Source organism: Cydia fagiglandana, chromosome 9 (assembly GCF_963556715.1).
Source record: "Cydia fagiglandana chromosome 9, ilCydFagi1.1, whole genome shotgun sequence".
In the NCBI taxonomy this organism is placed as follows: domain Eukaryota; kingdom Metazoa; phylum Arthropoda; class Insecta; order Lepidoptera; family Tortricidae; genus Cydia; species Cydia fagiglandana.
The window spans coordinates 2514239-2586327 of NC_085940.1; the positions used below are offsets into that span (position 1 = coordinate 2514239).

The 72089-nt window shown below is 38.5% G+C and overlaps 3 protein-coding genes across 3 annotated transcripts; 2 read left to right on the forward strand and 1 right to left on the reverse strand.

The window, feature by feature from the left end:
• The first annotated feature begins 19684 nt into the window (after nt 1-19684).
• On the forward strand, nt 19685-21136 carry LOC134667129 (polyglutamylase complex subunit TTLL1-like). The gene has a single exon (XM_063524411.1). It carries the CDS (start codon nt 19762-19764, stop codon nt 21022-21024), a length of 1263 nt encoding a protein of 420 aa, XP_063380481.1. The 5' UTR covers nt 19685-19761; the 3' UTR covers nt 21025-21136.
• Nucleotides 21137-21306: 170 nt separating this feature from the next.
• LOC134667130 (polyglutamylase complex subunit TTLL1-like) lies at nt 21307-22775 on the reverse strand. Its single transcript, XM_063524412.1, has one exon. It carries the CDS (start codon nt 22675-22677, stop codon nt 21376-21378), a length of 1302 nt encoding a protein of 433 aa, XP_063380482.1. The 5' UTR covers nt 22678-22775; the 3' UTR covers nt 21307-21375.
• Nucleotides 22776-53429: 30654 nt separating this feature from the next.
• LOC134667598 (polyglutamylase complex subunit TTLL1-like) lies at nt 53430-54877 on the forward strand. Its single transcript, XM_063525030.1, has one exon. The coding sequence runs from the start codon at nt 53579-53581 to the stop codon at nt 54875-54877; it is 1299 nt and encodes a 432-aa protein (XP_063381100.1). The 5' UTR covers nt 53430-53578.
• Nucleotides 54878-72089: the final 17212 nt, after the last annotated feature.

The window sequence follows — 72089 nt, forward strand, 5'->3', positions numbered from 1 at the left end:
ATGTGGTAGTCTTACAGAAATAAAAGAAAGTCAAGTCAAGGTATAAATATGGCCGACCATTCTAGACAGGTCATTCCGTTGCCGGGCGTCAGGCCGTCAACATCTCCTGAGGAATTGAGGATGCCTCGTAGAGAGGCGAAACACGTGTCGAGTATTGTTCTTTTGGTGGTGGTTTGTTATATTTATTTGTGTAGGTATTTATTCTTGCGGTGGGAGGGTGGGAACATTAATTGCATGTAAAAAATACACAAGTAAGTATAACGGGTTAGCACGTTATCTTTTAGCAAAGTAATATTTTTGGTTTTAATAAAAGAAAGTACCAGATTCAAAGCGCAATAATTTAGGTCTTTGTATAACGCCGCCTGTCCGGTGTGCTTCAGTTTTAAGTGGTGCTATTTAATATTTTAAAAACATTTTAGCTTTGTGCGTATCAATACTCTCATCATACAGCTATTTATTATGACTGCGACACGTAAAATTAAATTTCCAAAAATTTACAGCACCGAAGTGGTGGAAGTGGTTTTACATGGCGATCTGTTGTCAGTCTTTTACATTTACTAGCCTCTGGTGGAGCTTACCGGGATTCAGGCGATGTGCGAGCTCATTCGTACGCCCGAATTCATCCTTAAAATATTGTCGTTTCTATACTTTGCCCTCTAGAGCGGGAGGAAATTGTTTTCTGATTGGGTAAGGAGCTGTCAAAGGAGATCAAGGAGTCAGGTTTTTGCTCCTAATATTGGACCAAATTGTTCGTGACATTTTGTGCGGTTTGGAAAATTTTTAAGTTAAAATTTACAAAAAATATTCCCAATGAGCCAATTCTTCTTTTTCCTAGAGTCTGGCCATCGAAACGTGATATTGACCTTGGAACAGAATTCTTTATATGGCAACAGTCAACACTTGTCAAACCCTAGTACGTTGTTTGTCAAGTCGTGTCAATTTTCGGAATAACAAACGGTTATCTTGCGTTATTATGTCGAAACCCATAAAAAGTTCAGCTAGGAGGTTAATTTAGACAATGATGTGTAAATTTAAAGCAAAACAAGAAGAGCGAGCCTCTGCCTTTCGCGAGAAAGAACGATATTTCCATGAAATAATGGCTGCCACAGGTTAGTGCACTGTAATGATTTTGATATTTGATGAATAGTTTGTACTCCATACTCAATAGTTATTTCAAGACATATTTCATTGGACTAAAGATATTATTCGTTTAGTTATGTTTTTGTTGTTGGTTTCAGCTTGAAATAGTGGTTTCTCCTACATTTAGAGGTTATGTTCCGATTGTAATCTGAAAGATATTTATTGCACATATTTTTTATTTCAGAGAGGATAAGAGATAAAGCCGATGAAAGCAGCTTAAATGAGTTGAATGATATTAATAATGCTGTGAAGAGTTTACAACAACTAGAGGAAAATAGTCGGCTCAAAACGGAAATTCAATTTGTGCAAGAAATTTCTGCAATGACAGGTATGATATTCTGACAATAAATTAATATACTTAAGTGTGTTCAAACCCAAATTTATATTATATAGGTATATATAAGCATAAGCAAGGAACTGACATTTAGGTAAAAGTAATATCTTTACCGGATGTAGGGCTACTAAGATGCAACTAGGATAGTGCCAGGATGAGGGAAAAGATCTTAAATAATATTGCTAAAACAGTTATTATAGAAATGTATAAATGGATAGACACTAGATGACCCTCACATTGGATTCTGATCAGTTGACCAAAACAATTTATTAACCAAACCACCCGCTATTGTTCCCGGGGTCAGGTCAGGGGTTAGGAACTTTGCCACATAGGGATGATTTAGATCACTTATAATATAATAATAGATAGGTAATAGGTTACATAGTGATTGATGCTTCCAATAACCATAAGCTATACCATTATTAAAAACAATATATTGTATTTTCTTCTCATTTTCAGATGTTGGTACAGCTAAGTACTATCAAAAGAATAAAAAAAGAAGGACAGTCAAATGCAGGTGTTTGGAATACTCCCGGGAAAAAGCGTCCACATAAACCAACAGTTGCCAATTTGGATAGTTTTGACATTAACGCGATCAGGCAGAAGATCAATGAATACTACACAGTGAAGAAACAGGTGCCTACTTTACGTACCTTGTTAACAGATTTAAGAGAGAGCATAGGATTTACCGGATGTCGTGAAACGTTGCGCAAAATTTTATTATCCAATGGCTTTGAGTTCAAAAAAAATATAAACGAACGTAGTATAATCATGGAGAGATATGACATAGCAGCATGGAGGCACAGATTTTTGAGAGCCATTAGTAAATACCGCCAGCAAGAAAAGCCGTTAATTTATTTGGATGAAACATATATTCATCAAAATTATAGGCCAAAAAAATCATGGCAAGGTCCGTCTACTAGCGGCGTGATTGAAAAAATTTCCCCAGGAAAACGTTTCATTATTGTACATCATCATCATCATCAACTTTTTAAAATGGCTGCAAGAGAAATTAATCCCTAATTTAAGGGAACCAAGTGTAATAATAATGGATAACGCAAGTTATCATTCAACTCAGGTAAATAAACCACCCACAATGCATCAGAGAAAGGCAGAAATTCAAGATTGGCTCACTACCAATGGAATTGATTATGAAACTTACATGTCGAAGGAAGAGCTGATGTGTCTGGTGGACAAATACAAGCCCGACCCAAAATATGAGGTTGACGAAATTTTAAAAGAAAATGGACATGAGGTTCTACGGTTGCCCCCATACCATTGTGACCTTAACGCCATTGAACAAATATGGAGTTTAGCTAAAAGGAAAGTTGGTAGCAAAAATATGGGTCTCAGTGTAAAAGAAGTAGAAAAAGCGATTTCGACGGAATTTGGGACGGTAACTCCAGAGGACTGGAAAAAATGCACTGATCATGTACTGCACGTGGAACAAAAATATATAGAACGAGATGGAATCGTCACAACATTAGAACCATTCATTATAAATGTAACCAGTGACAGGGACTCAAGCAGTGAGTCTGAGGAGCCAGTTGAGTTTTTGGAATCTGATTTTGACTATGATAGTTAGTTATAGGTAGAATAGTTCTAGATTAGTTCAGTTCAGAGCAAGGCCTGTTCACTTCCTAAGAAAGTTATGTCCCCAAATAGTTTTATAATGAATATTTGCTTCCAACTGTCTTTATCAATGTTCATAAAATATATGGAGGGTAGGTAAGTCTACCCACCATAATAAAAATATATATTTGTTAATGACTCTGTCCAACTGCTGTGGTTAAAGTTCATAACGAAAATTTTATTTATTAAATCTTTATTTGTATTATACTGAAAACTTTGTGAATGCGCTTTATTAATTTCTATTTTTTTATTAAGCTGTCAGAGTTTAATTTTCAGTGTATATTTCTATATGTACGAGTAAAACATTTTTTTAATAAATAAAATAATACAATGTTATAAACATAAAATTGCCTTGAGATTGATTATCTAGTAACTTTTTAAATAAACGATGGGGAAAACTGTGTTGTTTCTTTTTGCAAACTACCATTGACAGTGACAGTGACAGTGACAGTTGACACCTGTTGACAATTATCAAGATTGCGTATTCCTAGTTCATAAAGGTTTGCCATATCTACATATTTGAAATAAATAAAAAAATCTCAGTATCACGTTTTAGAATAGAATAGAATAGAATAGTTTTTTATTCGTAAACACACAGACAACAGACATACATAGAAAAAACATAGTGAAAAATAAAGTGTCACGAAATGGTCCCATCTCAGCATGTTGCTGGCGACTTCCAGCGCTGATCTTCCGATTAGACCATCAAGTGAGAAATAATCACGGAAGGTAACAGACAAAAAAAAAATAGTAAAGAAACATAAAATAAACCGAAAAATAGATTACACACATTTTACACAGCTAATACAAAAAGAGATGAATTAAGTACACGGATTAACCGATCGAACTTGTACAATCCGGTCGGGTCACATCGTGGCGCGGCATTAAGCGCGCATAACTAGCTACTACTACTACTAACTAGTTTTGATGGCCAGACTCTATTTCACAAGCTACAACAGGACAATAATAGATTTGTGTTTTTTATTTAAGTTTGACCATAAATTCCTGTATTATTTCTGCTACAAAAAGGTGAAACATTTCCGAGCATATTGGAGAAAAAGAGTTATCTCCATTTCTCGCATCCCAATCCATTCTCGCAAAATAAAACACAACATCGAACTGCAATGAAAAAGCGGGAATACATCTTTACGAGCGGATTGTCCATTAAAATCGGATGGAAATTGGCGTGGCTAAGGTTTTTTTGTACAAATGCCATTTGCAGAAGTAACAACCTGGGCCCAGTTTTATAAAGTTACAAGTTACAAGTTTACAGGCGTTTACTGGCAACACTTGCTCCGTTTTTTACAATTTGCGTTTTATAAAAGTACGGTGTTACAATTTTACAGGTTACAGGTACAAGTGCCTGTAGCTCAACCATAGACGAAAATACGGGAGTATTATAGTTTTAAACTCATAATCGAACAGGCGTTTTATAAAAAAATTGTAAATTACAAGTGTAGATTGGTACACTTGTAACAAAAACTTACATACGTCTTGAGTCCTGTAACAGCACAACAGCAGTTACTTGTAGACTCGTTTTCTGAGAGATTTTAAACTTTACTCTTTATTGTTAAGCACCAACGCCAACGATTGTGCCAGGGCATGCATACTTTTCCATGCACTGACCTTATCAGTTTTTGTTAATGTATCTGAAATATATAGTAAATAGGAAATAAAGTGACAATATGTTTGATATTGATTTTATTGACGATTCGTTTTATTTTATCTACTAGGAAATGGAAAGGGATTATTGCCGATATTTGTCGTTGATTTATTAGCATTCGTCTCTTTATATAAGTATAGTGCATTTACATTATGGTAAAGTGTACTATTCATAATTTTCGATACACACCGTATTTATCTTTGAGCCGCTACCGAAACGATACATTTTAATGTAAGAATGTGAAAGAGTACCTACTTATTTACATGTTATTAGGTATACGTAAATATTTCATTAAATCTAACTTAATCTGAATCTGAAAACGGCCCAAAAAATATATCCTTGGCATGGAACGCCGCTCTCAACCACTCGATTTTTCCTTAATTTCTGGCCATTTTTCCAGTAATTAATATTTTACAGCAAACAAAAACACATAATTTAGTAGAGAACCAGTATCTATGTCACACGTTTTTTTTTAAAATAGTGATGTCCTTCACACCTGTAGATTTCACATGTAATCGAGATTGACCGTGGTTCTTTACAACTGTAATTATTTATGTGTATTTATAAAACACCTGTAGCCGTTCACAGTGCATTACAGGTGCCTGTAGCCTGTACTCTTGTAACCTGTAACTTGTAACTTTATAAAACTGGGCCCTGAAATGCTTTTATGAGAATCTCGCGAGCGTGGTTCAAAGAGTCGAACTGGCAATTAATTTAGTTTTTTTTTAAGACAGAATGTGACTTTGCTAACTATACGAGCATTTAGACTATTTCTATTTCCGTGATAACGTGGACATCGTGGTCTTTATAGTGTATGTTATATAATTTGTGTATTCATTTGTCCACACAAAATCCATACACACGTATAGATTTCATTTTAAGGGTCAAAAGAAAGAAAAGGAAAGAGTCAAAACTAAAAATCGAACTTTATGCATATTATGCACGGTCTATGTAAGTTGCTCTGTGGTCTGTGACCAATTAATCCGTCTTTGGCGTTGAACCTGAGGTGCGGATATATCGGCCATTGGCGCTTTAAACTCTCGCGTTTTGTACACATATTTAATTACACAAACGGGTCAACCGCGATATAATTTCATTGTTTTTACCTTTAATTGCGGTCATTGGCGTCCAAAAGGTTAAGGCGACAAGGAAAATTAGATTTAAACATTACAATTTTACGGTTGCATAAGTGAATAAGTATTGAGACAGTAAATCGGTCCGGATATAATAATATTAATAATACTACAAGCTACCTTGTGGATAAACAATTGCCGTACATAGGGAGGGTTATATGAGAAGACAAACAGCCGCAAACTCGTGAAATATGGCTCCAATGATAAATGGAGTGCTCCAGCATTATTAGACGCGGCATGTAAACATATATATGCAAAACATATGTTTGTGGGCTGACATGTTTTCATTAATGTCACTATCAAGGCTTTATTAATTTAGTTTATATGCGTCTGGGCACAGTAAGAATAAGAATAAGGTTAGGTTTTTTATAATGTGTTTATATGTATTTTTTATTGTTTTGTAAGTGTTTTTATACTTTACTTTTATATTCATATTATAAAAACCCTAGCCTAAGAGAAATGATGAATAAAGAATAGAATAAGAATAATATTTATTTCTTTAAAATTATCCAAAATTATAACATTCATAATAGACTTAAATAGAACTTAACTAATGTAAATATACAAATATGGTTTTAAAAAGTAAACAATGTTTACTTAACATTAAATATAAAATCTTCTTTGTAAGTAATATTTGTATCTGGCTCGAACATATTTTACATCAATACCTAAACTAAGACTAGTAACTAACAGTGTAAAAAGTAACAATGGTACGACGGCCTTTGAGGGCTCTTCTACACGATGGGCCAACGCAGGCCACTCCAAGGGACGCATGTAAGCGTTAGAGGGAGCAAGTGATATTGCTATCTCATTCTACAAGGCTTGCTACACGGTCACCGACAAGCCGTCTAACCGTCTGACCTTGGTCTGTCCTTGGTCAGTTTTGGTCAAATTTTGTTGGTAACAACTGTCTACACGGTCCGGGACCGGCCAAGGCCACGCGGTCTGGGGGCTTGTCGGCGACCGTGTAGCAAGCCTTTACCGCATGGCTGTGTCCCTTGGAGTGGCCGGCGCTGGCCCATCATGTAGAGGAGCCATGACGTGTACCGAGCTACTAACAACAGCGATGTATGCAGCTCGGGTGCGCCAGACCCCCGAGCCCCCGGCACCCCTCGTCGAATGACTATACTGTGGTATGGGTATACAATATACACATAGTACCTATACGTCAGGGCACGGACGTAGAGAGTAAACGGGATAGTGTACACTGGCCAAAAAGTGTGTCCACATGAGACATCAAACCTGAGCCCTCCATCTCTTTCTAATTAGGGTGACCATAAGTCATATGTATGTGGGATATTAGCATAAGATTGAATGTATAGTTTGGCCAGGATCTTTTCTCATTCGTACATAATCAGAGAGAATCATACTGTATTTTCCATATGCTAGTATAATTGTCCCAGAAAAGAGATGGATATAGTTCTTTTCTCTCCTGTAAAACGCTTCACAACAACCTTACTTAATTTAGTCGTTATAACAGCTTTTAGTCGTTATAAAAGCTGTTACAGATGGGATGGGCGTATTGAATCGCGATCATGGTCGATTGTGAGGAAGGTGTGGTCCGCCGTACCTACATCAAAAACACAGCTATAAGAGAGAGCGAGACAGATATCCAGGATGGGGTAAAACGTTGTACTACGTAACTAGGTAATTTGCAAATCGTGTCGATTAAAAACACTGCCTTCGGTCGTGTTTTAATTTATCACCACTCGTTACGAATTTGATTCTTACTTTCAACACTTGTATCGCAAATTACCTTATATTAATACTATACCGACTAGTTATCGATACCAGTCATTTTGTCAAGCCCTAGCGTAGCGTGGCGTAACAATTTATGTTTATACACGAAATTATCTTGAGTATTGACTAAAATAATAAATAGTTATATTTTTGAGGCGTTTGGGGTCGAAACGCTGGGGCCGTGGGGGCCAAGCGCGCGCCGTATGTACAGGGCCTTAGCGGAGCGCCTTATAGATGCCGCAGGAGACCAGAGGGCTGGCCAGTATTTTGCTCAACGCATAAGTATTGCCATACAACGTGGCAATGCGGCCAGCCTTCTGGGCACACTGCCTATCGGCAGTGACTTGGGGGACGTTTTTTATTTATAGGCTTTTATTTTAAGTTTATTTAGTTTAGAGATAGTTTGTATTATTATTTGTAAGCTAATTTAATGTTTTATATTTACTTAATTATTCATGTATGTTATTATTAATAATTAGACTTGACAGTGGTCTTGGTACATGTATCCGAACATGAAAATAATAAAATATTAGCACACAACGAAATAAAAACTTACATTTAACTGTGTAAACCGGCATCTTACACTATTTATGCTTAACAAAATACCTATCACTATCAATATCATACTCATGGTGTGTTCATATACGTGATGACTTCCCTTTTGCATACTTAAGCTATTCTTTAGGCGTAAGCGTCATCGTAGATTTGTGATCTGCAACAAAATTTTCAAATTTGCCGACTTTATATACTGACGGAAATGTGTGTCCAACCTATATAGAATCGATTACATCTATATAAATAGTTAGAATTAACGTTTCAGTAATTAAATATTATGTAAGTAAGTATAAACATGAGTCTGTAATGTCTAAGGACTTTGGATTTAATTTTTGGCAATTATATAGCTCTCATTACATGAATCGAATAATTAAACATGCCGAAATAAGTATATCTTTATTTATTTATTAGTATACTATTTAGGTAAACTTATTTTTACATTAAGTACGTAATAACAATTCTGTAAGACCGATCCAAATCGCACCGATATCATAGTCACCCTAATGAGTTTGACAGTGTTTTTGTTAAGTAGCACGACTGTCCGAAATTTATTTTATTAAATTAGTAATAATAACTATGCTACGCCAAGACGAGCCGAGGGGAAGGGAGAGGCCCCCCGCACCTCAAGGTTGGCCGGCACCGACCGGCGCACGGGCGCGGCACGAGGCAGTCTTCGCGGCGCATAGCGAGAGATAATACGTACTTACATAAGTAATTTGCGCGCCAAAATCCCGTTGTAGTTTGTTTCTTTCCGCTAGTTTTTGTGTTTTCTATGTGTTTCCCTTTTGTGACATTATACATAAAGTAGTTCTGGACAATAGCTTTTTAGTTTCTTTCAATCAACCCCGCCCTTCACTTACAAATGGTCCTACGAGTTCGGATAAGTGAAATTATTTAGCTATGAGTGATGAGAATAAACGGAGAACACGTAGCAAATCTAGAGCGATGATAGAGAAGCCGCCAGATTCGGGATTGGGGACTCCATCGGGTGCCGGCGTATCACAGCACGCGCCATCTTTGCTGCCAGAGCGTGCCCCCTCGGTGGGTGGCCAGAAAGGCCACGGAGATGAAATACCGCCGTCGGGGCTGAAGACGCCGGCAACAGAGGTCACTGTGCGGCCGAGGAGCGACGCCAGCGTGGCCAGCTACACGTCGAAACGCTCGAAACTAAGCCAGGCCTCCCTCAATGCACGGCGCTTACGCGCTGAGTACGAAGCAGAGCTTGAGGTGGCCAAAATAAAAGAAAATCTTATTAAAAAGAAGCTAGCCCTCGACATGGCTGACCTACAGGTACAGGACGAAGAGGAGGACGAAGCAGCGCACAGTGTTGCGAGCGGAGAAGTAACGGCGCGCGTAACGCGCTGGCTCGACAACACCCCCGCCGCCGCGCCGACCCCCGCCGTACCGCGTACGCCATCGCCGCAACATGAAGCCGCCATCCCGTTCCGAGTGCCCGCACCGCCTTTGCCGCGCACGACGTCACCCCAGCTGCTGCCGCCGCTACCGAAGAGCCAGCCTCTATCTGATATTGATCGGTTAGCGGAGGCCATCAGCAAGCTGGGTCATAAGAGATACGTGCCACGGCAAGTGCACGACTTACCGGCGTACGACGGAAACGCGTCGGACTGGCTAGGGTTTGAAAAAGCCTATCGATGTACGAATGAAATTCATGCCTTTAAACCATTCGAAAATATGGCGCGCCTTCGTGTGGCGCTTGTCGGCGAAGCGAAGGCCTCCGTACAAGATTTACTGCGAACTGCCACGGATCCAGAAGAGGTAATAAAGGCACTAGAAGACCAGTTTGGACACCCGACTCGTCTTTTGGAGTGCGCGTTGAAGAAAGTACGTGAATTGCCTAAACTTAGTGAGGACGGACACGAAATTCGCAAATTTACAACGACAGTACGAAATTGCGTCTCGATTCTAAAAAGTATAAGGGCCGTGGGTTATTTAAATAACCCACAGATGGTTAACGACTTGCTTCATAAATTGACGCCTTATCAACGAGCCCAGTACGGTGAATTCGCAATGAAAAGGGACATCGAGAGCGACGTCGATTTACGAGTGAGCCCAAATCTGAGTATGTTTGTCGAATTCCTGAGTCAAATTACTCGCGCGTCATCGTATTTCGCTCCTATAAGTATAAACATCGCGCCCGCCAGCCGGGCCGTCGCGGGCGCAGAGCGCGCAGGATCTCACGCCGGTCGGCGCGATAAGGCTGCGGTCCCAGTGCGCGCGGGCGGAGCGGTTCATCGACTACATGCTCAAGTGGAAACAACCGCGACAGTGTCTAAGACTAAACACAATGACAATAAAATCGTGTGTGTTAAGTGTAAAGCGGACCATAAGTTAACTGAGTGTACCGATTTTAAAAACTTGCCTATTGATGAACGTTGGGACCTTGTCAAACTAAATAGACTATGTTTCAAGTGCATTTTGAAAACACACTCGAGTAGATATTGTCGTGCAAAACGGTGTAATAAGTGCAATTACTCTCACCACGAGTTATTACATAAAGACGTAGAAAAGGCTACGCCGCCCGCGGAGGCGCCACAGCCTAGCCTTCCGCCATCGGCGCCCGCGTCTCAAGTATCGGCTTCGGATACATTTGAAACGTTAACGAATGTTAGTGAAATGAGTGCGAGTACTTTATTAAAAGTGGTATCTGTGACTGTTACAAGTGCAGGAGTCGAACATTGCATTTACGCGCTATTGGACGATGGTGCGACATGCTCGGTTTTGGACGATCGATTCGCGAGTGGTGCAGACGGACCTATAGTGCCGCTGAATTTACGGATGGCGCGTGACTATTTTGCTAAAGACGATAACTCTCGCAAGATCAAAGTGATAGTGCGTGGCTCGAATGGTGTCAATCATGACATTTCCGTGCGTACGATGCGGGACCTTAGCTTGCCGACACAAACTGTACCGGCGCGCATTTTTCGAGAAAACGCACACCTGCGGGACCTGGATTGCGAAGAGATGAGGGAGGCGAAACCCATGCTGGTGTTGGGGCAGGACAATTGGCGTCTCATCGTCGGCAGGGAGCTCCGCGAAGGTAAATCCGGTCGCCCGATCGCTTCACTTACCTACTTAGGCTGGGCCGTTCATGGCCCGTTAGGTGGGGGGGTTGGTGATAGCGAGATTGAATCCGTCAACTGCATGACCGCGTTTGATGACAATAATGACTTGCATGACTTAGTGAAGGCCCAATTCGAATTGGAAGCTATAGGTATTTGTAATATGTTACGTACCAACTCGGACTCTGAACGCGCTTTAGAAATATTAAACCAAACGTGTCGTCGCGTGTCAGATAGTGCCCAGCAGTGGGAAGTAGGTTTGTTGTGGGCTCGTGACCATGTAGAAATGCCCGATAACTATAACTACGCGTTAAGACGACTTGCTGGGATTGAGCAAAGAATGGATCGTGACCCCAAATTTGCTTCCGAATACGCTAAGCAAATAAACAGATTATTAGATGCGGGTTACGCGCGAAAAGTTGACAGTATTAAGGCCAGTCCCGTTTGGTATTTGCCACATTTTGGAGTCACGAACCCGAATAAACCCGGCAAGTTTCGTCTCGTATTTGATTGTGCCGCCACTTACGAGGGCGTGTCCTTGAATAATAACCTACTAAGTGGACCTGATTTGATGAATTCTTTATTAGGAGTTTTGATTAAATTCAGATCGGGTGAAATAGCTTTCACCGCCGACATTGCTGACATGTTTATGCGTGTAAAAATTCGTGAGGCCGATCAGGGAGCGCAGCTGTTTTTATGGCGCGGCCAAGACCGATCTAGTGAACCTGGAATTTATGTGATGAACTCTATGATCTTCGGCGCGACCTGCAGTCCTACGTCGGCGATCTACGTGTTGAATAAAAACGCCGAGGAGTACGCACGTACGCATACTGCGGCGGTGGAAGCTATTAAAAATAAACACTATGTTGACGATTACTTAGATAGTGTTGACTCGATAGACACGGCACAACAGCTGATCGCTGACGTCACCCACATTCACCGAGCTGGTGGATTTGATATTAGGGGGTGGGTGACAAATTCACCTGAATTGAGTGAAAAGCTGCCAGTTGTGGTGCCGGGTCGTGTTAAACTCGACAAGTCTGAAAACGAACGCACGTTAGGTATGATCTGGTGTCCGGCAAGCGACTGTATGAAATTTGATCTGTCGTTTAAACGTTTGCCGGCGGAATTGGTTGAAGGTCAGATCAAACCTACCAAGCGTCAATTTCTCAAATTTATTATGAGCATTTTTGACCCACTCGGACTGGTCTACCCTTGCGTGATACAATCACGAGTTCTGATGCAGCGCGTCTGGCAGTCAGGCGTTTTGTGGGACGAATGCATCAAGGACACGGAGGCCGCTATCTGGTTCGAATGGCTTAGTAAGTTGAAAGCGCTATCTGCCGTTGCCGTGCCGCGATGGTACGGTTTGCAACGGACAGCGGCGGTAGACCTTCATGTCTTCGGTGATGCAAGCGAAAAAGCGTACGCCGCTGTGGGATTCTTGGTTGGTACCGACAATGGCGGCAATAGGGTATGTACTATGGTGGGGGGAAAAGCACGCGTGACCCCCGTGAAGGTAGTATCCATTCCTCGTTTGGAATTACAGGCCGCTGTGTTAGCGTGTAGACTAGCAGTGACAATAAAATCTGAAGTAAATTTTGCTATCACCGACCTGTACCTCTGGACTGACTCAAAAACAGTTCTTATGTGGATTAATTCCGACGCACGCGACTATCAAAGATACGTTTCGCATAGGTTAGCAGAGATTGACAATTTAAGTAAGCGAAGCGACTGGCACTGGGTTCCTTCAGAGTCTAATCCTGCTGATGAGGCAACCAGGATGGACTGGCCTAACAACAAGGGCATGTGGCTTTCGGGTCCCCCCTTTCTCTGTAATCCACAGGTACCATGGCCCAGCTGGAGCCGTGACGAGACCCCCGCTGATCCTGAGCGTTTGGAGAGGGCGCACGTGGCAGCTGAGACCAGCCCAGATCAGCTCATCGATGTGGCACGCTACTCCACATGGACGCGAGCTGTGCGCGTTACTGCACGCGTGCTTGCATTTATACGCGCCTGTCGAGGTAAGCAGCGAACAGCGAACGAACTAACTATGGACATCCTGCAAGAGGCCGAGCGGGTTCTATTGAAACAAGCGCAGGCTCGCTCCTTCCCTGATGAGCTGCGCGCGCTACAGGCGGGACGCTCGCTTCCTAGGTCCAGCCGCCTGCTAAAGCTGGATCCTGTAATCGGCGAGGATGAGCTTCTTCGCGTCAGGGGCCGCCTTGGGGCGTCAACCGAGTTGTCGTTCGACGAGAGACACCCGATTATCCTCGAAGGTAGCTGTCGTAGCGCGCGGCTCCTGGTACATCACTATCACTGTCGTGCGCTACACGCGAACCACGAAACCGTCGTCAACAACTTAAGAGAGAGGTTCTGGGTGACTTGTCTTCGCCCGACTGTAAAGGCAGTCGTTGCGCGCTGTCAATATTGCCGCGTACAGCGCGCGCGGCCTAAACCACAGAAGATGGGAGACTTACCGCCCGTAAGACTTACCACAACACGACGAGCATTCGTCAACTGCGGGATCGATTATTTCGGTCCTATGGAGATCACAATTGGACGGCGCCGGGAGAAACGGTGGGGCGTCTTGTTTACCTGCTTGGCTACACGCGCCATTCACCTCGAGTTGGCTGCGTCGCTGAGTAGTGATTCTGCCATACTTGCCTTGCGCCGCTTGATAGCGCGCCGCGGGCAACCAGCGATGATTTTGAGTGACTGCGGCACAAACTTCGTAGGAGCGAACAGGGAACTGCGCACCGCTCTACGAAGCCTGAACGCCGAGCGACTTCAAGGTGAGGCCTTGTCTAAGGGCATTGAATGGCGGTTCAACCCTCCAGCAGCTCCGCACACGGGCGGTACGTGGGAACGCCTCATTCGCTCCGTGAAGAATGCTCTTCATGCTATACTGAAAGAACGCGCACCATCTGAAGAAGTGCCACACACCGCCATGCTGGAAGCAGAACTGGTCGTGAACAGCCGACCGCTTTCGTATGTAGCAACTGATCACGATGAACCGGTCGTACTCACGCCAAACCATCTCCTGCTTGGGACAGCGACGGGCGAGACCCGCATGACGACCTTTGAGCCCTCTGACCTCAATGCTCGCCGCCAATGGAAGAAGGCGAATGCGCTGGCCGAGATGTTCTGGCGGCGGTGGATCAGAGAATATCTGCCCACACTTCAGAGACGACAGAAGTGGACAACGGCAACGGATTCTGTCAAAGTGGGTGATGTAGTGGTGTTGTGTGACGGCAAACAGCCGCGTAATATGTGGCCCCGTGGCATAATAACCAAAGTATTTCCGGGAAGTGATGGTCATGTGCGTGTAGTAGATATAAGAACGGCCTCTGGGACGCTGCGTCGTCCTGTTGTTCGAATAGCCGTGCTACCTACAGACGGTACATTTGTCGATTGAAGTCTCCAACTGGGGGGTGGTAATGTTAAGTAGCACGACTGTCCGAAATTTATTTTATTAAATTAGTAATAATAACTATGCTACGCCAAGACGAGCCGAGGGGAAGGGAGAGGCCCCCCGCACCTCAAGGTTGGCCGGCACCGACCGGCGCACGGGCGCGGCACGAGGCAGTCTTCGCGGCGCATAGCGAGAGATAATACGTACTTACATAAGTAATTTGCGCGCCAAAATCCCGTTGTAGTTTGTTTCTTTCCGCTAGTTTTTGTGTTTTCTATGTGTTTCCCTTTTGTGACATTATACATAAAGTAGTTCTGGACAATAGCTTTTTAGTTTCTTTCAATCAACCCCGCCCTTCACTTACAGTTTTCTTGATTGTACACGTGTGTGTGTGTGTACACGAAAAATATGTCATCAAGTTGGGGATACCAATTAATATCCAAAGTTACTACAATTTCTACCATATTCAATTTAATGTTTTTTTTGTTATGCACATGCTTGGTTTAATCAGTTAATAATATTGACATCATAATGATTAACAAATTATTTAAAAGATATCGGAACTGTAATCGGAATATAGCACTAAAATAGTATATGAAGGTAATTACTTTCAGTAGTATATTGATATAAATACTGCCACAATGGTATCTTTTTTACATTGGCAACATGTGCGAGTGAGACACGGGGCTCTGGTTTTCTATCTCATGTGGACCGTTTTCTCTAGTCTGGTACGAACAACTTTCTGGCTCGGTGATAAGGTTCAATTTAGTATGACAAAAAAAGTGACAGTTCGCTCCCGATTAATATATAACTTCCTGCGTCAGGGTTGATAAAATTTTATTAGGCATCGCCATATTGTGGATTTTCAGTGGAAGAAAATAAAAGAGAAAGTTTATTGGGTAAATAAATCTTTAATCACAAATATTATTCCACTGTAAAGCGTTCATTTTTATTCTCTCTAAAAATAAAACAATACGAGTTCCATATTTCAATCCTAGTTAGCGGTATTCACAATAGGTATGCTGGCATTTCGAGCTGTTGAATTCAAAGTTGGTTTAAATTTATAGGAGGAAGTTATCAGACGCCCGCTTAGTTATGAGCTATGAGTTGAGTGTTCAGTACAATGTAGGTAAAAACTCATACGGCAGAAAGCCGTCTGAAATGCCATTTGGGCAATGCGAGCTCCAAATAGTTATTACATTGCTACGAGTCCTTTGGATGCTCTGCTACAGCGAGGCGTGAATTGGGGCACGATTCGGATTTTGAAATAGACATCTATTAGATATCTTTTAGACATCACAAAGGTACGATAACGATATGTTTAAGATCTAACCTGTCAAATTTGACATTTGCGCGATTCTGGAGATACTCTTGAACGATTTCCACAGGATATGACTTAGAGATTAAATTCACATCTAATAGATATCTTACTCTATCTAACGTAAAAGTGACATTGGTTGGCCGAATTGCACTGCAACAGAGAACTAGTTGATATCTAAACTATAACGTATCTAGAATGGATCTAGTACGTGTCGTCTCTTGTGAATATCTTGAAGTTCGAATACGGCAGTTGGTAATGTTCAGGCACGGGAACGTATAAAAATTAACGCGTTTAATGTCCCGTAAACGTAATTCGTTTTCGTATTTCGGGATTTGGAATGCAGGAAGAGCGGTAGGTATTCGTTTGTTTTAGTAACTCATTACACCTCAAATGCTTGTGGTTTGCTGACATTGTCCTCAAAAGAAATAGTACATTACTACAGAGGCCGGGACAAAAGGGGTTGCCGGCCGAAGACATATAGACGGTTAGGTCTGAGCGCGGGCAACCCCATTTCCCGCCGAGGTATGTATAGTGCTTTTCTCAAACATGCAATGAAATAAATAAAATAAAAAATCCACGAAACTCAAGTTTTATTTATAGAAAAAACTAAAAGTAAACTACACCCAAAATATAACCAACACGTACCTATATCAATTCATTATCACGCGTATGTTTTACACGAGTCGTGTATTTTTACTACCCGTATATTTTCATGTATCTTTGATTTTTTCGCCTTGTATCCGTCTGACTGTCGTTTTCGTCACAAAGGTTTACATAGTCTTTCATGTTGATATCATGTTTCACATACATCGTTGCTTTATGCATGGAGTAAATAAGTATAATTTCCACAGTGTTACATTCATTTAAAATATGCCACAAAACTGTTTCTAATAAACTGTAAGCCATTTTTCTTAGTTTCTCAAAGAATAAAATTGCCATAAGCAACCATAAGTATACATACTTCGCGTTTGACTTAGCGGCAGAGGCAGCAAGTTATTTAAAATCAATTCTGCTTACGCTGCCAATTCCAACACATACGATTACAATTAATATTAATTTCATTATTTCGTCGGAACTCATATTAAAGTCAAAAAATCAACAACGCACCATAAATCCAATAAAACAGAATGAATATTTTTCAACTTTACCTCCATAACAATTAAAAAAAATCATTACGCGTGTTTGAGTAGACCTTTTTACCGCTAACGTTTAGATGAAATATTTTAAAGATTTTTATTTGTGTAGTTAAATTTATAATTTAAAATTATAGAATGTATTATTTATTAAGTTCATGTTGATTTTATACAAATAAAACTGCAAATTATAGCAAACATTGTTTTTTGTTTTTTTTTTTATAGGCGTAGTGGCAGTGTCATTACGAACCATAAAGCAATAACTGCCTCTAGTTTTTTGTAATGGATGAATGCCACGATGCTGTGTCACAAATATCTGTGAAATGAAAATTAAAAAAGAGGACTTTGCCGGCCTAGGCCTGCAAGATGTGTCTGAAATTCCATTAACGACCTTTTGTCCTAGCCGCACCTGAAACGTCATACTTCACAGCCTATTATAAGGAACATAACATCAATATTTCATTGTATGTTTGAGAAAAAACATTTATAATACTTATGATACCGCGTACTTACTTATTATATACAGACATTTTAAGACAATATACGATAGGTATGGCAGGCCGAAGAAACGCTGGTCTGAAGACATTTTTTTTTATATACCGCATTGGTGGCTAACAAGCATACGGCCCGCCTGATGGTAAGCAGTCACCGTAGCCCACAACGTACATACATTACCCAAAATAACCGGAAAACATTGGATGGAGACAGGAGAAGACAGAGAAAGTTGGAAAAAACTGGAGGAGGCCTTCATCCATATAAACAAATAAAATAACTAGTTCAAAAATACATAGCCAAACTAAAATGGATATGGAAGAAAAGGTTATAATATTAATAGGTATGACACTTTTAAGTGTGACAGTTTTTGAGAGAGTATTTTTCTGCAGTTTCTTAATAGCTACGAATTAGAAATTAAAACCATTCCACCCATCAAACCACTTATTTTACCATTTTTAGGGTTCCGTACCCAAAAGGTAAAACGGGACCCTATTACTAAGACTCTGCTGTCCGTCCGTCCGTCTGTCACCAGGCTGTATCTCAGGAACCGTGATAGCTAGACAGTTGAAATTTTAACAGATGATGTATTTCTGTTGCCGCTATAACAACAAATACTAAAAACAGAATAAAATAAAGATTTAAGTGGGGCTCCCATACAACAAACGTGATTTTTGACCGAAGTTAAGCAACGTCGAGCGAGGTCAGTACTTGGAGGCGTGACCGTTTTTTTTTCCTTTTTTGCAGTATGGTACGGAACCCTTCGTGCGCGAGTCCGACTCGCACTTGCCCGGTTTTTAAAAGTACTTATACCTACCAAGTAAGGTCAGGTGGGGTAAAATAAACACCGGGGCAACAGAAAAATTTGTAGCGAACCCTCAGAGTCGGCCAAGCGTGGTAAGAGTCAAATGTGTTTCTTGTTTCGAGCAAAATAAACTAGGTACCTATCAGTGGCGGCGCGTCAAACATATCCATAGGCAATCCGGGGCTAATTTGGCTTACATATTTCGTTTACAACTCTGGTCAAATGACAAATGTCCAAAAACAGGCAAGCCGGTAGGAATCGGCTTTCATGGACACGCCGCCACTGGTACCTATGTTTATCTTACCCCAAGTAACCCTATAAAGACATATGGTCGGGTACTACAATATCCAATGTATAGCGATGGATAAACTCTACTGGATATTACAAGAGTTCAGCTACAAACGATGTACCAAACACCCTGTATATACTATGTAGGTAGGTATGTTTTCTTATCATACATCTGTATCTATGCATTGTTTGTGTGTTACTTATCTCCGAAATATATAATATATAAAAAATACCCAGTACACAGAGTGTAGCATTGATATAATAAGCCACAGCGGTAACAAGTGGTTATGTTCTGGAGGACAAAATTATTTTGCATTTGCAAAGTAAATATTTCTCTCCACAATAATGCCGGTAATTAAATAATAAATTTCCGGCTAACGGGTGGGATTATTAAAGTATCTAAAGTGTTACAAGAAATTATTAGATACCGCGACAAACCTTAACAGAACGAAGGTCTTAAATACAAGATGGATGGCGTCCTTAAGATCTCAGGGGTTCATCGGAGAGAACATAATTTATGGTTGCCCCGAGTTAAGTGAAGTTCGATCAAAAGTTCTTTGGGTTTGAAGCTGACACTTATTTAAACGACCTTTGTAACTTTAGTGTCACCGTTTAAATTGCGAATTCATTGGGCACGCTGTCATTTTAACTAAACTTTATGAGAAACTTATAGACTATTGTGATTGTACATAATGTTAGTTTGAAGATGAATTGCCTACATATCAAGCAAACTTCGAGGGTTGCCAAACTTATGTGGCATTGGACAGCAGAAGAAAAAGTTTCGTTTCTCTGTGACATTTTTCTAGTTTGTTGATTCTTAGCCTACTTGAATTATCGAACGGTTAATGGCAACATTAAAAATAAAATCATTTTACTGTCACTCTATGTCATTTGCCATATGACTACGGCGCAGGCAAGTGACGGTAATATTTACAATATACAAAAAAAAAAACAATCTATTGCACATTCTAACAATGTACGTATTTTAAGCCACAGAAAGATTAGAAGATTCCCAAAATATTAACTCGTGATGATTCCATTTTCAAACGGTTTTGGCATGTACGGCCAACTAAAACAAGCAATCAACAACAAACCACCGAGGCAGCTCACATTCTGCACAGATTTCGACAAAACTATAGTTATCAATACGTTTATCGACCGAGGATGGAAGCAAGTAGAGCCTACAGAAGCTTGGAATCTGTACTGGGCGAATACAAGCAACTGCCGGTCTATATTCAACGTAGGTAATGGTGTTTCACTCAACGACTACCAACTCATCAACCATTTCCCAAAACACTACGAATTAGTTCGTAAAGACTTACTAGTCAGAAACATAAAGAAATACCGCAAAGAATTAGAAAAAGAAGGAAACCCTCTAGCTGAGAAATGTGAAGTTATACAGGGAAATCACAAAATCACTCGTTATTTGCATCTAGATTTTATTCCAGTAACCTATGGATTGCCTTCAGATTATAATCTGTTTGTGGAGGAATACCGACGCTACCCCAACAGCAAATGGATCCTCAAACCAACAAGCAAATCACAAGGAGAAGGTATTTTCCTCATAAACAATTTGTCAAGACTAAAGAAATGGTCCCGAGAATCGAGGAATTACTTACATCATCGATTTACCAACAAGGACTCTTACGTTATATCGCGCTACATAGATAATCCGCTTTTGATTGGAGGAAAGAAATTCGATTTGCGGATTTACGTCCTCGTTACGTCTTTTCGGCCTTTAAAGGCTTACATGTTCCGACAAGGCTTTTGCAGGTTCTGTGCGATGAAGTACGATACGAGTGTGGCTGAACTGGACAATGTATACGTGCATCTGACGAATGTGAGCGTTCAGAAGCGTGGTGTGGACTACAATCGTTTGCATGGCGGCAAACTTGGTATGCAAAATTTAAAGTTATATTTAGAAGGTACGCGAGGTCGGGAAGTAACCGAGCGGTTGTTCCGCGAGATACAATGGCTCATAGTGCATTCCCTAAAAGCTGTGGCGCCAGTTATAGCGAATGACCGCCATTGTTTTGAATGTTACGGTTACGATATTATCATAGATGCGGATTTGAAGCCGTGGCTTATTGAAGTGAACTCGTCGCCTTCGATGACGCCGACAACGCGGAACGACGGTATCCTGAAGAGGAAATTGTTGGAGAATATGTTGTCTGTGATACTCCCTCCCAATGGGATACCTGATGCTCGCTGGAGAAAGACGCCGAACGACAGAGCTTTGGGGGACTTTGAACTGTTAATAGATGAAACTAGGTTATGTACAGAAGATTCATAGGTGTTACTCCCTAAAATATGTTTAAACAAGCATATTTGATTTGAAATATTTCTATGATATGATCAAAAATATAAATACATACTCATTATGTATATTTGTGTTTAATAAATATAGTATAAATTAAATGTGTTTAACTGCTACCTGTAGGAAATTATCAAGGGTTTTATAAATTCACTGTTGAAACCGGCGATATAAACATTAGTTAATTTTATGGTAGGTATACCTTTTTAACCTTTCTGCAAAAAACTAGGGAGGTTTATATAAAAACAAACAGTAGACCAGTGACAATTTTTCAAAATTTTACTTAAAAGTCACAATACAAAAATAATATGAACATGATAACCATAAAAATCACTGTCTAAACCGGCGACTATTCGCTATGTAGTGACGTAGATTACATTCTTCCTTTTCCATGAATTCCTCGTCGATTAATAAATCGAAGTCGCCGAGCGCATCAGGGCTCGGGGTCTTGTTCCACCTGGCGTCTGGCACGCCGTCCGGCGGCACAACCACAGATACGATATTATCAATCAGTTTATACTTCAGAATTCTATCGTTGTGTGTAGTAGACTGCAACGAAGGCGAAGCATTCACCTCCACCAGCCACGGTTTGAGCGCATCATCAATAATTATGTCATAACCGTAACATTCAAAACAGTGCCGGTCATTCGCCATCACGGGCGCAACTGCTTTCAATGAATGGACGATAAGCCACTGCATTTCCGCAAACAATTTATCCGTCACCGTCCGACCGCGAGTGCCTTCCAAATATAAACGGAAATTTTGAATGCTCATCTTTCCGCCGTGCATACTATTGTAATCTCCGCCGTGCTTCTGTACGCTAACATTAGTTAAATGAACGTACATATTGTCGAGCTCGGTAACACTCGTGTCATATTTGACTGTACAAAAGCGACAGAACCCGTGCTGGAATAAATAAGCTTTAAGAGGACGAAATGATGTGACTAACACGTATAACCTGAGATCGAACTTTTTTCCGCCAATCAAAAGCGGATTGTCGATGTAACGTGATATAACATAACTTTCCTTGCTGCTGAATTGGGGGTGGAAGGGAGTTTTCGCTTCACGCGACCACTTCTTTAGTTTCGAAAGTTTGTTTATTAAGAAAATTCCGGCGCCTTGAGACTTGCCGCACGGCTTCATGATCCAAGTGCTTTGCGGAGATTTCCGGTATTCCTCGACGAACATATTATAGTCGGCTGGCAGCACATACGTCACAGGTATAAAATCTAGATGAATATATCGAGTGCCGACATGACCGTTCGGTAGTTGCACCTCGGCTTTTTCTGCTAAAGGACTGCCTTCTTTTTCTAAATCTTTTCTGTATCGCTTGATGTTTTTCACGAGTAAGTCCTTCCTTGACAGTTCATAGTGGTTTGGAAAGTGATTTATAATTTGGTTGTCGTTCATTCTGTATCCGCATTCAATGCTAAATATGTTCCGGCAGTTGGTGGTGAAGGACCAGTAGAAGTTCCACTCGTCATCCGGGCCCACCTGGACCCACCCTCTGCGCTCGAAGTTGGATATGATCACGGACTTTTCCAGGTCAGTGCAATAGGTCACTCTACTTTTCTCGCTACATGTCGGACTCTTGCTGAAACTGGGTAAGTTCTTTTTGGCTTCCTGATTCATAGTGAAATAGTTTTTATAAATTTGAAACGAAAATAATTAAATAAGAAAGTGCTAAAAAAATGTTTGTCATTTATTTGACGTTACATTGTCAACGGTGACTAATAATATATATGGTTATAAGTTACTCTATGATATGGTTATAATATGGTTGTTACGGATATTAAAAAACCTTTTTGCGTAGAGTATTTATTTTTCATACCTATCAAATACCTAGAGTGGGACCAAGAAAAGTCTGCAGCGGATTTGATAGCAAACGCAGTGTCAGTGTTATTTTTACGTCATAATTTCATAGAAGTTTAGAATAACACGTGCACTGCGTGGTGTAACAGCAATGTTACAGGGTTAGGTATAGGTTTCTTACAAATAGCTAGTATTTTAATGCGGATCTCTAAAAATATATTCACACGTCGCAGTTCTTTGAAATCGACCTAATATAAACACAAAATCATAGGTTTGGTTTCATGTGGCCCTTTTTCGGCGCCGCTCTTAGGATATTTGATTCTTATCATAAGTACGTTAACTAAAACAAAGAGTTCTGTTGCAAATGCGTATTAAAAAGGGCATAGGTTAATTATAATAAGGTGACACATACGTCGTCTAGTTAAAAACTTTTACTAATCGAATTCAGAAATGACGTATGTTAATGCAATTTGTACGTACATAACGTCTTCCTGTTACGTGCATTATTTCGTGTGAATATTATTGTTTTAAAAAATAGACCTCTAGGAGAGCAGTCGGGATTTGAAGCTCGAAAGGACTGGCTGAATACGCGTCGTGACATTTAGCCAGAAATCAATTAATTTGTGTGTTCAGTAAATTTTTAATAGCTAGAATAGGTAAAGTTCTAAAAGTGAAGTTTTACGAATGTAGTTTATAATGACAATAAACTCTGTGTAGAGATTTTAAGTGTTAAAACTCTATTTCTTTTATAAATTGGTTTTTTATTTATTTTATAATAGAGCAAAGTGTATTTCTTGTCTAATAGAGTCAGTGAAGTCAGGGAGTGTTTATATCTATAATTTAGTTATTAAGAGTAATGTGTAAGAAATTAATCCTTTTATCCCTTTAGGTCGTCACGTCGGGTGTTCGTTGTATTTTTAAGCTGAGTTCAGCGTATTTCAAAGGGTTAGGGAAGTCGTCATGCAGTGGACGATTTGTACGTAGGACATAATAGATCTCTTCTGCAATGTTCCTGAGCTGAGCGAGCGACCGAACGAGAAGAAGATTATAGGGAGCCCTTCTGGCTACATTCGTATCTCTTTATTTAGATAGTATTTATTAAATTTGGTATGAAAGCGGATAAAACACCCATAAAATCACTTTTATTTTTATCTGCTTGCATAAATTGAATGTTGGCATTGCAATGAAGTTGTTTTGGAGGAGGAGCTTAATTTAATACCATATACAATCCATAATTTGGCTCTTTCCGACAGAATGACGAAGTTGTAGTGTCACGCATTTGATTGCTTCTTTGATCCTATTATTTGTGATGAGATAGTGAACCACAATAAAAAACTATTTTACACACACCATGTATTTTGTGCCTCACACACACAGAAAACATGTACACACACTCGAAACACACCACACTACACTAACACATACATAGCTGACACACCACACGTTTAGTCTATCTGCATACATACATTTAGGTACACTCGGAATAAGGTCGGTGGCTGAGAGTAGCTCCTGCCGGCTGGACGCCGAAACTGGCTTTGGCCTGAAGTATCTGACGTGTCAGTGCTTCAGAAGTCCGAAGCCTTTACACTACACATTAGGTACACAACCAAGGCCTGAGTTGTTTATATTTTCTGCAACATATCGCTCTGTGGGTTCTGGGATGTAATCACTCGATTATACGGACCTTCGGCATCTGCGTCGATTAGTGGAAGTAGAGTGACAATGCAGGCCAATTTAAGGGATTCGCAGTACAGTGAATGTTGTAGAGTATAAATGATATTCAGAGCACCTTGTACAGATCAACACACTCACTAGCTTCATCACAAATACGCGAGCTGCATGCCGTGTTAGGGAAGCGTAAATACCGCAGCGCGTAGATTGCTTAGCGTAATTTAAAAATGCATTGTGCGTAAATATATTTTTAAGAACGTTAAGAAAGTGAAGAATGTAGAATAATGAGTAGGTGTGATGGTTTGAATGTTTTTGGTTTAGCTAGGTTTGTTTCCTGACGGCTTTGAAGGACGCGTAGACGGGCATGTTCCATTCTCAACGTCACGCGAGGCAGGGGTGTAGGATGGCAGGGAGCCCCTGGACATTCAAAAACAAAGTAATAATTTAGGTTCCCCATTCTAGACCTATGGTCTGTCTCACAAGGACCCTTTGAGGTCGGGCATTTATTTCAGATCGTTGTTGCTTTGCTGTGCGACGAGATTATATTTAAGTTAGAAGTAAGTTACTAGTTATTAAATTACAACATTGTAAATCTACATGTAAGTCAGGTAATTAAGTCAACTAATTAATTTTATTCCTTAGCCATGCTGTTTTCGGTGAGTTGCATGTTCATTTATGTAGTTAGATTTTTTTATTATTTTATTTATTTTGAGCTTACGGGTAATTTAATGTTTTACGTTTACTTCGTTTTGTTTATTTACGTACAAATTTATTGAAGTACGGATGTTCTTTCAATTACGGACGGTTAATACTGGCGGTTTATTTTGCGTCAGTAAAAGTAATTTTATACGAATATTTGTTATTATTATTATTTCGTATTTGCGATTACGTTTTTTATAAACGGACGTCCATTGCGATAATTTTATTTTATTTAACGGTTCTTTAATTTATTAATTTGTTGTTCTTCATTTGTTTTATTCATTGAAAATTAAAATCAATTTATTTCAATTTTATTTTAATTATAGGTACGTCGATTTCATAAAGATATTTTATCACAACGTAGAGGGTCCTACATTTTGAACTAGACGATCACTAATATTTATGGCCAATATTTTATTTAATTATTTCCTTGAAGCATTAGGGTTAGTGAGTTTACAGTGGGCTATCAAATCCGCTGCAGACTTTTCTTGGTCTGACTTTATTCACTTGTATATTTGAGCTACATACCGACATAAAGTTATTACTTTAAGATTAAACAATAATGTTCAATTTATGACCCAGCGCTCCTCCTATTCCTCATATTCTAACATAGGTATGTATATGTCAAGTATTATGTATAAGTTCATCAAAAGTTCATATTATTAATGGAATTTCTCATTACGTTTAGTTCATCCACTACGCACTTCGTACATACTTAGCCGATACTCTTTTAAACACTACTTACCTAATCTTGATACTTAAAGAGTATCTTGAAAACGTGCTTCATCATTTCCAACCCAAACAAAACATGGCGCATCCTAAAAATACCCATCAGTAAAACAGAACGCGTCGCTGAAAAAAAGGCAAATTATACAAATGAAATCTTGATTGATAGTCGAGCGGTGGAAAGGATTTTCCCGCTCAAGCGAGGTAAAAATAAGACCGTGGCAAGCTTTACTTCACTATCCAATTCCAGTCAAGGCAACTTCAATTCCCTAAAGAAATCTCTCTCAATATTTTTTGTCTTGCGTTTTGTTTGTATTATTCTATCTGAAATGTCTTGGATATGCGGTTGCTATGATATTATAAGATTTCATATTCAGCTGTAAACGTTATGGACGGATATTTGTAGGATTCAGTTGAGCATTGATGTTGGAATAAAATATCAAATAGTTTAGCTTAACGTGGACTTAAAGTGGATTTACTGAAATGGGAAAAAATATCAAGATTATTTCATAGTGTAGAATGTACTGTAGTGTCTTCTTCTTCCTCGCGTTATCCCGGCATTTCGCCACGGCTCATGAGAGCCTGGGGTCCGCTTGACAACTAATCCCATGATTTGACGAGGCACTAGTTTTTACGAAAGCGACTGCCATCTGACCTTCCAACCCAGAGGGTAAACTAGGCCTTATTGGGATTAGTCCGGTTTCCTCACGATGTTTTCCTTCACCGAAAAGCGACTGGTAAATATCAAATGATATTTCGTATATAAGCAGAGGAGCAGAGAGAGAGAGAGCAGAGAGACAGAGTAGTAGAATGTACTGTAGTGTGAGAGGTGTTTAAAGCAAAGGGTTAGTATACCTTTTATTAGTGAATAGAATCAGGCGGTACTTTGCGGAAATCCATATTAATTAAAACCAAAATATAGTAATATTTTGCTACTTAATCCGCGTAAAAAGATAACGTGCTAGTCAATCAGTGCTAACCCGTTATACTTACTTGCGTATTTTTTGCATGCAATTAATTTTCCCACCCTCCCACCGCAAAAATAAATACGCAAATAAATATAACAAACCACCACCAAAAGAATAATACTCGACACGTGTTTCGCCTCTCTGCGAGGCATCCTCAGGAGCTGTTGACGGTCTGACGTCCGGCAACGGGAACCCGTTTTCCGTGTGTGGGTGGGAAAATTAATTGCATGCAAAAAATACGCAAGTAAGTATAACGGGTTAGCACTGATTGACTAGCACGTTATCTTTTTACGCGGATTAAGTAGCAAAGTAATATTTTGGTTTTAATTTACCTTTTATTACATACATAAAGCTAAGTGTTAAATAATTTCCATTTGTGAAGAACAGTGCGACATAAAATAGCAAGAAAACAAATTAGGGCGCCATTTTCTTCGTATTTAACTGTCATATTTTTGATGTAAAATGCATTTTTGATGTAGGTGCAGAGAGTCTGCATCGAGTTAAATTATACTAACTCCAACTAAGTGTTACTTTTTATACCTGGCAATACCTACTCAAATTATTAACATACTTTGTATTTATTAATAAAACTTGTTAACTTTTTCGTGAAATGACTGTGACGTTTGAACTTTCGTGACATATCAGAAAAAAAGCACGTGCAAATCATCTGCATTCACATCTGCTGTTGACTTATACATATAATAAAACAAGATTTCCGGGTGAAATCAAAGAATTTTTCTCGGAACCTTTTCGTCAAATCAGTCCCCCGTAGAACAGCTCAATTTTTCATATAGATAAAATCAAAGGGACGCAAAAGGCTTGACAGTTCGCATGACGAAGGGCACGATTGGTACGAAATCGCTATTGTCAATCTTTTCACACCGGTATTGTATTCCGAAAGGTTTTCTTAAATTCACTATTAACATTTCCAAGGAATTGGTTTTCAGTAAGAATGTATGAATTTTGGAAAGAAAGCTATCAGGATTTGATTAAAAATAAGTAGGTACACAAATACATTGGAGTAAGATTTTTATATGGGTTTTTTTAAACTCTGAAGTAATTTAATATGTTCGTAGTTTAAGTTCCATTTTTAAGTATTTTACATGGACAAAGGATAGCAGGTATCGATATCATCTTCTTTCTTGTGGCATTTTGTCCACGGCTCATTATAGGATTTGCCACAACCACTATTATCAACTTTTATGTAAGCGATTGACATCTGACCTTCTAACGAAAAGGGAAACTAGGCCTTCATGGGCTAGGAGGTATTATGTTGCGTATTTCAAAAGGTAATTGTCGCGTCATGATGATAAATTCAAACTCAAACTTTACCTTCACCGCATTTTTTGTCACAAAGCGTATGAACCGAATTAAATTGTTGTGTGACATACTAACATTGAACAATTTCACACACATTTTTTTTTGTTATTTTTTAATTTTTTTTTGAAACGGTCGCTTAATGCAAGCAGAGATATATATAACTCCGTATAAGATAAATAAAGTCTAAGAAAAAAACGTGCCTCGGAAATCAAGAAAAAGTCATCCTCGAATAGATGGCGCACACACCTTTGGCCTATTCTCGGCTAGATGGCGCTGACACCGTTTGATATTTAACAATTTTAACACATATCAGTGAAAGAACATGGGCCAGTACCTATGGAACAATAAAAATTAAAAATCATTTATCCGTAAACATATTTTGATTAATTTATACATTTTCAATTTTATTTTAAGTTTTAATCGTGTGTCAATAGATGGCAGTAAATGTACCGTGACTACAAATTTTACTTTGGCAATAGCCCTCTACGAGTATTATACTAAGTATCTATTCTCTTTGATACAAGTGAGTCTAAACCGTAAAATTATTCAAAAATGTTTGAAAGCCGTAACGTCTTTGACCTCACAAATTGTATAAAAACCTGTTCACGAGCGAAGTGGAATGAAAATCTCAACAAATTGGGGGTCGTCTAATGGGCCGTGCTAGCGGTTGAGCCCGCTCTTGATTTCGGGCCTTGTTTTATTAATGAAAACAAGACGGAAATTCACGGCATTTTAGCCCGGTACAGCTGTTTTGGGAAATGCAATTTAAATGAAGCTTAATGGCTCTGGTAAGGTGAGAGGGAATGTTATTAGGTCAATTTTTAGGGTTCCGTACCCAAAGGGTAAAACGGGACCCTATTACTAAGACTCTGGTGTCCGTCCGTTAGTCCGATGTCCGTCAATGATGTATTTCTGTTGCCACTATTACAACAAATACTAAAAATATAATAAAATAAAGATTTAAGTGGGGCTCCCATACAACAAACGTGATTATTGACCGAAGTTAAGCAACGTCGGGCGGGGTCAGTACTTGGATGGGTGACCGTTTTTTTTTGCCTTTTTTGCATTATGGTACGGAACCCTTCGTGCGCGAGTCCGACTCGCACTTGCCCGGTTTTCATATTACGAATTTGTGGATTTTTCTTTTTCTTTATGCCACATTTCGTCATTCTACATCAACGGAAAGTACCCCAGATAGGTTGGATGAAATAATTAAGTGACCTGTCCAATTTGTATTTTGTCTCACAGTTTGCTTTATGAGAGAGTGAGACGCAATGACATTGGTCATAATTTCAACTTGATATCTATTTTTACATTGTCTTTACAAAAAACCTGGTAGATCGAATTTAAGCTGTTGTGAGACATACTAACATTGAATAATTTTACCGTGCGACGCGGCGAGCTGCAGTACGCGATACACGGCCGTCATGCACGCTGCTCGCACTGCTAGTGCTTGAGAAAGGAGACCTAGGCTCTCCGAAACATGTCGCGCGAGTGACTAAAAACAAGTGAGTCTAAACCGTAAAATTATTCAATGATCCTATATGGCTCATTTATTATTCATCCGAGAAAAAATCTTAATCAAGGTTCGCTTGCAAAGGAATCTCAAATATCTCAATCATTTTATATATTGAATAATTCCCGTCCCTTAATTAAACGTAGGTACCGTAAAACGGGGTGAGTAGGTTTCGCGGGGAGAGTTGGGTTATGAATGGGGACAGAAGGTTTGAGAGGGGGGTGAGAAGGGATTTTAAGGCTACTGCTACAAAAATAATGTATTCCAATTTAAAATGGGGCTATAGTAATACGCATAATAAAAAAAAAACGATCCAACAATCTTCCAAAATCACCTTTGTATGAAAAACCCTCTCACCCCAAATACGAGGCACTACGGGGTGAGGTGGGTTTTCCTCTTTATCGTCAAAGTTATGAAATGGAACTACCCAAAATAAAATACAAACTAAAATACAAACGTCCGAACCACTTATTATATACTTACACCATTCAGTTTTCACATGTAAAAATAAAATTTTATCGAGGTTTGAAAGTCAAATTTCAGCCAACTCACCCCATTTTACAGTACCTTTACAATTTAAGCTAACGTCACGTATTTGAAATTGAGCTCAAGGCTGAATCTTGCCCTAATTTTTCCTTATTAGTAAAATAATGTAACAGTGAGTGTTAGAATGAGAAGGCAGCTGTTTCTGTCCTCTTCGAGACAAAAGCACGCGAAATCATCTTTAGTGGATCATCTCTAATGACCATTCCGTGCATTTTTTGGCACACTTTTTTACTCGACTAGGGAACTAGGTTATTTTTAGCAGTCTATGAATGTCATGATTGCGTGGTAGGTTCCACTGTGGCGTCGAAACTTCTGAGACAATTTTGTTTAAAAAAAAGACTGAGACCAAGATAAGTATGCAACGATTTTGATAGCACACGCAGTGCAAGTGTTATTTTAAACGTTAAACTTGTATGAAATTATGACGTATAGGTATATAGACGAGCATAACACTTTTGCGTGTGCTATCAAAATCGTTGTAGACTTTTCTTGGTCTAACTCTATGCAGGTAATGCCATGCTATGCCAACCATTATCTAGAATTCTAGACCCATAGCTAACGTGCTAAGAACACATCCGAACATTTATTAAAAAGGACGCTATAAAAACTTTTTCGTTTTCTTAATTTAAAAGCCTTGCGGGCAGCGGGAACCCGTTTACCTTTTAACCTTAAATGGAATAGAGCTGGCGCGGAATTTAATATCTTGCTCGGTGATTACTATGATATTTTAAAAGTGCAGGTCGCGGAGTTGTTCTTATTGCTAGCCGAGCGTCTTAAGGCCTGTGTACGCCTGTTGTAGTATACAGATCCTTATTAGAGACGACACACCGCTTGCGTGACGTGTGCGTGTGCGGTTCCACCATTTTAGCGCACGCGTACGTGCACGTCACGCACACGCAATCCGGTGTGATCAAGCCTTTAGGCGTGTGATCAATGTTTTTAACGTGTGGCGTATGACACGACAGTAGCTCTACTATCAGTTTCGTGAATGACAGTGAGAAGTGAAGACAGTGAGAAAGTTAAGGAAAATGTATGGAGTAATTGTACAGAGCCTCTACCGGTCACGTAAAGAACTAAAAAATTCAATTGGTACCATGAGTTATAAACGTTTTTACGCGAGTTTTCCATACTTGCCTAACTTCACACCTAAAACGCTCTCTTTCTAATTATATAATGAAAACTGAGCCAGAATTGTTCTGCGTAAATATTTAACGCGAGTAAACGTGACAGTGACACGAAAAATACGTGCGTTTTCAACGTGTCATTTCTGTCAACTTGTAAACACAACAAATACGCAGATTTTTCACGAGTATTAATGCAATTTTCAACGTAATATGTATAAATTTATACCAGTACGTGAACTTCAAGCAAAACTTTAAGGGGTAAATCAATTAATAGCTCGATAAAAGGCTGATTTAGTACAAAGGTAATGAGATATACTTGACATCATATTTTCCTGTTTCTACTGCTACATTTGCGAAGATCACATTGCTTACGAGCAGTTTTTGGTTTTAGGCAAGAACCAACATTTCCATGAAAATCCGGATGGCATCATGTATGCATGCGTATGCATGTATGCAATAAGAATTAAGGCTCGTTACAAGGAGCGGTACGATATGCTGCTGCTTTTGTTGCTGGGTGCACACTGCACATAACACATATAAGAATACCGCAAGACCTATTATAATATGTACGCAAGAATTCCTACGTATTTTATTAATATTATCATCATCTTACATAAAATAAAACACACAAATGTTCTGTGAGTTTATTTATTTTTCTTTAATAAGTAAGTATAGTTTATTTTCCGATGTTCAAATTCTTGTGTTTGATACCTAGGTAATCGTTTTTCATGTCAACAGGAATAATTTGGTAACAGGAAATATAAAACTTTCTTCAAAAACTTTTCGTGGTGGTTTAGAATCTGAAAATTTAAATAAGGTTTAAACACATTTATTGCCAAAAACCCGCTGCGTGGGTTCATTTTGTATAGGAAATGGGGCGCTTGGCACTGAAATATACTCGAGATCATTTACTATAAAATTAAGATCGCTATTAAGGTCAGGGTCTGTGCGGAAAGAGAAGAGTCGTAGGTATAATGTATGGGCTCCCCTACATTTCACAACTCTTCTCTTTCCGCACACTCTATTTGATAATGGTACTTAGCAGTAGGAGACGGCCGTTGTTATGATGCGGACTGAAGCGGACCATAATATAATATATACCTATTTTAGTATTTTAAGATTTCTTCCCATGTGTGTACTATTTTCATCATAGGTAATAAATATGTAGCCAAAAGTAGCCTGTATAATCGCGCCATATACTTTGCTTCCTATTTTTTAACACGCCAAGTTATAATTTTAACTCGTTAATTAATGATGTTTACGTAATTATCATATTTTGCAATTTTTTTCTTGAATACAATATATTTTATTTTATACATTGTTTACTAATATTGATGTGTTTATTATTCTCGTAACTATGGCAACGTCAAAACTTAAAAAAAATTAGAATGAAGGTTGAGTCAGTAACAAAGTGACAAAATTGGTCTTAGAGCATTTAATAACTGGAGTGGTCATTGAGTGCTTACTGTTAGGATTAGGGTTCCAAGCAGGAAAAAAAAGCTTGTTTTAACACCAAATAATGTTTCTTAATCTCAAGCAAGACTACATATTAATGGCGTCTCATACAAGAAGAAAGAACAACTACATTTGTTTTATATTGACAACCGAATAAATCAAATATCATAGGGCCTGATTCGGATTTTGAAATAGATATCTATTAGATATCTTTTAGACATCATCATCAAGATACTCGTAGGATAACGATATGTTTAAGATCTAACCTGTCAAATTTGACATTGGCGTGATTCTGGAGATACTCTTGAACGACTTCCTCGGGATTTGACTTAGAGATCCAATTCACATCTAATAGATATCTTACGCTATCTAACGTAAAAGTGACATTGGTTGCCCGAATTGCGCTGCAAAAGAGAACTAGTTGATATCTAAACTATAACGTATCTAGAATGGATCTAGTACGTGTCGTCTCTTGTGAATATCTTGAAGTTCGAATACGGCAGATACCTAGTCTATATTCTTCACCCCTGTGCTGAAAAACTTGCACAATTGTGCAAACTTTTGTATGGACTGACATGGCTATTTGTACGTTACGTACAAATCATGTAGAAATAGCAATACATTTGACGTCCCCGCGTTTTGTAAAGAAAATGACAGCGATGACATCTCCTTTCTAAATGCTCTAAGTGGCGGGTAGAGGTAAAGGAATACAATCTCCATGTAATTAATTAATGAAAAAGTCTCCGTCAAAAACCTTAAGAGGGAAGTATACTATAGTAGTACCAATAAAAGTCTGCAGCGGATTTGATAGCCCACGCAGCTTAAGTGTTATTAATTTCATAGAAGTTTGACGTTTAAAATGACACTTGCACTGCGTGGGCTATCAAAATCGCTGCAGACTTTTTACGGTCTGACTATACGTCGTAATCGTCCATACAAAAAGAGAAAACGTTTTTCCACTTCTAAATACGAGAAACTTCCATTCTCCATGATTTTTAGTATGGTATTGATACAATGAAAAACTAGGTTTATGGGTTTTCTTTTTTCGCTACTCTGGAGAGATTTAGAAAAATTATAATAGCTGACAGCGTGCCCAGTTTTTGCAAATATTCTCCCATAAAGGAGTTTTCTCATAAAGTCATAAAGGATTCTCCTTACCTCTACCCTCCATATTCACGGCTACCATCAGTATATGTAACATTACTTTCTGTGCATCTCACTTGCACTAATATGCGAGAGCGAGATGCATAGATAGTAAATTACGTAGACGTGAGAAAATGTGTCAATTTTCTTATCTAGACACGCGGCAGCGTGTCAAGCCAAGTTCAAGCAAAGGAACTGGCTAGCCAGCGCCGAGTGTAATATTACACGAACCACTTGGTGCCACTTTTGACCCTTCTATAACTCAAAACATCTTTGACGTAAACACATAAAACTACGTGTGTTTAATTATATCCATAAGGATACCTAGAAGCCCAAATTTCATGAAGCTAGCTCAAACGGTTATAAAGGTATGAAGGTCAAAAAGTCGTAAATTTTAAGACTGACTTATGACTTATAGTACCTAAACCTAACCTACTTCCAGATGACCTAGAAGGATGAAATTTGGAATCCAGCTTGGTTATTGTGTGTAACCGTAGGAAAAAACCTAAAAATAAAATAAAGTTAAAAAATAGGGGGGGTCCCCATACAAAAAAACCACTTTTTATTGGGACTGACATATAAGTACCTAAACCTAACCTACTTCCAGATGACCTAGAAGGATGAAATTTGGAATCCAGCTCGGTTATTGTGTGTAACCGTAGGAAAAAATCTAAAAATAAAATAAAGTTTAAAAATAGGGGGGGTCCCCATACAAAAAAACCATTTTTTATTGGGACTGATATAAGTACCTAAACCTAACCTACTTCCAGATGACCTAGAAGGATGAAATTTGGAATCCAGCTCGGTTATTGTGTGTAAGCGTAGGAAAAAATCTAAAAATAAAAAAAAGTTAAAAAATAGGGGGGGTCCCCATACAAAAAAATATTTTTTTATTGTAGCGTTGGAACCGTTACAAGCAGATATTTGAAACTACCCCAATATATGTATTATTATATTTGCTATATTAAAATAAAGTTTAGTCAAAAAATAAGTGGTGTCCCCATACAAAAAACTTTTAATACGCTCTAAACAACCGGCCAACGGTGTGTCGTCGGCGGCGCGCGGTACCACATAATTATACAAAGAACAGAAGTAAAGGTGGCCACTGACGAGCCTTCCAACAGTCCAAATAGCGTGGCTGCAATCCAAAATCGGTCCGTGAATGTCAAAAACGTACAATGTTTAATATTAGGATGCCTTCCATTTGGATGAATCCATTGTAACGGTATCCATTTGGAAGGCTCGTCAGTGGCCTGCTTAAAAACCATACAGCGGAAACACAAGAAAAAACATTAAACCTCAATACCTGCCTAGTTTTCTTTACAAAAAGTATTGATATCCCACCAAAAACATAAATGTGAAAAAGGAGAGCCAAGTTCAATACAAAAATTATGCTTGGCTGTGGGGCTCGCCGCAAAAAGAATGGAGATCTAAATGAGTGCCTCTGCCAAGTTCTATGCAAAATCCAAATATGTATTTATAGGAACAAAATAACATTATAAACAAGTATTAAACTCTATTTCTTTGCTTTATTGGATACCTATAACAATTGCTGTTATTTAAAAAAATGTGAGATCTTAAAGTAGGTTAGATTTGGCTTGGCCAGGTTTTATCAGAATTACAATATATATAAAATGATTGATATAATGAAAACTGGCCAAGTCAAATCTAACCTACTTTAAGATCTCACATTTTTTTAAATAACAGCAATTGTTATAGGTATCCAATAAAGCAAAGAAATAGAGTTTAATACTTGTTTATAATGTTATTTTGTTCCTATAAATACATATTTGGATTTTGCATAGAACTTGGCAGAGGCACTCATTTAGATCTCCATTCTTTTTGCGGCGAGCCCCACAGCCAAGCATAATTTTTGTATTGAACTTGGCTCTCCTTTTTCACATTTATGTTTTTGGTGGGATTTAGTTCTTTAAGTGAGTCCTAGAGGCGCTGTATAAAACTCCGATATAACTCTTGCTCTGTTTTTTAGTATACTTAGAAAGGGACAGCATCGTTTGGAGTGGAGTGAAGTTTGGTACATAAGACCGTAAAGAAACGTAAAACGTGACACACGGCACGTTTATTCACCGAGTGTAAGTGAAAAATACTCTGCCAACTGATAGTAGAGCTACAGGCGTGCCATCATATTCTATGGCACGCCTGTGGTGTCATGAAATAAGTTAGCCGCCACAGCCAAAAATTTTCGAAAATGGAAGACGCAACAAACCGGTTAACTAAGTGAGAAGAAAACTGAGGCATTTTGATCTTTAACATTTTATACTACCTACTTATTTCTAAAAAAAGTTAAACTTAAGTGACTTAGCGCGACTTGCACCATCCCACTAACCCGGGGTTAACCGGTTAAACCGTTAACCCAGTGTCAAATTGTACTGGTAACCATGGTAACTCTAAGTTTAACGGTATACCCTCGGGGTAGTGAAGGTGCAAGTGGCACTTAGCCTAATGTTTAAATTAGGCTAGATCACCCAGGCTCAGGCGAAAACCATCACATAATTAAATTTTACACATATATACGTATTTTTTAACAGAAAAGACATAAAGTTGTGTGTAAATGAGTCGGGAATCAGAAATCTTATACCTTTAAATGAGCAATTCTTGTTTATATATTTCGGGCTTCTCGGGAACGGCTGTAACGATTTCGATGAAATTTGCTATATTGGGGGCGAAAAATCGATTTAGCTAGGATTTATCTGTAGTAGGAAAATGCGCATTTTTGAGTTTTTTTATGTTTTCCGAGTAAAGCTCGTCCCAGATATTCCGTAATAAAAGACATTACTATTTTGCGCGAATCGATATATTTTATTGAATACGTAAGGAATCCTCCGTAACGTTAAGATTTATATACCTATACTTGCAACCAGTGATACAGCAACAAAAGTCACTTTTGAAACTGACATATCTGATCCATATCGTATTTAGCAAATTTTTGACGCATCTTAAAGTTCGAATCAGGTCGTGAGGCATTCGGTCTGTAAGCAATGGGAACAGGAAAAGTCTTGTAAGAGATATGTTTCACAATTTTATTACGAATGGTTTTTAATTAAAATGGTGATTCATTACGACATTCAGATTTCATGATTTTTCATGTTTGAGATTTCATGTTTATAATTATTCCTTTCAGGAGCGGTTTTTGATTATGTTTGAGTAAATACATATTTTAGGAAAGACATTTTTGTAAATGAAATGTATTTTATTTTTGCTGAAGCCTTTATGACATTTAATCAATACAGTACCTAAGTATTAAATACATAGCCCTAGTGGCTTTAATACCTACCTATAGGTATGTTTGTGATCATTTTGAATGTTTAATTTTAACTCTGTTCAAATGTACGTTTTAGGGCTCCGTACCCAAATGGTAAAAACGGGATTCTATACTAAGACTTCACTGTCCGTCTGTCTGTCTGTTACCAGGCTGTATCTCATGAACCGTGATAGCTAGACAGTTGAAATTTTCACAGATGATATATTTATGTTGCCGCTATAACAACAAATACTAAAAAGTACGGATCTCTCGGTGGGCGAGTCCGACTAGCAACTATCCGTATTTTTTGTCATTCTTAGATAGGAGCATTATTTTATGCCTAAATTGAAGAACAAAGAAATTGAAATTGAGTAGGTATTGCATATTAAAACATTTCATCTCTGTGTAGCAAACTTGCATTTGCATTCGCTAGATTTGGACGCACCGTTAATAATTAAAAGAAAAGTCGGGAAACTTCTCATTACAGCATAGTCAGTATTCATGAGGCGAAAAGCTGAACTTTCCACTTTGCAGTTATAAAAGCAAATGTAGTAAAAATTACACTAACTTGAGGTATATGTTGGTGAACATTGAAAGGGTTACTCACTTTAATACTTTATGTTGCTGTAGCCGCCGTGCAGGTCAGGATCTCGACGACTCAAATAAAAGGCTTCAATTTGAAGTAAACTGTTGTAATTTTCCAAAGTTACTGGTTTACAAGGGCTTTGACTAAAACTGTTAAATGTAAAAGTGGTGTGGTAATCGTATGGAGGCTGATGAAAGAGTTTCTTGTGGGACTGACAGAAGAGAACGTCCAACAAGAAACTCTTTCATCAGCCTCCATACGATTACCACACCACTTTTACATTTAACATTTAATAGCTGAGGGTAGTATTCCACTCATCCAATTTCTTTGTGCAATCTGTATTGCGTCTCACATTTTGCTTAATGAAGAGAGTGGAACGCAATGAAATTGGACAGGTGGACTACCACTCTAACGTAAACATATTTAAAAGTCATAGTATTGGCATTAAGTATGTTACTTATACACAGATTTTTATTTTTTTACGTTACAGAAAAGGAAAGCTTTTTATGACATAACCTGTAGGGTTGAGTCAAGTAACTTAACGGCCCGATTCTAACTCTCGGGTAATTCCGAATGTCGAAAACTGTCGGATAATTCCGAAAAGAGACTTTTATTATGATGGAATTAAGGGTGATTTTCATCTGAATTTCGGAATTACCCGAATACACATTACGTCAAATAATATTAGGAATGTTTTTGACTTTTTTGTTTGAAGAAACGTCACTTTTGATACTGACATATCTAATCCATATCGTATCCATTCCTAATATTTGACGTATCTTAAAGTTAAAATCGGGCCCTATTAGGCCCACTTGCACCATTCCACTAACCCGGGGTTAACCGGTTAAACCAGGAGTTTCCATGGTTAGCCATACAATTTGACACTAGGTTAGTAGTTTAACCGCTTAACACCGAGTTAGTGGAATGGTGCAAGTGGGCCTTAAAATCTTTAATTTTTAACAAGCAGAAACGTCGGCTAACGATGCTACTAAGCTTAAGAATAAATTTAAAAGTGGAAAAAATACTGCCTTGGGTGAGACTTGAACTCACGGTCTCTGGATCGATACTCCAGCGCCCTGCCATCTGAGCCACCAAGACCTCATCCATAGCCAGAAATTTTCCACTTTTCTTTTATTTTTCACTTTTAAATTTATTCTAAGCGTATTAAAATCGTATACCTAGTAAAAGGATGGTGTTTAGCAAAAATGTGTCAACCCACATACATTTTTCAATAAAATGTCAACTGTAAGCGTTTTTTTTTTGAGTTGATATCTTATTGCAAAATGAATGTGGGTTAACACATTATTGCATATCAGCATCCAAACATGTCTTCCAAGACAAGTCAAGCATGTGTGTACGTGGAAATTGGACCGGATGCGGACGTTGGGGGCCTTTGATCGATGCCGCTCGTTCAGAGGAGAGCCTACGGCCTACGCTGGTGACGTTATTATACGTCGCAGTACTTATAAATAAAGTACTTATGCTTCAGTAAAACTGTGCACTATACTGCAAAACGAAATTGAAGACATATTGGAGACCAAAAAAAGTTGAAAATGTTGCCACTTTTTTACTAGCGCGTCTTGTATTTATGTGAGAATAAGTAAATAAAAGTACCTACTTTTTTAAATCGTAGGAGTAAAATTACTCATAAATAAACTATCTTAGCATGATTATTTAACGAAAGGAATTTACTATTTTACAAACAAATTATCGCAGTGGCAACATTGTCTTACTTTTTTTGGCCTTGATTACGTTTTGTAGTTTAAGAAAATTGTGTCCGTGTGGACATGGCGAAACGGTGGAAATATCTTTCGTATTCTAAAATTAGATATTTACTGAATGTTTACTATATGCAAGGCCCAGGATGGATTAGGCTTGCACGAGATAGGGAGAAATTGGCAATCATTAGAGGAGGCCTTTGTCGAAAAACAAGCTGCTGTTACAAAACCCAATCGTCGGGAAAGAAATACTTAATATTGTTATCACTGTAGAGCAGCAATAAAGACTTTTTTATTACTTTTTGCAAAAGTGTGTTTTTTTATTGTTTTCTTCATTTATAATACCACGTCGGTAGTAAACAATATATAACGAACGGTCTCATAGCGAAGAGTCTCGACCAACACCTAGAGAGACTCTCACTGGGTGGCTGGATCAAGGGTCAGATGCAGAAGGCGGTAATTTTGGACACGGCGCGTATAGTACGTCAGTTCCTCACTCTGCGGCCCTGACCACCGGCAGCTTGGGCCCTGCCCCGCTGCCGGCGGCACCCTAGGTTAGGTTTTTTATAATGTGTTTATATGTATTTTTTATTGTTTTGTAAGTGTTTTTATATTTTACTTTTATATTCATATTATAAATGACCTAGCCTAAGAAGAAAGATAAATAAAGAATAATAATAACTCCACGGCCGATTCGGCCACGGCGACTGCAACTCGTATCAAATCCGTTGCCGTCTCTGGTGTGCTCGCAAGTGGCTGACGTAGCCGATCTTGTTACTAAAAGTTCGCGAACATTGCGGGCATGTGAGCACACCATTTGTGTAATTATAATGTATTGCCGCAGGTGGTCTGGCTTTTACTTCGTCGCGCTTGGCATCCAGCTCTAAGCGTCGTCGCGACTCAAAATCAGTTACGTTGGCGTTTATTGCTGCCTGCCGTTCGTATGGCTGCCTATAGAGAATGCCTTTTGGCATTAAGTCAGCCATTTGTACATTTTTCCTTGTTTGTGCAATAAAGTTTAAATATTATGTATAGATACCTATAATTCCAGTTCAAAAGCGGTCTGAAAACAAATGATAAAATTATTAATCTGCAAAGCCTTTTCAATGTTGAATGTCACATTGCCTTATCTTTTCGGTTAGTTACACCCGTTGTATGCCCATTCGAAATTCGAACGCAAATTATCTAACGGCTCAAGCGGTCAAGCCTTTGTGTAATCCAGCTGTGTGATCAACGAATCTATCGGCAGAGCTATCACCTAAACTCTAAAGGATATTTCGTGTTTTGTGTAGACGAGTAGACTAGAGATGCCCCGATTAATGGTTTTGGCCGAATACCGAATATTCGGCCCCTCCCTCGGCCGAAGCGCCAAATCTTTATTAAAGAGTTAATGAAATCAGACCCGTGATAAAAATAAAATGGTGTACTTATTTGTATTGTAATTAACAAATGCTCAAAAACTGGGTCTTCGTAATATAATATTTTAAACATTCGCGTTTTGAATACATATTAACTCACATTATAGACGGGTCTAACGCGAATTATATTCAATTACCTTGATTTACCGACGTTTCGACACAGGTTTCACTGGTCGTGGTCGCGGCTGACTGATGTCCCAGCAAAATGTCAAAACAGAGATTTGTGCATCTACCCGACGAAAAGTGTATGGAAAAGTTTGGGGTAGACATCACATTTTCAAACCACCCACCACACATAATGGGTCTTCGTATTTAACCACTTTCCAAGAGAGTAACAGTCATGTGACTGTTAAAATTAAATATAAATAGTGGTATGCGGTTATTATTTGAGTAATTTTTATTTTCAGGTATGTGAAACAGATATTCGGTATTCGGCCGAATACTTAGTAATAGGCAACATTCGGCAAAATGACCAAATAGGGCGAATATCGAAAATTTGCCGTATATCCGTGGAATCTCTAGAGGAGACCTAATGCCGTATTCGAACTTCAAGATATGCACAAGAGACGACACGTACTAGATCCATTCTAGATACGTTATAGTTATCGTATCGTATCTTGGTGATGTCTAAAAGATTTCTAATAGATGTCTATTTCAAAATCCGAATCGGGCCCCTAGTTGAAATTTCTGCACTAGCACACGTTGAAAAGTTTACCTGATATACAGGGCGACCCTAAATGCATTGACAAAATGTTTTAATGTAGGTACCCATATTGAGTTTTACGATTGTGTATCAAAGCCCTATTATTAAACACTTAAGGATAAATTCACGTTAGACCAGACTGGGTCCGGGCCGGAGCTTCCGGCGCTTACTTTTCTATGACAGGTGACAGGTGATCACGTGAGACTTTCCATAGGAAACGAAGTGCCGGAAGCTCCGGCCCAGATCCGGCCCGGTCTAACGTGAGTCATTCTTTATCAATATAAACAGGCCCCGAAATCAGGCCAATTACACTTATCCCGCAGTCACATGTACTTATCCGCATTGATCGTACCATATTTGTGCAAACACCATATCAGAATATGGCTCGGGCGTTAAATTATATAAATCGAGAGAAAAATTCGAATGTGTCTCTTACTCCGCTACATTAAGCCGGATATCTTTAATGTTTGTAACAGGAGGCGTGTTCTGATTGTTATAACAGGTTACGAATATGATTTGCATTTGACATTACTATGATCTGTAAGGGCCACTTACACCGTCCCACTAACCCAGGATTAAGCAGTTAAACCGTTAACCCAGTCTCAATTTGTACTGATAACCATGGTAACTCCAGGTTTAACCGTTTAACCCCGGGTTAGTAGAATGGAGTAGTGCAAGTGGCGCTAAGTGGCAAATGTGACGGATTAAAGAAATATCATTTTCGGCATTGACAGATCATATCCATAACGAAACCAGATCAAATTCATAACCTGTTTTCAAAATCAGAATACACCTCTAGTATAATTCGCGCAGCGGCTCACGGCGTTAAATGGTTCGGAATCGCGATAGTTGGTCTTACTGTATTCGTTACATCCTGCTTACACTATACGGCGTAAGGTGAGTAGGGAATAGTGGCGCTTACGTCCTTTTGCGTTATAGTAGAAGCTCCTAATCATAATACTGTTCTTGTAAGTTGGTGGAGCGAGAGTTTGCAAAGTGTTTTAAGTAATTTATGTGATCAAGTGATGATTTTGATATATTTTATTTACTTACAGAAAAAAAAATAGATATGCAATTTAAAAAAAATATGGAGGTATAAGGGCCCGATTCGGATTTTGAAATAGACATCTATTAGATATCTTTTAGACATCACCCCAAATCGCGCAAATTTTACATTTGCGCGATTCTGGAGATACTCTTGAACGATTTCCACAGGATATGAGACACACTTGAGATCGAATTCACATCTAATAGATAATATATCTTAGGTACCTACTTATCTAACGTAGAAGTGACATTGGTTGGCCGAATTGCGCTGCAAAAGAGAACTAGTTGATATCACTATAACTTATCTAGAATGGATCTAGTAAGTGTCGTCTCTTGTGAATATCTTGAAGTTCGAATACGGCAGCAATTCAGTAAATCCATCGTATGCTTCGACACGGAACCGTGCGTGATGGGAATTTGAATCTATTGTCTTAAATGTCAAGGTGACTTTTTCAATGATCATATTTATATTTAACAGGCAGCATGCGAGGGGTTGATAGCAGTATAGAAAACATTTTCAAGTTATTTGATGTACATTAACCACAGCTATTCCCCTTCGTTTTATTTATTGCGATTTTTAGATTTACAACAGGAACTTTAAAACATTTGTATGTAATTTTTCTTTACGCTCCTCTAATAATATTAAAAAATATCTTAAATTCAAACGAACGGACATATTCGTCAATTATAAACACTAAACGAGATCAAAACCGTAACAAGTTATTTCATCAGAATCGGGCCCTGCGATAAGTGGCGTACACGAATAGAGGCATTTACACCGCAGTCGGTGACAACATACGAAAATGATGATGATGAAAAATAACTGCTCTCATAAAAAAGGTTCTTCATAATCCAGACTCCTTCTCCCATACAAATAATTTCAAACATATTATCTAGGTCTAAACTTTAGCAATATTGTATAAGTACTGTTTGTAAACGACTGTATGTTTCTAAAATATATTTAATATGTCTGTGTCTCACGGAAGTTTTGTTATTAAATAATTTCAAATATAAATAAAATATGTACACCGAATAAACTTACCTCATGACAGAAGGATTTAATCTCGGTATTTCTCGGTGTGAAATCCTGTCGCGAACTACATCAATCACCTAAGGGCTCGGCTTATAACCCCGTTATAAAAGGCTTAAGTGCACTAATAAATCCAAGGCACTTACGCCCTTTTTGCTTTATACAGTATATTTCTGGTCGCAAAATGTTGCGATTCTAAATTCTCCTGGGATTTCGTGTCCTTTGTCCGCCCGAAACGGTATGGTTTTATGATACGCATAAAAGTCGTAACAACCATTGTAAAAGTCATTGAATTGTTAACCATATTCCTGGGGTAATACATTCGAAATTCCAATGGCTGTTATAGCTGTACGTGGTGGGGAATCAAATGAAAACAAATGCTACACCTTTCATTTTACGTATTTATCGATCTATAAATACGCCATGGAATTGAATACCTACCTAAATATATTATTAAACAGGGTGGAAAGATAAGTCGGGCCCTGGAAACTACCTTCGTGTAGAGGAGCCATAAGATTATGACAATGACAGCGTCGAGTGGAGAAAAGGAGGCCTTTGCCCAGCAGTGGGACACCAAAATAGGCTAACAAAAAGAATTGGTTAATAGGTTTGCCCAAGCTTTCGCCTCGTCCATGGTTGGTAAAGTAATGGAATACCTGCCTAAGGCTCGTAAGATCTTATTGCGATTCGCTTCAATCAACCGAATATGCGGGATAAGCAGAAATTTCCGATCGGAGAGCATAAATCTAAAATTGGATTCTAAGTCCCGCAGACTCGACTTGACTCTATCGGAAAATTGTACGTACAGACCAATTCTAATAACGCGCACCGACATCAAAACGATATTTGAATCGTATCAGCCGGCCTAGCCAAAGTTATAATCGCTACCGCTTCGACAACGAAAAGCATTATGTCTCTCTATCACTCTTCCATATTAGTGTGACAGTGACAGTTGCGTTTCGATCGCTACGGAGCGTAAGCGTTTGGCATCATGGCTACGCGGCCAGTTAGCTATCATTGCAGTGAGCATTGAGTTATCATTACTTCATATAGAGAACTATGGTTTTGGTATGGACTAAACATAGAGCATTTAGTAACTGAAGACTTCATGGCTATCATTTTTTGTACGAAACATTCTGCCGATTTTTGCGGGGGATGGGACGTCAAATGTATTGCTATTTCTCATAGACCTAGTATTACATAGATGAGCTATACGCGTGCCTCCGTGAGGGACAAAACATACGCAAAGCGACAATATTAAAAACACGTTTTAACATTCCTGACAACATACCAAAAACAATCTACGTAATTCTGTCGGGTTATTTGTTGTCCACCATAAAGCATACTAAATTTTTGGTGGGGAACAAACAAAAAGTGAGACTGTGACAAGGACAAGCAATAATACCGCTTTAATTCTCTGCTACTCCTATTGAAATTTCCATAAGTGCATCTCGTTCGGTCGTTTGGTCGTCCCCCTGTGTCATCTCTATATTATTGTACCTCTATGCTATTTCTACATAATTTGTACGTAACGTACAAAAAGCCATGTCAGTCCATACAATTTTGCAAGTTTTTCCGCAAAGGGGTAAACTCTTAAAGGCGACTCTATTTATTAAATGCTCTAAGACAGTTGATAAAGCGCCAACATCCTGTACCAATTTCCCGGCCATAGACAAGACGTAGATAAATAGAGGCTTTGTTTTGTTCAGTTCAATTGAAGAAGTCTTACAACATGTGTCGCTGGCACCCGTCCAAGGAACTTGCCGTGAGACTAGGGTTACCAGATACGGATCCTTTTTTAGAACGGGATTTGTTTGACATAATTATTGGAAGTCATAAGGTAGGCCCAGGCGGAGATGGCGGGACGACCTGGACGCATATCTTAACGACTGGCCGGAGATTGCTCAAAACCGAGACGAGTGGAAATCGAGGGGGGAGGCCTTTGCCCAGCAGTGGGACACCGTATAGGCTTATATAATTAAAAAAAAAAATTATTGTCAGATTAACATTACTTAGTCATAATTCTGAATTCGTTATCTTTTCAGGATCTTCGTAAGGTTATCCTTTAGATAGGTTAGGTTAGGGTGGGTTTGTTTTATGGCAATCCTGGATGGTTACGCGTTCCTGAGAAAAACCAAATTATGACTAACGAAAATGCGGACAAACTATACATTATGATTTAAAACTTTATGGGAAACAACAGAGACCCTACTACCAGATATATAGCTACGGAATTTGGTTTCGAACTTTGGAGAATCCAATTCGGGGCGGAACATTTCCCTAAAAAGTAATAAATGGTTAGAGTCAGACCTAGATAAGTCTGCGACAATTTTGATATCACATGAAGTACAAGTGTTATTTTCCACGTCAAACTTCTATGAAATTATGACTTATTTATAAATAACACTTGCACTGCGTGTGCTATCAAAATCGGTGCAAACTCTTAAACTTAACCTTGACCCTATCAAATGACTGTTTGAATTTCAAGAACAAAATTTCAATGTAGAAATTAAGTATGTTGATTATTTTTGTTAATGAGCGGTATTGTTAAATTGTAAAAAAAATACAAATCATTATGTGGCGCGGTCATATTATACGGGCACAGATATCGCATAGACAAATAGAAGCTTTATAAATGCTGTTTGAACTTAACAAGATGATCTTCTAAGTGCAATAGTTGAAAAACGGGACGTCCAGAAAAAAATCAGGAAGTCTGGTCGCCCTACGTGCGACAATAAATTGTCTGCACAAGTCGGTTAATCGGCTATACTTGCTGCAATTGCTGCTATTTCCTGATGGTCGGCTTTTGACTTATTTCCTTTATTTTACCTTGCGGAAATAGTCGGGTGAGTATACTTGATTAACAGATTAAATTTATCTTTAAAGAATATAAGTGGGTTGGGGTAAGATTGAAAGGGTTTTTCACGAGTCAAAAGTCGCACATAATGCTTCGGCATACGGACGACTTTTTGACTTACTCCTCATGAAAAAACGTTTCAATCTTACCCCAACCCACATCTTCTTCTTCTTCTTCCTCGCGTTTTCCCGGCATTTCGCCACGGCTCATGAGAGCCTGGGGTCCGCTTGACAACCAATCCCATGATTTGACGTAGGCACTAGTTTTTACGAAAGCGACTGCCATCTGACCTTCCAACCCAGAGGGTAAACTAGGCCTTATTGGGATTAGTCCGGTTTCCTCACGATGTTTTCCTTCACCGAAAAGCGACTGGTAAATACCAAATGATATTTCGTACATAAGTTCCGAAAAACTCATTGGTACGAGCCGGGGTTTGAACCCGCGACCTCCAGATTGCAAGTCGCACGCTCTCACCGCTAGGCCACCAGCGCTTCTTCTAGGCCACCAGCGCTTCTTCCCAACCCACATACTTACAAAAAATCAAAGCGTTGGATCAGGAAGGGGTACTAGAAAATTAGGTTTTCACTAGTTGCGGATTTGCTCAACCATGAAGTCATATAGGTATAATTGCTTATTATTTGCTCTGTTTTTGTTATACCTAATAAAAAACTTATGCTATATACTACATATAAGACTACGACGTTGTAGATAAATTATAAAGTTGGCAACATTGTATCTTGTCAACGGATGTCTCGGTCTGTTAATTCCATGTTTGTTTGTAATAGGAACCATAAACAATGAATATCATTTTTGGCACACTATACTACGTAACCCGAGAGTGGCTAAAGGTACCTTTCGAATTCAGACTATAGGTACGTGGGTCATACTGAAAATTTCTGGATTCTGATACATGGAGACGACTTATTTTTTCTAAGTGGCCAGAGTCCAGGAATGTTAATAATGCCCTAAGTACCAGCGATACTGTTGCAGTACAGATGTAGTGCATAATTATTTTCACCTCAGCAGCTCGAACAAGAGTACTTTGCTTCTTAAAAACAGTGAGCAAAATGCGATTTTGCTCACTGAGTGAGACAAAATGTCATTCAAGTGACCTATATAGTCAAATGTCATTTCAACATGCGGGGTCTAATAGAAGTTCGATATACTTGGGTTCTATTATCTCTGTCCCTCTAGGTATGTTCTCACTGCTTAGGGTGAAAATTTTTGTGTACTACACGAGATCAAAGTTATTTACATCTCGTGCGCTTTTGAATCCCTTACAACGCTCAAGATTCTAAATTAGATATAGAATCTTTCGCTTGCACGGGACTCAAAAAACACTCGAAGAAATATCAAACTTTGATCTCTTGTTGTACAAATAACTATTTCCATTGTATTTTCATAGAAAAGTACGAACATGTCTTGCTATTTCAGTCAGTCTCGTTACAAAAAGTACGGAGGTTGCTTGAAGTAGTATTACAAATACGAACGTTTCCGAGAAACGAAGGAAAACATTTATGCGCTACATATCTGTATTGCAGAGCGATATTACTATTGAGTGCATTGCTACCACATAAGTAAAAAATTTGGGCAGCGACTTTGACAAACGCGGCAGCAATACGACACGTACATATGAAGTGCTGTCGCCGTTTGAATGTAACCTTTACGCATTGGTGGCTTAGTTTAGACATTTTCCTTTAGAAACTGGAATTTTATTTCAAGATATATTATTCTTAAAGAAGATAGGAGATAATACATAAACAAAATAACCATAAACAAGATTTTCCACTGCAAAGATATACCTATACACTACACAATAGAGTTCTCCCTTATAGAAAATCAATAATAATCCGATTATCAAAATGACTTGATGGATTGCGAGTTTTGTCAATGTTATTACGTGGGGCTTATGTTTTATCGTTAAACTTTTTTTCTTGGCTTTATTCTTATCGCGTAATGAAATGAAAATGTTTTATTCCAGAAAAAAAACCTTATGTTCAACAAAATTAAACTAATTGAGCTAAAATATACAAGTATTAAATACAAATTAAAAGGCTACACTGTGATGGCCCTTAATGTTATACAGGTTGGCCAAACAATAAGTGCATTCCCGTTGCCAGTGATGTTTTGGAATTATACTGAGCAACTTTTACTATGGGACCAACCAAGAAATCACGAAGAAAAATTTACTCTCCCATAGAAAATGGACCAGACAAAATGTATGAAACACCCAATTTTTTTTCTAAAAATCGATCTACAGTTAGCTAGGTCTTATCTCTGGGAAAATGCGCATTTTTTTATTTATATATGTTTTTCGAGCAATGCTCGTTCTACTAGATAATAAAATTGTTCTTATTAATAAAGGAAAATATACCGAACTTAAAATGAAAATGCCATTATTCCCAGCTAGCTTTAGTATAACTTTGCACCAGTGAGTGCAATAACTTATTTCGACGCGTTCTTTATTCCAGTAATATGTTTACCATGTAGGCCTTCCATTTGATATATTACCTCACTAGGTAAGAGGGCTGTTTATGGCATAAGCACATTTACCCTACTTTCAGGTAACATATTTCAGTACTTTAGCCATGCAGAAAATAGTAAAAAGAGAAGACTGACATGTTGTTTTTATAACTAGATTTTAAGGCGTTTACTTTTACCAAACACGCTTTCTTATAGTAATTATTGACATTAAGTATTTTTCATACAACGCGCAACGCCACCATCCAAGTATGTTAGTAGAAGGTTATATAAAATTTCTTGTATAATATTGTGTTTCTATTATCCCCTGGGTGACGACACAAAATAAGGACAAGAAATAGTTGATTCACCAATACAACAAAGAGGACAAGCGAGCGCGAGGAAAAGCACCCACGAGATGCAGGCCTATTCGGATTTCGAGATAATCACAAGATCTTGTGACGATTACCTAGATCTACATTAGATATCGACTAGATGTGACTTGGATATCTAAGTCATAACTTGTCGAAATCGTTCAAGAGGACCTCCAGAATCGCGGAAACGTCAAATTTGACATATCCATCTTACAAATATCTTTAAATTATCCGTATCGTGGCCTAGTGGGTAGTGACCCTGCCTGCGAAGCCGATGGTCCTGGGTTTGAATCCCAGTAAGGGCATTTATTTGTATGATGATACAGATATTTGTTCCTGAGTCATGGGTGTTTTCTATGTATTTAAGTATTTGTATATTATATCGACGCTGGAAAGGAGAAATTGGATAAGCGACACGCAACTAACTTTACGGGGGAGCCAAAAAACTGCAATAGTTTCTGAAAAAAAATCATTAAAATTCCTAATGATGACGAATTTCCTAAATGAGAAATTTTATATGGTTACAGTGATTTATTCTACATTATCCTATCATTATTTTACCTTCAAATGAGTTATTTAAGAATTTAGTGTCGCTTAAGCAAAATGGTCGTCAAAATAAATTTAGGTTAATTTATCTTACCGACATGTTTCACAAGAAATTAGTTAAGTAAAAAACTCCAAGCTTAATTTGTTGTCAGAATTGATCCAGTAAAAAATGTCTAATTGCAAAGTATGCTTATTTTACAGCCAAGCAAAAAAGTATACACCTAAAATTTGACAACAAACAAATCAAGATAAATTATCTAATCACTTTTTAAGGAGCAATTTCAAACTCGTAAACTGCTTATGCGACACATTCAACCTATGATACATCTACATTCTATGAGTTTTATAGTTAGGTATTCTACTAATACAAGGAAATGATTGTCATACCTACGCATATAAAAAAAACACCCTTTAAGGAATTTGTATAGCTTTATTTCAAATAAGAAGTTATGTAACGAGTCTTAAGTTACCAAGTGTACACTTTTCTATTTGAGATCAAAATTGCTTAAAAAGGGTCAACTTAATTACGAGGTACCAGTAAGAATGGGAAATTTATATTTGAAACCAAAATGGGAAAAAATATTATCTCGTGTTTTCATACCTTAGATTAACATAATTTTATTTTATTTTATCTATTTATTTCCCTTACTTGGCATTTTCTGATATTATGAAAAATAACAACAAAAAGAAAGTACTTAATAAGTAAGTTATTTCTTAACATTGAATTTATTTATATTTTGTGTTGGCAATTGTAGCATATTGTTGTAATTGTAAATATGTATATAGGTAATCTTAAAATGCTAGATTGTAAGTAATATTTGCATGCCTACACTCTCGGCGAGATGTGATGTTCGATTTAAGATGAATGTTACCACCTAATTTATGTACCACATTTCTGGCAAATAAACGATATTTCTATTTCTATTTCTATTTCTAAGAAAATTTACTAGGTAAACTTCCAACAAATTTCAGGTAAAATGGAATAAACGACAAAATGTTTATATCTGAAATTAGGTAAATGATGATAAACGCCAATAGTTCACATTTGACAGTTAAGTAAATTTATCCATATGACATTAAAACCTATTATTCGGTCAGGTAAAAATAGTTAACCGACTTATCCGGATTATATATTATATCGTTGTCTGAGTACCCACAACACAAGCCTTCTTGAGCTTACTGTGGGACTTAGTCAATCTGTGTAAGAATGTCCTATAATATTTATTTATTTATTTAATTTATTTATTATCGTAACTTGTTGAAGTCTAGTAGAAATCTAATTCATTTTCAGAATCGAGCCGATGGTCTGATGTTGTGAAGTGGGTGGTTGGCGGCAACATGTAGTGCGTGACTCATATGGCGTATGATCTCACAATGTGGAGACAATACAGGGGGCCCGATTTGGATTTTGAAATAGACATCTATTAGATATCTTTTAGACATCACTACGATACGATAACGATATGTTTAAGATCTAACCTGTCAAATTTGACATTTGCACGATTCTGGAGATACTCTTAAACGATTTCATCAGGATATGACTTAGAGATCCAATTCACATCTAATAGATATCTTACGCTATCTAACGTAAAAGTGACATTGGTTGCCCGAATTGCGCTGCGAAAGAGAACTAGTTGATATCTAAACTATAACGTATCTAGAATGGATCTAGTATATGCATGTATGCATATGTATGTAGATTTAAGTACTTTGTTTGGAAATAAATAGATTTAATTTCTTTTTTCAGTACGATAGTCTCTTGTGAATATCTTGAAGTTCGAATACGGCAGACGGTCGCGGTCCTCAGCAATGAGGTACCGAGGAAGAAGAAGAAGATATATCTACTACTTGCTACTACTACACTCTTGCCAAGGTTTTTATATGAACGATACGCAAAAACTAGGGAAACCGTGTATTTATTTATTAATACAGGAACGGAACGAGGAAATTCCCTTGTAACAATAAAAGTGTCCTGTTATCCTGTTTATTTAGCCTTTGTTATTTTCGCCTTAATTTTATTTTCCTATTTTTGCGGCGTTTTTTGTTGTAAAATAAAAATCATTATGTTTTGTTCGTACTTTTCCATAAGTACTTAGCAATGTTTATATTCAGAAAAAAAGATTAAAAAAAGCGGCCACGTGCGAGTCGGACTCGCCCATGAAGGGTTCCGTAGCAGCAAGTAACATAATAAAATTGCGGTTTACGACTTATGACGATTAAAAAAAAACTACGTACTAGATCTCGTTCAAACCAATTTTCGGTGGAAGTTTGCATGGTAATGTATATCATATATTTTTTTAGTTTTATCATTCTCTTATTTTAGAGTGTTACAGGGGGGGGGGGGGGAGGACACATATTTTACCACTTTGGAAGTGTCTCTCACGCAAACTATTCAGTTTAGATAAAAATTATGTTAAAAACCTCAATATCATTTTTGAAGACCTATCCATAAATACCCCACACGTATGGGTTTGATGAAAAAAAAAATTTTTAAGTTTCAGTTTTAAGTATGAGGGAACCCCAAAATTTAGTTTTTTTTTCTATTTTTGTGCGGTTCACAGAATACATCTACTTACCAAGTTTCAACAGTATAGTTCGTATAGTTTCGGAAAAAAAGTGGCTGTAACATACGGACGGATAGACAGACAGACAGACATGACGAATCTATAAGGGTTCCGTTTTTTGCCATTTGGCTACGGAACCCTAAAAAATGTGTTAATGTATAGCAGGAAACAGAAAGTTCTATTATTGTTGGTCCTTCAATACATTGTCAATGAACATAAATACTTATTCCAAATAATTTGCAGCGCAAATTTTTGACCGAAATTTTTTTAAACGAAAATAATAAACTGACATATCGCTGGCCCAATATAACAGGGTTCTATATTTCACTTTTATCGAACTGAAATTTGAATATTGTCATAGTTACATTAAGAGTGACATTCCATTTCCAACTGCAGCTGCAATACTGTTCATTTTACTATGGAAATTGACAATGACAGCGACGCGTTTCCATAGTAAAATGAACAGTATTGCAGCTGCAGTTGGAAATGGAATGTCACTTTAAGTCGAATTTCAACTAAGTACATATCTTGAAATTGTAACATAGAACTTTGTAATGTTGAGCCAGCGATATCATATCACCGTCGCTGACATCAAAACAAGTCAATTAATACCTCTCGTTACTCTCCAAATGCTTCAATTTACAAACCAGCCGGCCTAGCCAAGGTTACAATCGCTATCGCTTCGACAACGAAAAGCATTATGTCTCTCTATCGCTCTTCCATATTAGCGCGACAGTGACAGTTGCTTTTCGATCGCTACGGAGCGTAAGCGATTGGCATCTTGGCTACGCGGCCTGCTGCGACACACGCGTAAAACTCAACAAAAATCAATACGGAGTCATGTTTACACGTAGTCATAGTGAAATAAGCGCTGTTCGCTATCCCTCGCAGCTCTATTTGCCCACTGCCATGACAACAGGCCCACCCGTGCCTCAAATATTTGGGCAATGGACCGAACTTTCTGCCTGACTACACGGGACCAGCAACAATGAATCAGGAAGCGAAAAAAATAGCTACCAGCCTGTACGGGAGAGTGAACGTGCCAGCTGTCGAAAGGTGCCGCGTGAACTTTTGCACGGATTTAGAAAAGTCGGTTCTGATGAGCAACTTCGAGCGGCGCGGATGGAACCAAGTTGGACCAGACGACGAATGGAATTTCTACTGGGCCTCCACGCAAACCTGCAGAAGCCTGTTCAGCGTCGAAAGCGGCTACCGAATGAACGACAACCAAATGATAAATCACTTCCCTAATCATTACGAGTTATCAAGAAAGGATCTCCTCGTCAAGAATATTAAGCGATACCGGAAAGAACTTGAAAGAGAAGGCAGTTTACTCGCTGAAAAAGCTGAAGTAGTACTACCAGGAGGGCAAGTCGTCACGCGTTACATACACCTTGACTTCGTGCCGATAACCTTCGTCCTGCCAGCGGATTATAATATGTTCGTGGAAGAATACCGCAAGTCACCGCAAAGCACTTGGATCATGAAGCCGTGTGGAAAATCTCAAGGGACCGGAATTTTCCTTATAAACAAACTATCGAAGCTGAAAAAATGGTCCCGTGAAGCGAAAACTCCTTTCCACCCGCAGCTAAGCAAGGAAAGCTACGTTATTTCCCGTTACATAGACAATCCTCTTCTAATCGGCGGCAAAAAGTTCGATTTGAGACTTTACGTGTTGGTCACTTCTTTCCGCCCTCTTAAGGCTTATCTTTTCCAACTCGGCTTTTGTAGATTCTGTACAGTGAAATACGATACTAGTGTTACTGAACTAGACAACATGTACGTGCATCTTACTAATGTTAGTGTTCAGAAGCATGGCGGGGACTACAATAGCATACACGGGGGGAAAATGAGTGTGGAAAATTTGAGATTGTATTTGGAAGGTACGCGAGGTAGAGCTGTTACGGAGAAGTTGTTTGCGGCTATGCAGTGGCTTATTGTGCATTCCCTGAAGGCAGTTGCGCCGGTGATGGCAAACGACAGGCATTGTTTTGAGTGTTATGGTTATGATATAATCATAGATAACCAGTTGAAGCCTTGGCTGGTGGAAGTGAATGCTTCGCCGTCACTGACGTCTACAACAGTCAACGACAGGATACTGAAGTATAAGTTAATAGACAACATTTTATCTGTTGTGCTGCCGCCGGATGGAGTGCCGGACGTCCGGTGGAACAAGCTTCCGAATGCTGAAGCTTTGGGAAGCTTTGAGTTGCTGATCGATGAAGAGCTTTTGGAGAAAGATGAACCTAGTTCAGGGGTGCGTGGAAGGAATAGTAAATATAAGTAAGAAAGTTCCTATTCGCATACACTAGTCACTAGTATGATAGACACGAAGATTTTTTTATCTATTTATACAGGGTGTTTTTTTATACTCTTTGTAGAATTAAACAATGGTTTTATTACTTAAGTACAATTGTGAATCAATAACTGTACCTACTATTTATTATAGAATCATGTAGTTGATCTGATATATAATTGTATTGTTATTTTTCCTTCAGTTAAATAAAAACTGTAAACATAGCGCGTCGTTATAAATAATTTGCTCCACCAGCCCACCACGAAAATACCTGTAACTGTGTATACCTTGTTTAACTTGTTGTGAGGTAACAAATTCCAAATGGAACTAGTTTTTCAGTGAATTTTGCGGTTGTTATGAATACTGGGGCAGTATTATTATGTTAACTATAAGTAACCTGATGTTATCTTAACAAGTCTCGACCGTAATCGCGCAAAATACTACATATTTAAAGCTGATGCCACGCGATAAAGTGCATCTAAAGTAGCACATGCTGCTTATTTACATTCTAATGTCTGCTCCGGAAAAATAACACCAGCCGCAGGCCATTCTATATGCTAATAACCCCCCTTCCCCCTCCCCCTATTTTCTAGTTAATGCTGTACAAGTTTCATCCAAACTTGAGTCTCTGAGCGCGAGTTTAAAATCTGGCACTTATTGCCAGTTGTACAGTTTTAGTTTTATTATTATGCTCATGTGCCTTTTATCTGTGAGAGTTAGTCGAAGAAACTGTCTGAAATAGTACTTTCCTTTGTAAAACTTTTTAAAGTTGAGCTGGAAAAAAAACAATCCGTTCTATAGTAATATTATGAAAAGAAATGAAATTAAAATATTTATTTTCAGGCAACTATTGGCCCATAGATAAATACCTTAAAACTAACATACAATATTATTATAAAGTTTATCTTAAAACTAAAACACACCATTAATAGTTAATTAATTTTATAGTAAAATTATGTAGTACCTATGTGAAAGTAACTCTGTCTGTCTGTAACTGAACCGATTTGGATGAAATTTGGTATGGAGACAGCTTGAGGCCCGGGGACGGACACATGATAGTTTTTGTACGTAGACAAAGTCGCGGGCAGAAGGTAGTAAAAATAAATATCGACATCGGCTTATTTACTCCCACTGCTACATAAAAGCCTCTTCCCAGAAAAGAGGTTAGGCTAAAATTAAATAGTCTCCACATAAGCCTAATGTAGATTCATATATAACATCGAATAATCGGATAATACCCTAAAGTTACCTAAAGGATATTTAATATTCCAAACATAGATACCTCTACCTACTTAAATAAGTTCTTGGCAAAAAAATCATTTTTGGTACAAGCTTTTATCGCCGACTGTACTTTTTTTTCCACAGGCAACTAATACTCATCGAGACAATTCTAAGAACCCCGAACACAATTAGGTTTCGTTGTTTTATCACAGAGTTCCTATGGCCACCTCCGGTCTCCATCATCCGCCCCGACTTACGTATGTATGCAAAATTTCAGCTCATTCGGAAACCGGGAAGTGGATCAAATTTAACTTGCAAGATTTGATTAAAAGCTAATAAACTAAATAAAAACTTGTAAAATAGCAGGTATATTTTGTTTATTGTTTGACGTAAAGGATTGAACGGTAAAGGCCCTTTCGGCGTGTACAATTACACGTAAGTATAGCCACGATTTAAAATTGTGTAATACACCTTTCAAGACTGTCCTAGAGATTTAAAACTTTGTAATAGTTCGATTGTGGCACAATGATACCAATAATACATTAACCATTATTTTTTTATCTATAACTTCGAGTAATTATACTTTTTGATTGGTATTCAATTCTTTATTCAAGGGTAAAAACACCAGCCCAAAGCTAATACATAATTTATATCATTGGTTTCAATAAATAAAATATTAGCAGAGTTTCGTATAACCTTTACTTGAAGCTTGAGGTATTTCAGGCCGGCCAACGTCTCAAGGGTGCAATATTAATGCGATTAGAAATGTATTGCGGTCACCTAAACCTATCTAGATCTGGACATGCTGTAGCTTAGGTAACTTAGCCTTTGCAGTTGGACAAAAATATCAATTTACTTAAAACAAATATTGTAGTTTTAGGCAAAGAAAATAAATATTTTAGTTATACTTTTATACTTCGAGCAACACCGGCTTCCGACACGTCGGTAGGGAGGGGCCCAAGCGATATCTCACCGTACAAATCTTTCTGCCATTTTTCGCGGGGGGAAAGGTGCACACAGTCGCACTTCTTACACACTTACATAAAAAATCCAAACTGTAATGACGACACAAATACATAGAAAATGACGCACGTCAAAGACAAATCTTGCAAACCTCGATCTCTTTTTGTGTACGGACGAGTGACTAGTGTCACAACAAGCACACTAACACATTTTCGTTGAAGTATGTCATTGTATTCTGAGAGATGAGAAGTCGGATTTGTCGCTCGACCGATCCGCAATTTGTACTGAGCGAGCAAAATCGATAAATCCAACAATTACTTGAGACTAAAATATAATAATTGTATTTAAATGTAATTTAACGTATGATATGTAAAAAAAATATTACATGTGAAATGTAACACTTTCTTTTTGTAAATTTGATGTCCCCGACCACTTTTTATAACAAAAAACCGAGCAAACAGGCATTTTTGTGCAGTAGTGTTCACGCGCGCGTCTGGACTCGGTCTAGTGAAAAATCCAAGTGCAACTAGTTTTATTACCCGCGCTAGATTAGATTGACGCGCTAATCTTGTACCTCGGCAGAGGGGAAATAGTGCGAATGCCGCCTCCCTTCCGTGCTGCTCGAAGCTTTTATATATTATATGGTATATACTTTTGAAATTTAGAAAAATAAGTTTGTTGCTGGCTGTAAATATTAATAAAAAAATTCTACGATGTACAAAAATGTAAGTTTTCTCTCCGGCCTCCAACTTTAAAAAATTACACAAACTAATGATTGAACACCAGTAATATTTCAACCTATACTAAAAGTAAAGTACAGCCTACAGTTTAATTTTTTGCTCATATTACAGGCCACACCCGGTATATTGACCCACTACGTAGGTAAGCCCCACCCCACCGCCAGCGTTAAGATCTCAAAAATAACTCAGGGATTGCCTCGCACCGACTACGTCTTCGTGAATATTTTAACGTCACGTTATTTCGCCGAAAGCTTAAGAACTTAGATTGGATGCCCCGAAAAACGCCACTTCACCGCTTGAATTATTAGTGATAATAGAATGTTTTGGGTTGTTTGATGCCTTGGAGGGGTCGTCGATAAATTACGTTAAAATATGGAAACATTTTGGTATGATTTGTTTAGCTACAGACGCTGCGTTTCATCTCGTTTGTGGCCGGGAATTAGATCGGCGGGAGACTTGATTAAATAAATATAATAATACATACCTATAAGATGAATACGATATTTTACAAATAAATTTTTGTCTTCGTTTTTTAATGTTTTTTTTTTACTTTTATAGGAATATCGCCGTCAAGTGTATGTTCTAGCTCACATGTTATTTTGCTCGGAATCGGTTTAATTGAGTGAATCAACTTTTTCTTGCCCCTCGTGGCAAGACTACGGGGTGTTATCAAAACGTGGTTGCAAGTTCTAACAAAATTTGCTTCTATTGTCCCCTGGCTGACGGGACAGAACAACTACAAAAAAACTGGTCAAGTTTTTAAAATGTTTACTTAATATTAAAATAAAATTGTAACTAGCGCAGCTATCACAAAAACACCAATTGAGCTGGTATGGAAATTCACGCGCCTTTTCCCTCGCGTACAAAACCTGTTTCCATAAATTTGCACCTGAATCAATGGCTGCATATTCCATAATTCCGTCGATCGGCGGCGGAATGTCCGGAAATTGCTCCAAATTGGAGACACCCTCGTGCCTCTGAGGCACATTCGGATTCGTAAAATATGATATTTCTTCAACCAGAAAAGTCATTTTTTTAAGGTGGCCACTGACGAGCCTTCCAACAGTCCAAATAGCGTGGCTGCAATCCAAAATCGGTCCGTGAATGTCGAAAACGTACAATGTTTAATATTAGGATGCCGTCCATTTGGATGAATCCATTGTAACGGCATCCATTTGGAAGGCTCGTCTGTGGCCTGCTTTACACTGACAGGTCTTAATTAGATCCATAAATTTTCATCATCATCTTCCGTACCAGTGACTTGAGCTTTTTGGTGTTATACTGTACATACGAGTAATTGAATTATTACGTGCTCATTTTTAAGTTAATAACTTATTTTAGATAAACCTAAGCCGATTGGATACCTAACAAACATTTGACGACCTAGTGGGTAGTGACCCTGCCTGTGAAGCCGATGGTCGCCGGGTTCAAATCCCGGTAAGGGCATTTATTTGTGTAATATTTGTTCCTGAGTCATGGGTGATTTCTATGTATACAAGTATCTATTTATCTATACGTACGTATAATCGCCTAATATCTATAGTACACGCTTTGCTGAGTTTGGGGCTCTGTCGATCTGTGTAAGATTGTCCCCTTATATTCGCCTAGTATCCATAGTACACGCTTTGCTGAGTTTGGGGCTCTGTCGATCTGTCTAAGATTGTCCCCTTATATTAGCCTAGTATCCATAGTACACGCTTTGCTGAGTTTGGGGCTCTGTCGATCTGTGTAAAATTGTCCCCTTATATTCGCCTAGTTAAGTATCCATAGTACACGCTTTGCTGAGTTTGGGGCTCTGTCGATCTGTGTAAGATTTATAATAATTTATTATTTATTGTAAGAAAAAGATCAATAGTGAATACCGTAAATACAAACGACCCCGTGTTACCCGAAGTATATATATATAAAAAATGTATACGTCGGCGTTACCTTTCACATAATAAGGTTGTATTGTAAGCTATCGCCCGTTTCCAAGTCATTTGCCAAATCGTTACAAGATGAGCGAGAAAGTTCCATTGAAATATGACACCTGTTAGCGAAGTTGGAATCAAAGGATCCTGATATAGGGCCGAGCTTTGTGATTGGCTTAGCTATCAAGCTAGTCGAAATATTAGCGCCAATGTAACTTGAACTTGTTAGTTAAAGCGTAAAATTAGTTTAAAACTGATACCTTTTTTTTGTATTTTTCTTATTTACTCGTAATGCATGTTAATTATAAGATTTAATAATGTTTTGAAAAGATGTGTCCCGCCGAGTTCGTTGCCGGTGCCATATTGCGATACCCTCCTCCAATTGAGGGGGGACTTAAATCTTCTCGAGACAGAGGTGTAGGGTTGGAGTCGGTATAGCTTTATTTGACGTTCATAAGCGCATTGTAATATGCCTACTTGAAACACAAGCCAAGCGCTTCGAACTTCAAGATATTCACAAGAGACGACACATACTAGATCCATTCTAGGTACGTTATAGTTTAGATATCAACTAGTTCTCTTTTGCAGCGCAACCAATGTCACTTTTACGTTAGATAGAGTAAGATATCTATTAGATGTGAATTGGATCTCTAAGTCATATCCTGTGGAAATCGTTGAAGAGTATCTCCAGAATCGCGCAAATGTCAAATTTGACAGGTTAGATCTTAAACATATCGTTATCGTATCTTGGTGATGTCTAATACATGTCTATTTCATAATCCGAATCAGGCCCAGTATCTCGCGGAGAGATTTTTCTCTATTTTAACAAAAGAGCGATGGGTAGTCTATCTCTCCGCGAGATACTGTCGCGGCAATCATGTGCTAGCCCGGCTGGATTAAAATATCTCGCTCGTGATCGTCAACTGTTCGGAATAACAAGCAGAAGGAAATCGAGAATGTTCTCCCGTTTTGCTTACTTGAGGGATTATTATCGCCAGTCAATTTATGATGTTTTTTCCTTGAACGTTGGATTTACGTTATGTAGAAGAGGGATTATAATGTAAGGATTTCGAGTTAAGTAGACTTTATTTCATTGTACCTATAAATGATACTCATGTTGGTGTTTTCGTTTCATTTTATATCTCTACAATTTCTGTGGCCGTTGGTTAAAAGTTGCGCGTTGGTTTTATCTGGTAGCTTAGTTTTCATACTAAAATGTACTTTCATCATCTCAGCCATAAGATGTTCACTGCTGAACATAGACCTCCATACGTGCCGGTTGGAAGCGACCCGCATCCAGCGTCTTCCGGCGACCTTAACAAGGTCGTCTGTCCATCTTGTGGGTGGACGTCTTACGTTGCGCTTGCTAGTCCGTGGTCTCCACTCGAGCACTTTTCGACCCCATCAGCCGTCTTCTCTGCGTGCAATGTGGCCTGCCAATGCCACTTCAGCTTGCTAATCCGGTAAAATCTACTTTAAATATTTACAAATCCTAACTAATATTATAAATGTGAAAGTTTTATCTGTCTATCTGTTACTTACCTCTTCACAGTAAAAACGCTGAAACGTTTTACATGAAATTAACTTTGTGGATAAATCGCTTAAAACTATCCGCCCAATTTCAGTAGTATATTCTACGATCAGTAGAATAGTAAATCAGAACGAATCGAAACGATAGCCGACCGACGTATAATCAATAGTGAATATAAATAAAAAGTCACGACGTACTCGATACGCAATATTAGAGTTGGGTTGACAAGAGATTGTGTTGCCACTGCTTGCAAGTCAATAGATTAGCACAACCAGTAAATAATGTAAAATTATTACTTTAATATTATAAATGGGATAGTTACTCTGTCTATCTGTCGATTTACTTTTCCATGCTTAAGGTGACAGACTGACAGTCCATTTTCAACGACAGCTGCATTACTGTTAATTTTACTATGAAAATAGACAATGACAGCGACGCGTGCAGAAACTAGTAGTGCAGCTGCGGTTAGAAATGGAATGTTACCATTATTTAAATATTTATATGACGACATATAAGCGGTGGTGCTGACCGAGTGGTTATGACTTTCAACCAAGAGGTCGTGGGTTCAAACGCGTATGTTTGAAATATCATTTGATTTACGCTTTTCGGTGAAAGAAAACATCAATAAGCCCTAGTTTGCCCTAGGTTGGAAGGTCAGATTCAGTCGCTTTCGTAAAACTAGTGCCTACTCCAATTCTTGGGATTACCTAGTTGCCAAGCGGACCCCAGGTTCCTATGAGCCGTGACAAAAATGCCGGGCCAAAACGAGGAAGATGATAATATTTTCGGTAAGTATATGCGCCTTGCCCACGGTATGTTATCCTTTCTTAAATAAATGTGATGTTCCATGGTAAAAGGTACCTTATGGTGGCTGGCGCTATCAATATATTGGAACGGCGCAATAATATTGGAGCGGCGTTAATAATAGCGTAAGCACCAACCGCCATAAAGTACCCTTACCCTTGGGATGTCACAAGTAATTATAATTATGTCAAGATCGTGAAAGAAACTATTTGCTCTATAATATAAGTAATAGCTGACCTACAGAGAATATTTACAATAGCTGGTATTATGTACAATTCTGTACATAAATATTGGGTCATGGGAATATTTCTGATCCTCCCCAAACTGCCGTAAACCGTCCGCCGGGTCGGCGCGGATACGATTTAAAGATTTATGTCCCACCCAATTTATACCCTACTTTGTTAAAAGACTAAGAAACAGAATGTAAAGCGACAATTTAACGTGACATTTTAACATTTAAACGCTGATACTTTGGAACTAGTAGTCAAAAGTACAGGCCCCAATTTCACATCGGTGACAGGTGCGACGAATTGTAAAATCACTATTGCTGACGTCACAGGCATCCATGGGCTACGATTACCACTTACCATCGGGCGGGCCGTATTCCTGTTTGCCACCATCATTGTATTATTTTAAAAAACTTTATTATATCGGAAAAAAACAGATATTTCTCCTGCGAAGTTTCTGACAATTGCTAGATGCAAAGATTTAGAAGAATTGTAGGTAATTCTTGACATGTAATGAGTTATATGTCGGAATTTCGTGACAATGTAGTGTTTCTTGTGACAATTGTCATAAACTTAGCAAGAGAAATATCTGTTTTTTTCCGATATCATAAAGTATTTTTTAATAATACAATGATAGTGGCAAACAGGAATACGGCCCGCCCGATGGTAAGCGGTAACCGTAGTTCATGGATGCCTGTGACGTCAGCAACAGTGATTTTACAATTCGTCGCACCTGTCACGTTGGTGAAACAGGGGCCAGATGTCATCATCATCATCATCATCATCACCATCATCATCATCATCTCAGCCATAAGACGTCCACTGCTGAACATAGGCCTCCCCCTTGGACCTCCATTCGTACCGGTTGGAAGCGACCCGCATCCAGCGTCTTCCGGTATTGGAACAGATGTAGTGCATAATTATTTTTCATCGTATTTTCTCAGAACCTTTCCGAGTAAGGAAAGTGTGCAGCTACTTTTGATAGTTCATGCAGTGCAAGTGTTATTTTATACGTCACACTTCTATGAAATTATGACGTATAAATAACACACTGCGTGGGCTATCAAAACAAAACTTTTTTTGGTCTAACTCTATTTGTCATGCTACTTCAGTCAACCTCAGTGCTTTTTGTGCCGAGACTGAGAGCCCGATTCGGATTTTGAAATAGATATCTATTAGATATCTCTTCGACATCACCAAGATACGATAACGATATGTTTAAGATCTAACCTGTCAAATTTGATATTTCGCGATTCTGGAGATACTCTTGAACGATTTCCACAGGATATACCTTAGAGATCCAATTCACATCTAATAGATATCTTACTCTATCTAACTTAAAAGTGACATTGGTTGCCCTAATTGCGCTGCAAAAGAGAAATAGTTGATATCTAAACTATAACGTATCTAGAATGGATCTTGTACGTGTCGTCTCTTGTGAATATCTTAAAGTTCGAATACGGCAGTGACTGAAATAGCAAGACACGTTCGTACGTTTCCGTGAAAATACGTACGTTTCCGTGAATATATAATATAATATTCCGTGGTTGTAGGTGTCGATGCGTTATATTTACTGGTAACGAGTTTTCAAAACTTTTAATGACATAATTATACCGAAAGCGTTATTTAACGAGTTCCATAAATAAATCTGCAACGGATTATCCACTCTACCCTTCCTTAATCGAACACATTTGTGCAAAACCATTAAAAGCGTCAGGGCGGAAAATACGAGGCTGATTCTGTTTTATCAATTTGTTAAGATTTTCATTTTATTTTTATACGACCTTGGATAGGGTCATCAGCTATCTCACTAGCAAGATTCCTTATCCAACAGATCCATGCTCGGCATTAAACTGCAAGACCGAGTGAGGAATGTCGAGATCCAACGCCGCACCAAGGTGCGAGACGTGGGTGACGTCATCTCCAAGCTTAAATGGAGTTGGGCGGGACATGTTGCTAGGCAAAGTGATGGCAGGTGGACCAAAATGTTGACAGATTGGTGGCCGCTTTCGGATGAAAGAAGCGTCTGACAGCCGTTGGCTCGTTGGGTGGATGACATTCCAAAAACCGCGGGGCAGTTTTGGACGAGACTAGCCCAGTACCGGGATAAGTGGCGTAAACGAAAATGGCCTATGCACAGCAGTGGGTGACAGAAGGCTAAATGATGATGCTGATGATGAATCCAACAGAGTGAGCCGCTAACGATGGTACGTACTGGTGAAATGCAATCACAGGGCCTACCGCGAAAAACGAAAATCGATATTTCGTTATCTGCCTCTTTATCGTTCTTAAATATTCGTGTGATAGATTAGATCAACCAGTAAATAATGTAGAATTAAGGCAGATAACGACATTTAGATTTTCGTTTTTCGTGGTAGGCCAGCAGGGGCCGTTTTATTAGACATCTTGTTCGCACTTATTGATGCGCGTGAGACGCCTGTTGAGACAACTTAGGTTGTAACTTGTAACAAAACAAGATGGAAATCATATAAAATTGTTAAATTAGAATCAGCATCTATATATTTTGTACCCATATATTATTAAATCCCTTGTAAAATTGGTAAAACTTTGACTTTAAACACGGGTTGGACCCAAACGGTATTAAGCTTTATTTATGTATTAATACAATAATTAATGGCACCGGAAGCGTAAAAAAACAGGTTACAAAATTGTGGTATTCAAAGCCTGAACAAATTATATTTTTCCCTGAGATGGTTTCGCTACAAGCAGCGCAGCGTTTTGATTTTTAGTACACTTTAAAATTTATTCTAAGACGCAATGTAAAGGTGGCCACTGACGAGCCTTCCAACAGTCCAAATAGCGGGGCTGCAATCCAAAATCGGTCCGTGAATGCCAAAAACATACAATGCTTAATATTAGGATGCAGTCCATTTGGATGAATCCATTGTAACGGCATCCATTTGGAAGGCTCGTCAGTGGCCTGCTTAGCGTAAGGTCTGTCGATCACAACGATGTTAGCTTACAGAGAAGGCAATGTTTATATTGTATGAAAATTAGATTATTCTAAAGCAGTGTTTTTCAAACTTTTTCATGACGCGTAGTACGAATAGCGAATTGTGACGTTGTAAAATCATATGTATATCTGGGAGCTCTGATTTCCAACAACGGAGGATGTGTAGACGAGATCAAACGTCGTATGGCAATTACTAGAAGCGCTATGGACAAGTTACGAAAAATATGGCGGAATCGTAACATCACAAAATCCACAAAAATCCGGCTCGTTAGAGCACTCGTATTCCCCATATTTCTCTACGCCGCTGAGACGTGGACCCTGCGGGAGAGTGAGAGGAAGAGGGTGGATGCCCTGGAAATGTGGTGCTGGCGAAGAATGCTTGGAGTATCGTGGACCGAACACCGCACCAACGTCTCCATACTCCAAGAGCTCGGCATCAAGCAGCGTCTATCCTCCATCGTTCAAGCTTGCATCCTCACTTTCTTTGGACACGTTTCTCGACGTGGAGATGTGTCCATAGAGCGACTGGTAGTGCAGCGCAGAGTAGAAGGTACCCGAGCGCGAGGAAGGTCGCCCATGAGGTGGACGGACCAAATAAAGGCAGCAATGGACGGCCCCTTGCACGAATGCGCTAAACGCGCAGCCGTCAGGGAGGAGTGGAGGCGAGCCGTCAAACGTGTCACAAAGGGAGACTTCCAATGATGACCACGACCGCTCTGTCAAGAGTGTCCCGATCAAGAAGAAGTACGAACAAAATGTTTCGCTTATGTGTTGTTTTAGCTGTAGGCTGGCAGAGGCTTCGCGACCCCCCAGGGGGTCACGACCCACAGTTTAAAAACCACTGGTCTAAAGCATTCATAATTTTCAAAGTTGCTACGCAAAAGTTTTATCGTTTGAGAAGTGCCACCTTATATGTTTTAATTATTTGCTCGTATTACAAGCCACACCCGATATATGAATAACTTTATTTTCCAAGAGCACATATACTTAATGTTAGAAAGTTTAAAATGTCAAATACAGTATATTCTGAGATAAATTTAATGCTTCCATAAAATAATATTATCTCTGCACTTGACAAATCCTGTGCCAACTCCTTTACTTTGAGAGTGACATACGATACCGCCGAGCGCATGAAAATAAAATGTTACAAATTCAACTTTGTACCATTTAAATAAACGGGTTTAACTTTTTCTGCTTTAGTAAAATTTTGCTTAGGTATACATACAGCTCGCTTTAATGGTAAAAAATTATAGTATATCTGGAAATACTGACCAATATAGTATTTAACTGTATTTAAAATAAATTATTTTACACCATGCCACAGAATAAATAATAGTACTATGTACATAAGTCTCACTCTCTAACAAAACGCGTCTGTTACGATGAGGACAGATACGGCCGCTAAGTGGCGACAGCGCCACGCGCGGCTTATGGCTAGCCACCAAAATTGGTGTAGAACAGATGTACAGCTATCTGTAGCAAAGCGACAAACTCGCGGAGTGAGCCACGCCTGACCATGTGCATGAAAATGATATAAACCACCAGAAGATTGTTAGAGAAACGTAGACTGCAGTTATTTTGAGACAGAATTTCTATTTTAAAACCCGTATAAAACTATAAAGAGTAGGTAATTTGATTGTGACGTCACATGCTAGTGTTTCATATAAATTCCAATATCGAGACTGAGCTTTGCTCAGAAAACATAAAAACTCAAAAATGCATGTTTTGCCAGAGATGAGACCTAGCTAGATCGATTTATCGAAAACCCCCATATAGAAAATTTTATCGAAATTGTTAGAGCCGTTTCCGAGATCCTCGAAATATACACATACAAAAATATACAAAAATTGTTCGTTTAAACTGTTTAAAGGTTAAAGGTAGAAGATTATCTTTACTGCCTTTGGGCGTGTACGTTTTCTGTTGCATATAGTAAAGTTATATCTGTAGGTACAGTCAGCAACAAAAGTTGCTAAGCGGGCCAGGGCCAGGATCTTGACGCAACATTATTGATAAGAGAATTAAGAATTAAGTAATTTTGAACACCTTACCCGCTTAGCAACTTCTGCTACTGACTGTACTCTTATTATGCTAGTATTTCCCGGCGCATCAGTCAAGGCAATCATTTATCTCTGAAACCCGGCGCCGGAGGTGACAGTTACCTTAACTTATCTAAGTAGGTATTTAAGGTGGTTTTTCCAGATTCCTTATAGTAGAAAAAGGGAAAAAAATGAGAATTTTTAATGATATATTGGAGAGGTAACTAAAATAGATAAAAATGAAAGGTTATTTTTTTTTAATAATCTTCCGGATTTCTGAGTTTACTCGAAAACGGTCTACAACTTATTAAATACTCGTTAAACTTTTTTGTCTTTCAAATTAGGTACACACTACTCACTATCGCTAACCGCTAACCACATTATTATGTAACCACACACGTCTGTGACCATAATTAACTCTAAGGGTCAACACAGCAACTCTCCTGTTTAGGTTCCCTAAAGACGGGTTACTTTGGCCCTGGAGGGTAACTTTGGCCATTGAAATTTACTCGGTCCAGGTTATATTATTGCATTATAATTATGGAAATATGCCATGAGTTGAGTTTTAGCTAACCTTTGACATTTTTATGTTTTTTATTAGACCCTTTTTAATGAGGTTTTCATGTGGGTCAAAGTTACCCTCTATTGCGTCAAAGTAACCTGAGTTTACGGTACTTAAAGTTAGGGTCTGTAAGGGCTAATTTTCTATAAGAAGTCGTAAAGGGGTGCTTTTATATTAACCTGCACTGAGTTAAAAGAAATAAGATACTTTTATACATACCTACATGTAGACTGCTCTCAAACTTTTGATAACAAAACAGTTTTGACACAAACATATCAGTTCAATTCTTTATTTGGTCAGGATCCATCAACAAATGTTTTCTTTTAAATTGTTAGTAAAATACTTTTTTAATACAGTTGCTCAAAAAGTGCTACTTTACGTAGCTGTTTAGCGTGCGGAAAGTTGGTTATCTCGAACTAGTGCTTTTTACTTTTCCAATTTTTTTAAATTTATACTTGTTCCAATTCACGACTACTTATTGATGAGTGTTAATATTAGTTTCCTTTAAACGTCGTAATCAGCATAAAAACCTACCGTTAATGTAAGAATACGAAAAATATTACAATTTCATATTTAATTACTTACCTCTTCATCATTATAACACGTTTATTTTTTAATATTCAATATTGAAAATTCCGTTCTTAATAAGTTGACTGAATGGAACGGAATAGGTGCCAAACGCCCATAGATATAATATACTTAAAGACGACGTCTAACCGAGCTGTCACTGTTATACCACTTTTGTTTAGTGTACGATTAACAATGTTTTTCTTATTTTTTCGCAACTGTATTAAAAAACGTCGTTCGATACACGTGCGGAAATGTCATTACTTCACGAGTACCGAGTCTTGCCACTCGCCTGCGGCTCGTGGCAAGATATCTCGGTACTCGTGAAGTAATGACATACCTTCCGCACTAGCATCGAAATGTACTATTACAGTACATATGGTCCTATTTTCTCGCACTAGTGCGTAAAATAGCACTTTTCGTGCGATGTCGATGTCGATTTTCCGCACTTGTATCGTAAATAACTATTACAGTACATATGGATGGCCCTACTTTTCCGCACTAGTGCGTGAAATAGCACTTTTCGTGCATATGTCAAAAGTTTATATGTACTGTAAAACGTTGTACGATTATACACGTGTGAATAGGCAATTCGTAACTCGTGTCGATTTAAAACACAGGGAGTGTTTTAATATATCGCCACTCGTTTCGAATTTCCTCTTTTCCGCACTTGTATCGTAAATAACTAGTCTAGTTATTTAAACTAGGTATTTTGATTGAATCTGACCGAAAAAGTTCCAACTAAGCAGTTACCTTTTAAGCCTCAACGTTAGTTCCAGCTATCAATCAGATTGCATTAAAATTAAATGGTTTCGACGAGTGCAGTCTATGTACTTGTAACCAGTGATGTGCCGTTCCTGGGAATATATCGTCGCACATGGTAATGGGCCGGGTGTAACACCTAATGGTTTTCTCTTCATTAACAGCGTTAGTTTCATTTAATAGTTTTCATTACAAACTAGGGTTGCCAACTTTTTTTTGGTGGAATATAGTATTTTCCAGAATAAGGCATCAAACATATATCACATTTCAAAAAAATATAGTACTTTTAGATAAAATACTAAACATGAGTGTAATATAAGTTTAATCGGAAATATAGTATTTTAGCGTACTATATATTTTTCCAAAAGTATAAAGTACAGAGCGGCAAAATATAGTACAATACTATATGTATAATATAGTACGGTTGGCAACCCTATTACAAACCGAAACTTTTGTAAGTTAAACCATGAGACATATTTAATCGCTTTTGTTTTTAATCATTTTATTCATCACATCCAAAAGAAAATTCCCAATGTGATGTACAAATTGTGGTTAATATTTTTAACGATTTCTACTCGAACTCGGACATTGAGATACGTCAAAAATTTGCCAAATATACGATATGTATCGAATATGTCGTATCTTTAGCAAATTTTTGACGTATCTTAAAGTTCAAATTAGGCTGGAAGGAGACTAGTTTGATAATTAAATTCAATACATGCATGTCGAGTTTAATATTATTAAATTTTCCCTAGCTTGAGGATAGACGATCTTCGCTGTAAAAATAGAAATCTTCCTAGTGACTCATTAATAAATTATGATATCAAACGGCGCATCCATTTGCCGTGCCACTGACGCCACAGGGGTAAAATTTAGTTTTGTGAATAAATAATGCCAACCTAAAAGTGGGGTGTTTTTCAGTAGATTTTCATCAAAAAACGATCGACGTCAAATGCCGTCTTTGGCATCGTTGTCACGATTTTGCGTTGACGTCAATTGCCGTCTGAGGCATTCAAAAGGTTAAATACAATATAATACAATACAATACAATAACTCATTAATTGGAAACATTTCCCGGAATAGAGGAAGTTTCCAGCGGCACGTCACTACTCGTAGCACACGTAGCGAAGTCACAACAATCTCGTAGCAGTTCGTAGCCTGAGAGCAGTGCTACGACTGCGGTATATTCATGTGAATGACCGTTTAATGCGTAGACTACCACCAACAGACACCGCGCTGTTTACGAATACAATGGCGATGCAGGTGTTATCGGCGATGAAGAAAAATAAGGTGCGGAAGCACCTCATAAAAGCCTATCATTGGTACCGCGGATTAGATAAGGATAAAGGTTGTTTAATATTCAAGTAGGCATATTACAATGCGCTTATGAACGTTAAATAAAACTACATCGGCTCTAATCCTACCCCTCTGCCTCGAGAAGATTTTAATCCCCTTCAATTGGAGGGGAGTATCGCAATATGGGACCGGCAAGAAACTTGGCGGAATACATCTTTTCAAAACATTACATCTTATGATTAGCATGCATTACGAGTAAATAAGAAAAAATGTCATTGTTGTTAATTTTGATCTGCAGGTTGCCAGGTGCTGTAGTCGCCTATAAAGGGGCCCACTGATTAACAGTCCGCCGGACGGTATAGTTGTACGGAACTGTCAAAATTTTGTTCTAAATGACAGGCCGATACCGTCTGGCGGACTGTTAATCAGTGGGCCCCTTTATAGGCGACTACAGCACCTGGCAACCTGCAGATCAAAATTAACAACAATGACAGTTGTATTTTTTCTTAGGTAAGTGTTGCACTTGCAACGTGGCAGACGCTTTTAGCTGATGGGTACCATACTTTGGGGACTTCGGTGTAGATTTTCGAATCCTAGAACTCAATGTTTGTTGAAAGTGGACGGAAAATAAAATTATACGCACACGACGTATATGGAAGCGCCCATGGGTCTTGACTGCAATTTGTCTTCATGCGCTATCTAGCAGGTAAATGATCTACGGTTTAGTGCACTGAGCACTATATGATCGAAACACAAGTACGCGAAAGCACGCTTATTAATGTATTAACATTTTGGGCTTTATTTCCATGTGATAAGAGTCAAAATCGAATATATTTAAATTTGACCATACAATCCAGTTAGGTACACTCATGCTCTTTTCTAGTAAATGCAATAGGGCAGATCGTATGTTAAGGATACAATATTTTTCCCTATCGGCTACGGATATATCTTGATAAACTATCATTGGGCTTAGGTACCTAATAAACTGCGGGCCAGGAACAAATTTCCATTACCAATAACACTCCCAAGTAGTTTAAGGACGATATGTACTGAGCTTTCATGGATGTATTTTTTTACTTGTTTGAATGGTTGATAGGGCGGTGCAGACTCTGCATGGAGGCAGAGGAGACGCCCTTACACATCCTCACAGAGTGCCCTTGCCTAATGCGTACTCGTGACCTAATCTTGGGCGGACACATATTACGCCCGGAGGAGGTAAAGTCTCTCGAAACCAAAAAGATCCTGCAGCTATTTGAAGTTGCAGGGTTGGATCGAGAGTTGTAGTAGGTGGCGATCACAATAGATCAGGAATGGTCGCAGTGATACATAGGCTTTGGAGCCTTATATAGCCCCTAATAAAGAAGAAGAAGAAGAAGAATGGTTGCTGTTCCAATCCACCAACAAACCTTCAACGGAGCGGCAGCTGACGTCCAGTAGGGTTCATTACACATCGCCATTAACCACTTTACAGGCTATCGCCCTTAATGCGATGACTGACGAAATTTGCGCCTGGCCTGGGGTCTAATAATGGCATCTGACTTATTTTTCTCATTAGACTGATATTTTTTGTACTTTTTAACATCTCTTTGAGAATTAACAGTTCGTGGTGG

What these genes read in the sequence shown, in the direction of transcription:
- LOC134667598 (XM_063525030.1), top strand. Translation starts at nt 53,579, where the DNA reads ATGAATCAGGAAGCGAAAAAAATAGCTACCAGCCTGTACGGGAGAGTG.
- LOC134667130 (XM_063524412.1), bottom strand. Translation starts at nt 22,677, where the DNA reads ATGAATCAGGAAGCCAAAAAGAACTTACCCAGTTTCAGCAAGAGTCCG.
- LOC134667129 (XM_063524411.1), top strand. Translation starts at nt 19,762, where the DNA reads ATGATTCCATTTTCAAACGGTTTTGGCATGTACGGCCAACTAAAACAA.